This window comes from Phyllostomus hastatus, unplaced genomic scaffold (genome assembly GCF_019186645.2).
Source record: "Phyllostomus hastatus isolate PE091 unplaced genomic scaffold, TTU_PhHast_1.1 phas_contig_30, whole genome shotgun sequence".
In the NCBI taxonomy this organism is placed as follows: domain Eukaryota; kingdom Metazoa; phylum Chordata; class Mammalia; order Chiroptera; family Phyllostomidae; genus Phyllostomus; species Phyllostomus hastatus.
Genome location: NW_025333841.1, coordinates 407,965 through 476,520, shown reverse-complemented (window position 1 = coordinate 476,520; position 68,556 = coordinate 407,965). Strand labels below are relative to the sequence as shown.

General features: G+C 42.5%; 2 protein-coding genes across 2 annotated transcripts; both read left to right on the top strand.

The window, feature by feature from the left end:
- The first annotated feature begins 11,615 nt into the window (after nucleotides 1–11,615).
- RPS4X (ribosomal protein S4 X-linked) lies at nucleotides 11,616–16,386 on the top strand. The gene is made up of 7 exons (XM_045839375.1): nucleotides 11,616–11,685; nucleotides 12,422–12,499; nucleotides 12,949–13,129; nucleotides 13,335–13,432; nucleotides 14,759–14,930; nucleotides 15,628–15,785; nucleotides 16,219–16,386. The coding sequence occupies exons 1-7, from the start codon at nucleotides 11,683–11,685 to the stop codon at nucleotides 16,318–16,320; spliced, it is 792 nt and encodes a 263-aa protein (XP_045695331.1). The 5' UTR covers nucleotides 11,616–11,682; the 3' UTR covers nucleotides 16,321–16,386.
- A 25,886-nt stretch (nucleotides 16,387–42,272) lies between these two features.
- On the top strand, nucleotides 42,273–65,642 carry ERCC6L (ERCC excision repair 6 like, spindle assembly checkpoint helicase). Its single transcript, XM_045839461.1, has 2 exons — nucleotides 42,273–42,395; nucleotides 61,666–65,642. Exons 1-2 carry the CDS (start codon nucleotides 42,328–42,330, stop codon nucleotides 65,336–65,338), a joined length of 3,741 nt encoding a protein of 1,246 aa, XP_045695417.1. The 5' UTR covers nucleotides 42,273–42,327; the 3' UTR covers nucleotides 65,339–65,642.
- Nucleotides 65,643–68,556: the final 2,914 nt, after the last annotated feature.

Sequence of the window (68,556 nt, the reverse complement as noted above, 5' to 3'; positions counted from 1 at the left end):
AAAAATTTTTTAAAAACAGCTCTTGGTTTCATTGATCTTTTGCATTGTGTTTTTAGACTCTATTTTGTTTATTTCTGCTCTGATATTTATAATTTCCTTTCTTCTACTCACTTTGGGCTTTGTCGTTCTTTTTCTAGTTCCTTTTGGTACAAGGTTAGATTGTTTATTTGATATTTTTCTTATTTCTGGAGGTAAATTGTATTGCTATGAATATCCCTCTTAGGACTGCTTTCACTGTGTCCCATAAATTTAGAGTAGTTGTGTTTTCATTTTCATTTATCTCCTTTGATTTCTTCTTTAGTCTTATTGTTAACCCATTCATTGTTTAATAACATGTTATTTAGCTTCCATGTCTTTGTGTGTTTTTTGAGGGGAGGAGTTCCTGTAATTGATTTCTAGTATCATACCACTGTGGTCAAAAAAGATGCTTGATATAATTTCAACAATATTAAATTTATTGAGACTTGTTTTGTGTTCTACCATGTGGTCTATCCTATTCACATGCACTTGAAAAGAATGTATACTCTGCTGCTTTGGGGTAAAATGCTCTTAAAATATCAATTAAATTCATTTAGCTTAGTGTCATTTGAGACTACTATTCCCTTCTTGATTTTCTGTCTGTAAATTCTATCCATTGATGTCATTGGGGTGTTAAAATGGCCAATTAGGACTGTATTACCATTGACCACTTTCTTTATGTCCATCAAGATTAGCTTTATATATTTAGGTGCTCCTATAATTACACATTTTATCCTCTTGCTGGAATGGTCCTTTTTATCATTATGTAATGTCTTTTATCTTTTACTACAGCCTTTGTTTTAAAGTCTGTTTTGTCAGAAATAAATAATGCTATCCTAGTTTATTTTTAATTTCCTTTTTGCATGAAATTATCTTTTTCCTTCCCTTTATTTTCAGTTTGTGTGTGTCTTTTATTCTGAGGTGCGTCTCTTGTAGGCAACATATGTGTGGTATTGTTTTCTTATCCACTCAGCTATCCTATGTCTTTTGTTTGGAGCCTTTAACCCATTTACATTTAAAATGATTGTTGATAGGTATGTATTTTTTATCATTTTGTTCTTTATATCTATGTTCCCTTTTTCCTCTTTCTTCTTCTTAGAGAAGTCCCTTTAACATTTCTTGTAATACTGGTTTGGTGATGATGAACACCATAAGCTTTTTCTTGTCTAGGAAGCCCTTTATTGCTCATTCCATTTTCAACGATAGCCTTGCTGGCTAGAGTAATTTTTATTATACATCCTTGCTTTTCGTCACTTTGAATATTTTGTGTCAATCCCTTCTGGCCTGAAATGGTTCTGTTAGGAAATCAGCTAACAGTCTTATAGAGCTCCCTTGTAGGTAACAAACTGTCTTTCTCATGCTGCATTAAGATTTTTTTTCTCTACAGTTTGCCATTTTAATTATGATGTGTCTTGGTGTAGGCTTCTTTGGGTTCATCTTTTTTTGGGCGCTCTACATTTCTTGAACTTGTGTGTATTTTTCCTTCATGAGGTTAGGGAAGTTTTTAGTCCTTATTTTTTCAAATAGTTTTTCGATCCCTTGCTCTCTCCTCCTTCTGGTACACTTATGATCCAAACGTTATTATGCTTCTGCACTCCCAGAGGTCCATTAAACTATCCTCACTTTTTAAAATTCTTTTTGCTGTTCTGGTTGGGTATTTTCTGTTACCTTGTCTTCCAAATCACTGATTCAGTCCTCTGCTTCATCTAACTTATTGTTCATCTATTCTAGTGTATTCTTTATTTCAGTTATTGTAGCCATTTCTGACTGGTTCTTTTTGTTTGTTTGTTTTCTATGTCCTCCTTTATGTTTACTATCTCTTTGTTTAATTTCTCACTAAGTTCATTCATTTTCCCTCTAAGTTCCTCAAGCATCCTTATAACCATGGTTTTAAACTCTTTATCTGGCAGATTATCTCCATTTCGTTTAGTTCTTTTTCTGGGGATTTCTCTTGTTCTTTCATTTGGGGCCTGTTTCTTTGTTTCCCCATTTTGGCTGCCTCTCTGTATTTGTTTCTGTGTAATGGATACATCTGCTATGTCTCACAGTCTTGGTCTGGTGTCCTTATGCAGTAGGTGTCCTGTGGGGCTCAGTAGCGCACTCTCCCTCATTAAACAAGCCAAGGTGTTCCAAGAATGTTCCTTGTGTGGGCTACATGAGGCCTCCTTTTGTAGTTAAGTCTTGATTGCTGTTGGCCCTTCCATGCATTTGGGTCAACTCTCAGGCTAGCTGACTTTGAGGATAGACCCTGACCACAGTATACAAGCTGCTGTGCAGGTGGCTTACCACACAAAGTAGAATTTTGCTTAGCAGGGCCTGGTGCCTGCTGGGATTTCCCTTTGGTTATGCTGCTTGTGGAGCTAATTGGGTTGTGCTCTGGTGTGTTCTGAAGCCAACTACTGAGTGTGTTGTTTCTGGAGCCTCTTGGAAAGAACTCTGGTGCAGGTCAATGTCAGGTGCTGCTTGTAATGGGCCTTGTGCTACTTGCCTGGAGTTACCAAGAAATCTGCAGTTTGTTGCTCTCTCTGCTGGGCTTGGCTACACCTCAAAGATGCCAAGCTGCATCCCAAAGCTGGCTTCCATCACTGAGCCCAGGGGCAGGTCAGCAGAAGGCCCAGGGCATCCCAAGATTTACCTCTACCTACTGGCTCTCTGTGAGGCTCAATCACTGGAAAAGCCTCTGGTGGTACCCAAGTTGTATGAAATAGGTTTTCAGTGAGTCACTAGGTAGGGACAAGTGTTGTTTACCAGGTTAATACAAATTGAAACTTGTTGCCAGTGTTGGGTCTGAGTCCACTCAGCAAAATAATCAGAGTACACCAAAGCTAGCCATCACCCGCTTGGGACCCACAGACCTTTGTGCTGGGGTGTCATCTCAGGGGGTGCAGGGCCAACCCATTTTATATCTCTGCCTTTCCTATCAGTCTCAATTTAGGTTCCTTTGTAAATCATTCATTATAAGACTTCTATTCACCTAATGTTCAGGAGGTTCTTCAGGTTGACTGTTCCATACTTACTTGCAACTCCAATATGGTCCTGGAAAGAGGTAAGTGTTACTTCCACCTACTCCCCTGCCATCTTGCTCCTTCAAAGGAAATGTTTAAAAAATATATTGAACAAAACGAAAATAAGTGTCCTGGCTGGGTGGTTCAGTTTGTTGGAGCATCATCCTGTATACCAAAAGGTTGTGGGTTTGATCCTCATTCAGGGAACACACCTAGGTTGCAGGTTTGATCCCCAGTTAGGGCATGTACTGGAAGCAACTGGTCGATGTTTCTCTCTCACATTGATCTCTCCCTCTATCTCTCCCTCCCTCCCTCCCTCCCTTCCTCCTTCCCTCCCTCTGTCTCTCTAAAAATCAATAAACATATTCTCAGGTGAGGATTAAAAACAGAAAAAAGTATATGATACATCAAGATTTGTGAGATGCTGCTAAAACAAAGAGGGAAATTTATAACATTAAATGTTTACATTAGAAAAAGAAGGTCTGAAACCAATAGTCTCTTCAAGAACAAATAAAAGAAGTGCAAAGCAAACCCAAACCAAGCAGAAAGATGAAAATAATAAAGATAGGAGCAGAAATCAATAAAATTGAAAACAGGAAAACAATGGAGAAAAATCAATGAAACAAAAAGCCTATTCTTCAGGAAAAAAAAAATCAATGCAATCGACAAACCTCCAGTAAGATTGACACAAATAAAAAAAGCACACACAAATTACCAAAATCAGGAATGAAGCAGGGGATATCAATCACTACTGATTCTTCAGTTATTGAAGGGTTAATAAGGGAATATTACAAATAACTTCCAGTTTATAAACTCAATGCGGAGAAAATGGACCAACTTTTTAAAACCTACAAGCTACTGAAACTCTACCAAGATGAAATAGATAATCTTAATAGACCTGTAACCATTAAAGAAATTACATTTTATAATCAAAGAGTTCCCAGAAAAGATATCTTTAGGTCTAGGTTTTTTACACTGGAGAATTTTACTACATATTCAAAGAAGAATTAACACCAATGTTATACAATGTCTTCCAGAAAACAGGAGGTGGAAACTCTTCCCACTGTTATCCTGATTCCAAAACTAGATGAAGACAACACACAAAAGAAGAAAACTATAGACCAATATCTTTCTTGAACCTAGATGCAAAAATTCTGAACAAAAATTTAGCAAATCCAATCTCATAATATATAAAAAGGATAATATACTACGATCAAGTAGACTTATTCCAGGTCTGCAGGGTTGGTTCAACATTAAAAACTCAATCAATATAATTTACCATAACACCAGAATAAAGAAGGAAAAATATATCATCATATCAGTTAATGCTGAAAAAGCATTTGACAAAATTCAACACCAAATCATGATAAAAAAATTTTAAAAACTTGGTGCACTAGGAATAGAGGGGAATTTTCTCAACCTCTTAAAGAGCATCTCTAAAAATAAACCTATATCTAGCATCATAGTTAATGCATAAAAAATAAATGCTTTCTCTCTAAGATCAGGAACAAGACAAGGATATACATCCATTATTCTTATTCAACATAACACTAGAAGTCCTAGCCCTTAAAGTAAGGCAAGCAAAAGAAGTAAAAAACATATAAACCATAAAGAAAGAAATTGTTCTTATTTGCAGCTAGCGTAATTGTCTACATAGAAAATCTCAAGTATTTTACAAAAATACTCTTAGAACTAATAAGTGAGTTCAGCAAGTTCAGAGGATATGCAATACACAAAAACAACCACATTTTATATACTAGTGATGAATATATGGAAATCGAATTTTAAGACATGGTACAATTGCAATCACTATATAGATGAAGTCTGTCCAGAAAAAGTCCAGCCATTGTTAATATAATAAGAACAGTTTGCGTGACATCAATGTAATCTGGCAGTCAAGGAGAGTGGACTGCAATGTGCATGCGTGAACAATGACAACTTCACTGAACTAGTCAGTGGGGGTGGTAGATACCATTGAGTGAGCATGTGTACGGTGTTGTCATCACATTCAAAATGACTGAGCGAGTAGAGCAACAGATCTACATGAAATTTTGCATTAAGCTTGAATCTTCTAGCTGAAATTATTCAGATAAGTCAGAAGGCCACAACTATGCTTCTTCATTACAACAACATGCCTGCTCATGCATCACATCTTGTGCAGAGTTTTTTTTGCAAAACATCAAATCACCCAGGTGACTCAGCTCCCTACAGCTCAGATTTGGCACCTTGCAACTTATGGCTTTTCCCCAAACTAAAATCACCTTGGAAAGGGAAGAAATTTCAGACAATTGATGAGATTCAGAAAAATATGATGGGGCAGCTGATGGTGACTGGGAGAACTGTGTGAGGTCCCAAGGTGCCTACTTGGAAGGGGACTGAGGCATCATTGTCCTGTGTACAATATTTCTTGTATCTTGTATCTTTTTCAATGAATGTCTCTATTTTTTCATATTACATGGCTGCATACCTTCTGGACAGACAGTGTGTGTGTGTGTGTGTGTAAAACCTCATCAGAATCTGTAAATTACAAAATGGTGATAAAAGAAATCAAAGAATACCTAAATTGATCTATAAATTTAATGCATGTTCTACCAAAATCTCAGCAAAGCTTTTTTTTTTGCAGAGATAGTCCCACTTATTGCAAAATGTATATGGAAAGGCAAAAGAATTGGAGTGGCTAAAACAATATTGTTAAAGAAGGATAAAGTAGAAAAATGGCTCTAATCAATGCTCAGGCTTACTATATAGCTATGAAAATTGAGACAATGTGATACTGGAGGAAAGAGTGACACAGATAAATGGAACAGAATAGAGAACCCAGAAATAGACTCACACAAATGCAAAAATGATTTTGACAAAGGTGGAAAAGCCATTTAAAGGAGGAGGGACAGTCTTCTCAAACAATGCTGCTGGAACAATTGGACAGCCATATGAAAATAAAAGAACCTTGGTCTAAACCTTACATCATATATAAAAATTAACTCAAAATTATAAGTGATTTAAATATAAAACAAGTCACAAAACTTTTAGAAAAAACATAGAACAAAATACTGAAATCTGCCCTGGCTGGTGTGGCTCAGTGCCTTGAGTGCTAGCCTGAGCAGCCAAAGGGCTGCTGGTTCAAGTCCCAGTCAGGGCACATGCCTGGGTTGCGGGCCAGGCCCCAGTGGGGGGTATTCAAGAGGCAACCACACACTAATGTTTCTCTCCCTCTCTTTCTCCTTCCCTTCCCCATCTCTAAAAATAAATACCTAGATAGATAGATAGATAGAAAATCCTCAAATCTTAGGGCTAGGTGAAGAATTCTTAGACTTGATACCAAAAGTATGGTCCATAAAAGAGAAAAGATGATAAATTTAACCTCGTCAAAGTTAAAAACTTTGCTCTATGGAGGCCCATATGAAGAGGATGAAATGACAAGCTATAAACTGGAAGAAAATACTTCCAAACCACAAATCTGACAAAGGACTAGTGTCTAGAATATATAAAGCATTCTCAAAACTAGCACATGTAAAGAATTTTTTAAACTCAACAAGAAAAAATACCAAACAATTCAATTAGAAAATGAGAAAAAGATATGCACAGACATTTCAGTGAGGAGGACATTTCAGTGAGTGATGGCAAATAAACACATGAAAGGTGATCAGCATCATTAGTCACCAGGGAAATGTAAATTAAAACAACACACCTATCAGAATGGATAAAATAAAAAAAAATAAAAAAGCCCTGGCTGGCCTAGCTCAGTGGATTGAGCGTGGGCTGCGAATCAAAGGGTTGCCAGTTCAATTCCTAGTCAGGGCACATGCCCAGGTTGGGGGCCAGGTCGCCAGAGAGGGCCATGTGAGACGCAACCGCACATTGATGTTTCTGTCCCTCTCTTTCTCCCTCCTTTCTCCTCGCTCTAAAAATAAATTTTAAAAATTAAAAAAAATAGTGACAACACCAAATGCTGACAAAGATGCAGAGAAAGTGTATCACTCACACGATGCTGATGGGAATGTACAATGGCACAGCCACTGTGACATAAAATATGGCAGTTTTAATCAAAGTAAACTTCCACGTACCATTCAACCCAGCAATAGGCTCTTGATCATTTGCCTCAGAGAAATGAAAATGTATGTCCACACAAAAACCTGTACACAAATATTCTTAGCATCTTTATTTCCAAAAATGCCAAACTGGAAAGAATCCACATATCCTTCCAGCGGTATAGCCATACGTTGGAACACTATTTAGCAATAAAAAGGAATGGACAACTTGGATGAATGGAAAACAGCCATTCTCTAAATGATAATTATAGAAATGGAAAACAGATCATGGGTGTCTAAACTGTTAAGAGCATAAACAAGCCCTGGAATTAGATTGGCTTCTAGACCCAGCTCTACCACTTGCTAGCGGGAGTTTGGCTTAAATTGCTTGATCTCTTGGAGCCTGACTTTCCTTGTGCATAACATGGTTTTCATTCATCTATTCAGTTGGTCAAGGAGAATTGATTTGCAGGTACTGAGGATATAGACAGATACGTTTGCCTTCATAGAGCTGTCATGGAGGGGGAAGACAAGAGAGGCAATAAACGCATTAATTCATATATTGAATACATAAGCAGAGATTTACTACAAGGAAAAGTAAAGCAAGGCGAGGTGAAAGAAGAGAAAACATATAGAGCATTTAACAATTGCTAGAACATAGTAAGGTGTTCAAAAATACCAGTTGTTAGCCCCTTATCGAAGGAATTATTTGCAAATATCTTTTCCCATTTTACTTCCCATTTTGTTTTATTGATGGTTGTTGGAAACAAACAAACTGACTCATAAACACAGGTAACAAAAGGGCAGTTACCAAAAGGGAAGGAGGTGGGGGAGAATAAAGAGGGTAAAGGGGGTCAAATGCACGACGATGGAAGGAGACTAGACCTTCTGTAGTGAACACACAGTGCAATATGCCGATGATGTATTGTAGAATCATACACCTGAAAGTTAGATAATGTTATTTACCATTGTCACCCCAATAAATTATACATATATAATTTATTATATATAACACACACATTGTTATTAATAATCAGAAAAATACAAATTGAAACAACACTGGTACAAGTTAAAGAGAAGCAATTACCAGGCTGGGCCTATAGTAAAATTGCAAGGATCCTGAGAAAGCTTTTTCACAATGCATGTTCACTACTTACTATCAAAGTGTTCAGACTCAACATAGTACTCTCTTTCCAACAGTTACTTCCAACCACTCCCATGGACTAGGCACAGGTACACCAATTCTCCCAAATGTGAGTCTGCAGCTCAGATCATGTGCCTGAGCTCAGACCTGTGTCTATAACACATCTCTGGTTGGCTGTCCCCCTTTCTCATCCCCATGTCTTACACCAGGCATGGCCCCTCCTTGTTCCCGGTGAATGCACCAATGAGTCACCACGCCAGAATCTGGGAATCATCTTAATTACCTCCTTGTCCCTCACCCCTGTACATTCGTCATTTCCAGAGCTCCTGCTAATACTTCATTTGCAATGTTGTTTGAATCTGCCCCCTCCTCCTCCACCTCACAGTCACAGACCTGGGTCTCACCGTTCTGTTTCTCGCTGGCATTGCTGAAATAGACCTGACTCATCTTCTCCAAGCCACTCACACCTCCTTCAAACCAGTAATTTTTCTAAAGCACAAAGCTGATCTTGTCCTTAAAATCTTTCAGTGGCTTCCCATTGTCTACCTGCATGGTAAAGTTCGAGAGTCTTAAAATGTAGCAGCCCTCTGTGCCCCAAACTGCCTCGCCACCATCTTTTCTCCAATGAGCTTTCCACCCATTCCTCCCAGCTTGCCTCTCCCATTGTAATGTGAATTCCTTGAGAGCAGGTACTAGATCTTAATCATCTCCGCATCCCTGGTTCACAATACAGAGCCTGAGACAGAGTAGGCATGCAATAAACGTTGGGCGAAGGAATGAATTTATTCTAAAAAAAAAAAAATCATTTGACTGAAAGGAAAAGCCATATGAAGCAATATTTATAATAAAAAGTGCAAAAAACCTAATGTTCAACAATAAAGAACTTTTATTAATTATGGGACAATCATTTAATGGAATGTGATACAGCTGTTAAAATACTAATTATGAAGATTATGTAGCAACTCAGAGTGTTTGTAATACAATAAAAGCAAACTGGAACATGGTCTGTATGCTAGGATTAAAATTATGTAAAAGTATGCATGCACACAAACCGATCAGAATGAGAACAGGAACAAATGAATACAGATGATGTGTTTAGTGTGTTTGGGGAGATGGTGTTTGTGATTTTCGTAGCTCTTTCCAAATTCCATTTATTATTGTTAAAATGTCATTTGTGCTTAAATACAAATTGACAGAAGGGAAAAAAAAATCACTGGAAAGGGTGCTTTGACTTTTCTCAAGTCCTTTGATAAACCATGGTACAAAAAAAACAAACCACTGACCTGGAAGACAAGAAACCAGCCCCCACCCAACCCTCACCCCTAACTGGCTGTGTGATCTTTTTTTAGAGTTTATTTATGTATTATAGAGAGAGGGGAAGGGAAGCAGAAAGAGAGGGAGAGAAACATCCATGTGTGGTTGCCTCTCCGTGTCCCCCACTGGAAACCCCGCCTGCAACCCAGGCATGTGACCTGACTGGGAATCGAACCAGCAAACCTTTGGTTCACAGGCCGGTGCACAATCCACTGAGCCACAACAGCCAGGAGTGACTGCGTGATCTTGATTAAGATTTGCAGCTCTAGTCCTGGCTGGTGTAGCTCAGTGGATTGAGCATGGACCTGCGAATCAGAGGGTTGCCAGTTGGATTCCAAGTCTAGGGTACATGCCTAGGTTGCAGGCCAGGTCCCCAGTGCAGGGGGCATGTGAGAGACAACCACACAGTGATGTTTCTATCCCTCTCTTTCTCTTCCCCTTCCCCTCTCTGTAAAAATAAATAAAATCTTTTAAAAAAGAAAAAAAAGATTTGCAGCTCTAAGTAGCCATTTCTCTTATCCTGTCTAGCTGGAAGTCCCATGGTTATTCCTCACTCCCAAATCAACTCCCTTCATTTCTGTTAGCAGCACCACTGTCTTCCCCGGTGCCCTCAGACTGAAAATCTCAGAATCCACCTTCCATTGCCTTACCATTTTCATGCTCTCTCTAATCCCCAGCTCCAATCAATTGCCTGTCCTTTCCAGTAATCATTTATAATGTGCTTTACTATGGACCTAGTTTTAGACAAAGTCCTTGCCCATGTAATGAATACTGTCTGGTTGAGAAAAGCTAACAGTTTTTGTTTTGCTTGCTCCTCTGCAGATTTCTGAGGGGCGAAGTGGAGGGTAGAGACAGAGGCAGGTAAAACAGAACCTCCTGAGTTAGGAGCTTGACTTGGTGGTGGGAGGAGTTCAGGCACAGGCTAGATGTTCTCTGGGATAGTCTAGTAAGACCTAGCACAATGAGTCGGGTGTAGACTCAATTAATTCACTTAACGAGTATTTGCCAAGTGTTGGACACAATGCCAAGCTCTCTGTTAGGTGGCAAAGGACCTGCCCAGATGAATTAGGGCAGACTCAGTCATAGAGATGCTCACAGTCTAGTGGAGGACAGACAAGGAAAGGAAACAGCCCAACATGCTAAGTGCTCTCACCTTCCATTTGAACAGAGGGCTCTGGGGCAGAAGAATGTGGGATGCACCCTGCTTGAGGGGCCTTGGGGGCTCAAGGAGCCAGAGGGATTTGAGTTGGGTGTGTCTCCAAGGCTGAAGAGATTAGGGGCCCAGGAATGGGGTTGGGCTGTCCACAGCAGTTCCAAGGTGCAAAATCAGCTTTCTCAGAGCAGTAATAGTTTGGAAAGGCTTAAGCGCTGAGGTTTGGGGTGGGGGAAGGGCGCAATGGGTGTTCAGGCACAGGAGGCAGTGGGTGAGGGGCACAGGGACTTGAAGGGCCCAGGAAGGAGGGCCAAGGGTAGTTTCAATGTAGGGAAATAGCATGATCAATCTAAGTTTTAGTTAGATAGCTGGATGGTCTCTAATGTTGCCTCTCTTCCCTGAGACTTTTTAAGTGCCAAATGTGTAGTACAGGAAACGAGGGGCAAGGCGCTAAGGTTCAAGGAGGGTTTCTATTCTCCCTCTCCCTACCCTCCACCCTCTGGACAATCTGCAGAGAAGCAAGAGAGGGAAAAAAAATGTTGATTCTTCCCAACTTACAGTACAGACAGATTGCCTGGCTCGAGAGAACTGGGAAGAAGGGGCAGACCAAATATGTTTAAGAAATAATATGAAATATTTATTAAAATGTATTCTATTGCTTATACAATCATGTGTATGTGGGACTTAAAGTAGCCCCTCTTTGCACTACGCTAGAAGGCAGGGAGTTTGTCTAGCTCATCTTGGCATTTCCAAGACCCAACACAGCATCATGCACCTCACAGGAGGAGGACGGGGAGGGAAAGGCAGGGAGGAAATTGCTTTTAGTCGACCTCCCTGTTTAGGTGGCCTTTTCCAAGCTCCGGACCTATGACCTCCCACCAGCAGGTGGCAAGATAGAATCCCGGAGAGCCGTGATAGGGCAGGGTGGGCGGAGCGTCCAAGGTCGGCGCGCGCAGCCTCCTATCCTTTTTTCTTGGTGCACCGGAAAGAGGCGGTCCTCTTTCTGTGCCTAGAGCAGCCATGGTAAGGCAACTTGTTTGCGAGCTCTTGGGACGCTATCAGCCTCCATCCATCCAGAGCTGGGGCTATCTGGGGCTTCCGAACCCTTGCAGGGAGTGATCAGGCAGAGGCAAAGGGAGTGTGGTCTGCGGGACTGGCCCTAGTGACCTGGAGGGCGAGAGCGAACGCGGTCCTGGCGAGGGGGTGGTGACGAGAATCGGTGTTCCTGGCTGAAAGGCCCCGGTCTCAGGCCGGCTACGCATACTGCGACCCTGGGAGGAGCAGCCGATGGACCTGGAGGGCAGACTGCGCGGGCCAGGGCTGGTGGGCGGCAGCTGCAACCACCAGAAAAGCATTTTTCTTGGTCCTTGTCTTTTTGGCACGGCCTGACTTTGCGTAGTGTGGCCAGTAAGCATCTGTACACAGCATTCAATAGGCTTCCTTCCGCTTTTTAAAGTGAAAGCCGGCGTCAGCTTTTGGGCTTTAGAGTAAAGGGGAGCAGTTATTGGCACGTGGTTTTGCTGAGGTCAGGCTGACCTCGTGCCGGACACTAAAGGCCAGACGGTCATGTTGCGAAAATGCTTCTGTTTGAGGCAGAAGCACAGATTGGGTTCCAGTCCATATTTGTTGCTGGATGGCTGTGTGCCAAGAGGTCTAACCCCTGTCCATTTCGCCAGTATAGTGTCCAAGAAAAAAAAAAAGTCTCGAGAAGCAGATACAGTTTTAAGCAGTAACATGAAAATACAAAACTCTCCCTCAGGCTCGTGGTCCCAAGAAGCATCTGAAGCGCGTAGCAGCTCCAAAGCATTGGATGCTGGATAAACTGACTGGTGTGTTTGTAAGTATTGCTGCTTCGGAATTGCGTTTTCTACATTGTATCTTAAGGGACACTGTCTTTACCAGTTATACTGACACGATTTAAGGGACATTCTATACTGTTACTTTGTATCAGACATCCCTGGTTAGTGTGTCCATAAATGTTTCTCGCAGTGCTCTCGATAAGATTTATGCACTTCATTTATTCCACATACCACATAGTACACTTAACATGGACTCAGGACCCCCATGCTCTTAACAGGCCTGGTCCTCGGAAAGGAGGATAAAGCTGTAAAACTTGAAGGAATGGAACAGTTATATAAGCTTTAAACACCCCTTGTTGACCCAAATTGGGGGGCGGCGGTGATGGACAATATGGTGTCTAGGTAATAGTTCTCAGGACTTGGTGGGTTTGTGTGAATTCCAACAGTAGTTTGAGAGGGTTCTGTTTGTTTTTTAATCACCTTACAGGCTCCTCGGCCATCTACCGGTCCCCACAAGCTGAGAGAATGTCTCCCTCTCATCATTTTCTTAAGGAACAGACTTAAGTATGCCCTAACAGGAGATGAAGTAAAGAAGATCTGCATGCAGCGGTTCATTAAGATTGATGGCAAGGTCCGAACTGATATAACCTACCCTGCTGGTTTTATGGGTAAGTGGTTAGTGGTTGGCTCTTGGCGGTGGCTCCTTGAAACATTAGAATATTAAAGATTAGCTAGCCAGCATCATTAGTCATAGGAGTCCTTGTTGGTATTTGAAATGGGAAGCATATGGTTTGTCTTCCTGGAGTTGTATAGTTGTACAGCATGGGATAGTGGGGGGTCACCATAGTAACCTTAGCTACTGTTTGATATCAGATGTGATCAGCATTGACAAGACCGGAGAGAATTTCCGTCTGATCTATGACACCAAGGGTCGCTTTGCTGTTCATCGCATTACACCTGAGGAGGCCAAGGTGAGTGTTGCAAGCAGACTAGGTTTGCACGCAGTAATGTTACTCGGTTTTAAGCTAGAGCCTGAAGTAAGTCCATGGGCTGGTCCTTTGGGGTGACGTAGATAGATGAAGATTACTTACAATCTTATACTTGAAAATATCCAGTTAGCAATTTGGTGAGATTCTTTCATATGTGCAATTTTGTGTTATTAAAAGCCTTTCTAATAGCTGTATAGCAGTCTGTTGCTGAGTATCTAATAACCCCCATTTTTAAGTTAACAGCCTCAGTAGATTTTCCTTTTTTAGGGCAGAAATAAATTACAGTTGAATAGTGACTTCCTGGTTGCCTCCCCTTTTTTTTCCTTTTTCCCTTTTTTTTTTTAGGCAAGGAAAGTGATTTCTCTAAGAACATTTACGAGTACCCAAAGTAAGGGCCTTTTAAGAATAAAAAGGACCAGAAAAGCAATATTTAGTCCACTCCAGTTGGTCCTTTGTAGTGTCTCCATTTGAAGGTCTAGCTTTACTCTGAAGGGGAAAGGTGTTAATGGAGGTGACTGAAAATCCTTGGACACCCTTTGAGGGAGCTCAAAAAGAAGGATTACAGACATTGATTATTTCATTCAATTTGTTGTGATGATTTTACACAAAGTTTTAAGGTTTCCCGAATTATTGGCTGTAAATGAAGGTTAATTTAATTGGGTGATTTAACTCCTAATTCCCTTAGCTGCCTTGTTATCTGCAGGCTGGAGGGCATGTCCATGACAGGAAGGTGATTTGATTTACTTTTAAGGATGTCTGAGAGTGACAGATCCAAATTTGAAATGCTTTGTGAGGCAACTGGTTGATTGGATTAACTTCTAATGCAATTGCAGTTTTTGAGGCACAACTCAGTTGTGAGGCAGAGGGAGCCATTAAGAGGCACTTTTTAGGAAGGGTAGAGTGAGTTAGGGGGAAGCATTGGAGGGGAGTGGCAAGGGGCTTAAAAAGCCTGGGGAAAGGAGGGTGATCAGCCCACCCTGCCCAGGAACTGGAGTTTATGGTGCTTTTTCACTGACTTGGAGTTGAACACCGGAGTGATGCAGTGTTACAAGGAAAATCCATGATGAAACTAGCCTAGGGAGGGGCAGCATACAAGATAAACTTGCGGAGGGTAGGAAGAAAAATTAGGGACACCATCACTCTGCTGCAGTTCAGGAAACCAGCACTGCCCGCGTAGGACTGTGTCCTTCAGCTGCTAATGGCATTTTTAGGCTGCTGACTTGTGGCTTTGAAAGAACCTTTTTGTCCACCGGGGCGCATGATGCATGTGAGTTACACTAACTGTGGCTAACCTTTGTGTGTTTCTAGTACAAGTTGTGCAAAGTGAGGAAGATCTTTGTGGGCACCAAAGGGATCCCTCACCTGGTGACCCATGATGCTCGCACCATCCGCTACCCTGACCCCCTCATCAAGGTCAACGACACCATTCAGATTGATTTGGAGACTGGCAAAATTACTGACTTCATCAAGTTTGACACTGGTAAGCAGCCCCTGCGCTACCTGAACATTCTCTTTAAATCCCAGCTGTAGGAGCTGTTCTTTGCTTTTCTCTGTTTCCTTCCCCCCTTTTTTATTAACTGTTGTTTAACCAGCTATTATGACTTGCACGGGGCCTGCGTACAGGGTTTTTTGAGTCCTAGGTGATTTTGATGCACCTAATTAGTAACCGAAGCTGGGTGTCTTGTGGGAGTAAAGGAAACCAGAATGTGTAGCTGCTCCAGTGCCCAGATACAGTCTTTTTACTTCAAAGGCGCAAATGCTTAGAATATTCTGGGTGTCTGAGATGAGCGAGGTCTAGTGTAACATTCTCGGGCCTGCTCTTGATGTCTCAAAACTCCCCTATCTGGGAAATGACTTGGACTAGGTGAGAAAGTCTAACCAAAAAGCAAACCCACCTGATTGGAATAGAGCTCTTGTTAATGGTGTCATTGTGCTTTGGAAGGACAGTGATTGTCTAGGTGAGGCATGGTGGGGACCTGGCAAGGTAGGTGCGGTAGAGTTCACATTGGTTAGGTGTGCAGGAGGGATGGGGTAAATCTTAGAGCATGGCTTGGGTGATAGATCCACAGAAGTGCCTTCAAATGGGAGAAGGGATTAATGAATTTAACTCTGTCCAGGTCATGCATTACACTGGGTTGTGATGCGCCTTGCTGAGCGGATTATTGCTTCTTGCCTAGGTAACCTGTGTATGGTGACTGGAGGCGCTAACCTGGGAAGGATTGGCGTGATAACCAACAGAGAGAGACACCCTGGTTCTTTTGATGTGGTTCACGTGAAAGATGCCAATGGCAACAGCTTTGCCACCCGGCTCTCCAACATTTTTGTCATTGGCAAAGTAAGTCTGGGTTTCCCTTCTCTATCATTCAGGGAAACCTGTAAAGGCAGGTACTGCTGGGATTGCAGCTCCCGGCAGGCTGTGCTGAACCTATCGGAAAGCCTCTTCTGGGACAGGGCTCACATAGACTTGGACCCGGGGCACACCTGGGCTTTTTTAGGGCCACAAAATCAGCAGGGGGCCTGATCACCGAGGTTGGTGAAAAGTGCCAGTGATGGGATGATGAATATACCTGATAGTTAGGTTCTTCTATTTGTGCCTACGGGTGGCAGTGGTTGGGTGAGGGGGTGGACTAATGGTCAGCCTCGGGCACCACTTCAGTACTTCTAAGACATTAACCATGAAGGGTGTTATAGTTGTGAAGACAGAGTTGCTGCCAAGTTGCTAATGGTGTTGGTGTGTAGCAGGTTTTGATTCTCGTTTTCTCCTTCAGGGCAACAAAGCATGGATTTCCCTTCCCCGTGGAAAGGGTATCCGCCTCACCATTGCTGAAGAGAGAGACAAGAGACTGGCGGCCAAACAAAGTAGTGGGTGAAATGAACTCTAGGTGATGTGATCGCAAACATGTTTATAATGAATTAAACATAACACGATTAAATGACTCATTGTCTTTTTGGTTTAATAACCTGTAAAGCAGATTGGATTTGTCAGGCATTCGGTGATGTGGGCCTTCCTGTGTCCATTAGAGGCTGGGCTTGGGCGGCGGTGGTGGGAGGGAGAACACACCAGACTTGGCAAAGAAGGAGCAGCAGTCCAGAGCTCATGCACCTTTGTCTTAGCCAAGAACTTGTCTACCCCATTAAGTCAGCCCCCCAAAAAATCAGTGCCCACCTTTATATCTGGTCTTTCCTGCCTCTGCAATCCTCAACTCCAACCCCAGGACCTCGCAAAACAGAAAACGTGTAGGAAAACCCACTTGTCCCTGCCTGCCATTCTCAAGAGGTGTGGCAGCTGCACAGTGCCAGCTCCTATACCTGATCATCTCAGGCCCTGGGTCTCCCCCAGGAATTATCCTGCCTTTTGCTATCAGCCTCCTGACCAGCTTTTTTACTTTTATTACCATATAAAGTCCATCTTGCTAAAAACCAAAACCACCTTTGCCTCCTAGAGTCAGGCTTCTCAACCTTCATACTATTGGGTCAGATAGGTTGGTGGCTGTCCTGTGTATTGTGAGATGTTAAATAGCATCCCTGGCCTCTACCCACTAGATGTCACAGGAAGCCCTCCTGTTCTGCCCAGTGGTGATAAGTAAAATCAGCCCTGCCTCTCCCCACCCCAAGCAAAGTTGCCATGTTGAGAAGCACAACCCCGTAGATGCTGTGGTATCTCGCCACCTTTCATGTAACCTCTATTAGCTACCAATCACTCAAGCTTACTAAAATCATGCCACCAGAAACAGTTTTTGGAGTGAAAAGATTTTGGACATATTTCTCCCTCTGAGGCATTATGAATCTGTAAAGTCACTGCATATTTAACAGTATGTTCAATGGTCATCCCTGGTTGCCAGGGCTGTGGTTCTGTAGGATAGGCCTGTGGAGGAACTGTGGCTTGGGATGGTGTCCCTGCCTCCTCTGCCTGAGTCCTGGGCTTGGAGTCAAGAGTAGCAGTACTGGTCTGAAAGAACTGAAGAGCATCCAAAGCAGTCATCTAAAGGAGGCATGTCCAGGAGTCTCACGAGCCCAGATTTGGCCTCACAGGACTCAACTGCCTTCCATGTTGCAGAGTCCAAGGCACGACTCGCTGGGCCCTCAGGACCTCTGCTTAAGCAGAAAGCATTTCTGCAGAAACTGTGCCTGGGCAAACCTGGTTGGAGAGGGGTGCGAAAGTGGGCTTGCAGTCACATGTTGCTTCAGCATGGTTTCCTTGCCAAGAGTGGAATCATATCCAGCTAGGCATTCCTGATGAGGGTCCAGGTCAGAAATAATCTTGTGCCCCTTGAGAAATGGGCAGGTGAGACAGCTCAGAGGGCGGGGTTCCCTGAATGCCAGTAGATTCTCTTGCTGCTGTCGTGCTTGCGCACCCGCTGTGGCTGCACACTCCAGGTCCTAAGTCTCAGCTCAGTGAGTGATGGAAATGATTTGAATTTTAGCTAAGGAACAAAAGCAAAAGAGTGAGAGGCCTCCAAGTTGGTTCTTTCCACAAATGTGTTTTTTTCCTAGATACTAATTGGCCAGGCATCTTGCACAACCGGGGAATTGGTGTGTTTGGCTGTCATCTCTTCGCATCACCAGAATTGTTTTTAAACATTTTAAGTTTTTTTTGTTGTTGTTAAAGGAGCACAGAAAATTTTTATTAACAACTAATCCCACTTTCGGGGGAGATTTCCATCCTAACACCAGGTCATACCATCAGACTCAGCCTAAGTGCCCTGTATCATCGGAATGAGCTACAAGTTTCCAAAGAAAGTGACTATGTCTTTGTAGAGCTTTGCAAGGCTTTCAGTTTGATTCATAAAATCTTACGGCTGGAGGGACCCTCAGCAGGGAGGCAAATGGCCCCAATGAAACTGACTGAAGCAAACAGAACTTCTTAGGTTTGGTTCACTTCCCTTGTGCCTTCAGCAGGCTGGCCTCATGCTCCAGTCAGAGGGCAGCACAACTTTGAATGAAAACAAGAATAGAAACATCTAGGACTTGCGTAGTGCTTCAGAGTTCACAAGTGCCATCTTGATTTTTTTATATCTAAATCCTGTGTTCTGGTTGCTAAACCAGGTGTTACAGAAAGTAATACCATCCCACTGCCCCCTGATCTACGCTGATAGATTCTATCCAATCTTCCTCATCTCATGTCAGTGGCAAATTCCATCTTACCAGTTACTCAGGCCAAACGTTTCGGACATGTCCTTGATTTGTTCCCTTTCCTCATGCCCAAATATGATTTTATTAGCAAATCCCATTGGCTTTGCTTTAAAAATATATGCAGAGTCCATATTTGGTGATATTTAGAAATTATTAACTTTTTCTGTGATAACCCGTCCTTATGTTTCAGAGAAACATACTGAAGCATTCGCAGAAGAAATGAGAAGCAGTCTGGAATGTGCTTTAAAATAATCTAATCTAACCTTCACCTGCATAATACTAAAACTGGGTGATGGGCCCTGGCCGGTGTGGCTCAGTGGATTGAGTGCCAGCCTGTGAACCAAAGGGTCGCCGGTTACGGGCCAGGTCCCCAGTGGGGAGTGCACGAAGGGCAACCACACATTGATGTTTCTCTCCCTCTCTTTCCCCTTCCCTCTCTGTCCCTCTGAAAATAAATAAATAAAATCTTTTTTAAAAAAATTCAAAAACTGGGTGATAGGCACACAGAGTTCATTACACTAGTCTCTCTGCTTCGGTATGTCTTTGACACTTTTCATAATAAACTTATAAAGAAACAAATAGTACAGTGCCTGCCCTTCTTCCCAAATGATATTGGACCAATTCTTGACCTGCATTGCTACCACCCTGATCTGAGCCTACATAGCTCTTGCCTACATTGTAGATTACAGCAGCAATTTTCAGCCCTTTTCAACTCATGGCACATGTAAACTAAGGACTAAAATTTTGTGGTACACCAAAAAATATGTTGTGTGCTGATATGACAACTATAGGTATAATGTTGATTGATTTGAAAAAAAATAATAATAGTAATTACCTACCCTTTTTGCTCCGAAGTGATGTTTTTCAAAAATCAGGTGCCTATACTTGTATATAAGGATTTCTGGTCAAAGGATTAACCAATCAGATGCAACCTTATGTGATGTGACCAGTAAGATGCAGCTTTGTTTATATTTATGGTTCAAGATGGCATTCACATCGATGGTTATTGTTGTTGACTGTTGCAATTTTTTTTTTAATTTGACAATGTAAGAAAAAAGAGGTCAGTGCCCCTGACTGACTAGTCAGTTATTGCATGTTTTTAAAATTCTTCCCTGGCTGGTGTGACTCAGCGGATTGAGTGCCGGCCTGTGAACCGAAAAGTCACTGGTTTGATTCCCAGTCAGGGCACATGCCTGGGTTGCGGGCCAGGTCCTTAGTTGGGGGCGTGTGAGAGGCAACCAATCAATGTATGTCTCAAACATCAGTGTTTTTCTCTTTCTTCCTTCCTTCCCTTCTCTAAAAATGAATAAATAAAATCTTTAAAAATGTTTTAAAAGTTCTTGTGGCACACCGGTTTAGAGCATTAGCCCCTGACATATCTGCCTTTCATCCTGGCCCTCAGCCAGTCTCAACCCAGTAGCCAGAGGCACCCTGTTTAAAGTGTGTAAGTCAGGTCAAGTCACTGCTTAGAGCCCCTGGATGGCTCCTATCTCGCTCAGACTAAAACCCACAGTCATCCTGAGGCCTTATGAGGCCCCCACAATCTGGCCTCTGACCCCATCTACTACTACTCTATCCCAGCTCAATCCGCTCCAGCCACATTGGTCTCCTGCTGCTTCTTGAAGCTGTTTCTTGAATGTGAGAGGTACTCACCTGTCTAAGCACCTTCCACTAACTCTTTTTTAAAAGATTTTATTTATTTATTTTGAGAGGGAGGGAAAAACATCGATGTGTGAGATGGTTGCCTCTCACACACCCCCTACTGGGGAACTGGCCCACAACTCAGGCATGTGCCCTGACTGGGAATCGAACCAGCGACCTTTCAGTTTGCAGGCTAGCACTCAGTCTATTGAGCCACACCTGCCAGGGCCTGACTCCTTTTTTAATACATGTAGTTTATATTATGAACATTTTCAAATATACAGAAAAGACAAAAGAGTAGTACGATGAATACCTATAGAGATTCCATAATGTCTTTCTGTTTTTTAATTTATTTTTTAATTCAATTTTTATTGAATTTTTCTCCATTACCATTTAGTCCCCTTACACCTCCTCTCCCCAGTAACCAAGGTTTTATTTCTCTGTATAGATATGTACACACCCACACACCTATTTTTCTAAACCCTTTGAAAGTAAGTTGCAGACACGACCTTGAGTTTCCTGGTGCCAAGAAATGACAAACGCAGGTTCTCAGGGGCTCCACCTAAAGAGTTCATTTCCATGTTACCTTAGGTATAAACTAGATCCCAAGAGACATGCTATCTTTTCAGGTAGGACTTTTCCATCCTGAATCAGGAGAATCTACTCATCTGCCCCAGGTTATTGGGCCTGGAAAATTCCCCCAATACAAAGATCAGTCCTAAAGCCCAAAGAGAGAATGAAAACTGAAAAGTTTTGATATGCTCAAGCAGGAGTTTGTGGGCTGATTTTCTCTACTATTTTGACTTCTGAGAATATAGTATTTTTTGACAATAAATATTAATAATAATAACAATAACATAGAATGTTCCCAAGAGACAATGAACAGCCAATAATAATAATAATAATAATAATAGCAGCAGCCTTGGCTGGTGTAGCTCAGTGGATTGAATGCTGGCCTGCAAACCAAAAGGTCACTGGTTCAATTTGCAGTCAGGGCGCATGCATGTGAGAGGCAACTGATCAATGTATCTCTCCCTCTCTTTCTCCCTTCCCCTCTCTCTAAAAATAAATAAATAAAATCTTTTAAAAATTATTTTTAAAAATAATAATAGAAAGAAACTTTCTTTTCTAGGGATATTCTCATATATTTTTCTTAGATTTTCTAGCAATGGTGAACATATGTAATCACTGGTGTGCTGATAAATGTTTAAGAACTAGCTCTCTGAGGAAAATATGTGCATATATATGTACATACATTTATTATAAATTCTACTTATATAAAGAATATATAACAATTTACAAATAATGAACTAGGTGATACTCTTTACTGTGAATTCCATAGAGCCAGTTGATTCTCACAGAATTCTTTCACTGACTTTTGCCAAATTCCTGTATCCTACAGTTACATAGTTTTGACAAGAGTATTCATTGATACCTGTGTTTGCAATAACAAATAGGGCAAAAGTGAAACAGCAAAGCTGTATGTTAAAACTTCACTTATTTGTCAGTGATATGAGCAACTTTTATGCTGACTCGGATAATAGTTTTCAAATACTAAAAGAATATTTCCTTAAATTTTTTTGCACTATTCACAATGTAATGGCTATAAGGCACAATACACTTTTAAGTTTAACCTATATTTTAACATTTTCTCCATCACTTCCTTAACTTTAGACAATCAACTACTAAGTCCTGATTCACAGTGCTTACCAATCAATCTCCGTGGCCCATTTCAAAGCACCTAATGGCCAATGTGACTTTCGCTACACTTCTTAACCTCAGGGTCATACCTAATAGTAAAATAATTAAGAAGTAATGAATTATTAGTATTTACTTATTACCTTTGTAAATAATGTAATTTACTTACTTGTAAGTTTATTAGCATTTTAAATATATTTAAATATACTTAATATATTTATCTAGTACATGTGTGTATATATTTATATGTAAATGATATATTATTTATATATGTAATTTCATGTGTAATATTTACACGTGTAATTGCATATGTAATATATTATCTACATATGACTATAATATATATTGATGTGTAAATAATGTATTAATATGTACATATATTAAATATATGTAAATATATAACTATATATTAGCCCTGGTTGGTGTGGATCAGTGGATTGAGTGCCAGCCTGTGAACCAGAGCATCGCTGGTTTGGTTCCTAATCATGGTACAGGCCTGGGTTGCAGGCCAGGCCCTCAGTTGGGGCTGTGTGAGAGGCAACTGATTGATGTATTTCTTGCACATCAATTTTTCTCTCCCTCCCTCTCTTTCTCCCTCCCTCCCTCTCTCTAAAAATAAAAATAAAGAACATCTTTAAAATTAAATAGAGAAATAAAATTGTCTATTTAATTGTCTGTCTTCCCCAGGAGACTGTGAGGTCTGTAAGGCTGATCTTGCTCACTGCTATATCCCCAGTAGCTAGCCCAGCACCAGCACATTGTTGGTGCTGAATAAATGAATGAATGGACAAATGAGAGGTATATCCTACAGTTCTCTTACAAAACCCCTCCTCCACATGTCTTGTTTCCTCACTGTTCCCCAAGCACATCTTGTACTTTTTCACTCTTCCCTTGCCAAAAAAAGCTGTAGTTTTTTTGTTTGTGCCTAAGGGGACAAGGTCAGAAAATGTCACCTTCTGAAATTGGAACTAATAGCATCAACATTGAATAGATGAGACCAGCCATCTGCAAAATAATCCACTTTAAGTGTTGGTTTGTAAATGTGGTACTGATGAGACAAAGGTGCTTCTCGGGTCTCTATGGTGATCAGCATGTTGCCACAGGCTGGGAATCTGCCAAATATAAAGAAAGCGATAATGTCAATCAATTGTAACTGGATTGCTAGAGATAATGCTGTATACGCAGCGGGGCCCTTGTCTACATGGGGTCTTGGAAAGAGTTGAGCCAAAGAGCAACACATTTCCTGTGTTTGATCATCATCAAGTGCAACAATGTGGACCTTTGCAGTTTATAAAGCATCTCCATGTGCCACCTCAGTGAATCTCCATGGTAACTCCAAGTGGGCCTTATTCAGCAATTTACAGAAGACAAAAATGAAGTTCAGGGTGGTGAATCAATATGCCCTAATCACCCCTCAACACCCACATCTTCACTAAGCCCACAGAGAGTGAGGGGGTTGTGAATCCAAAACAGAAATACTTCTAGGGCAAAGAACAAAAATTTTTGCAGTGACTAGGTGGTCAACCGTCCAGTTTTGTGCTCAATTAGCAGCTTTTAGCTTTGGAGAGGTTTGGCTCAGGGAGAGGGGGCTGTGGGGAGGGAACTGCTGTCAGGATGGTCTCTTGTTCATTCAGCAAACATTCATTGGACAACTACTATGTGCCCAGCAGTGCTGAGAGCTGGGAATATAGTGATGAATAAGACACAGTGTTCCTTGCCAAGATGATGGCCTAATTCCAGGAGTCTGACATGTAAATAATTACAAATATGATGTAATAGAGGCTCGAGGAAGGAAGCACAGGGTGCTCTGTGGGCCCATAGAAGAGTCATCTTCAGTGGTCTGGGGGAAGGGCTGGGAAGGCTTCCCAAAGAAATAGATGCCTGAAGCAATAATGAAAAGGACTTTGCAAAGATGCAAAAAGGGGATAGAGGAATCAGAGGATGGGAAGAGAAAAGCTTTCCAGGGACAGAAAGTAAGAAAGCTGGGGGATGAGAGTGTGTGGCAATAAAAAGCAAGGGAAGAGAGGTGGGGGGCTCCGTGACAGGGAAAGCTGCAGAGATCATCATAAAGTCCGAATGAATATAATAATAACCTACAATACATTATAAGAAGATTCATAATGATTCATCATTTGATTAAATCAATAATATTATCACTTATGTGGCTGGTACTGATAACCTTATAACATAAGGATCTGACTTGCAGTGAGTGACTAAAGTGCTGCACTGCAGGGCACAGAGCTCAGTGCATTACATGCACTGTCTCCTCTCACCCCCACAACAGCTCTGCTTTGCAAATGAGAAAATTGCAGTTAGAGAGGTGAAGAAGTGTGGCGGAAGTCACGTTGGCTATTAGGTTAGTGCATGATCCTTATCTGGCATCAGGATCAAGGTTTAATATAGACTCCAGAACCCATCCTGGGGAACGGCTTGACTAATAGCACAGCACCTCTCCAGATATATGTATGAGTTTGGGCTTGATTCTGAGAGAAATAAACTCATTGAAGGGTTTTGGGCAGGGAAGAGAAACCCGGGTTCTTTAAAAGATTTTACTTATTTATTTATTTTTAGAGAGGGGAAGGGAGAAAAAGGAGAGAAACACCAATCGGTTGCCTCTCGTGCACACACCAACCTGGGGCCAAACCCAACAACCCAGTCATGTGCCCTGACCGGGAATCGAACCAGTAACCACTTGCTCTACAGGATGATGTCCAACCCACCAAGACACACTGGCAGGGACAGAGTTTATTTTTAAAAACTCACTCTGCTGGAGGGAGGAGGGTATAAATGGACTAAATAGTAATAGAAAAAATACAATAAAGATTAAATTTAAAAAATAAAATAAAAATAAAAACTCACCTTGGCTATGAGACAGAGAATGGACTGAAAGGGGGAGGATTGAAGCAGAATGGGGAGGGGAAAGATTTTGCTTCTTACCTCATCTCTCAGATGGTGGTGGCTTAGACTAGGGAGGGAGTGGTGGGGGTGGAGAGAAGGAGTGGATTCAGAAGATATGTAGGAAGTCACATTGACAGGCCCTGGTGCCTGATGGGATGTGGGAGTGAGGGCAAGGAAAACTTGAGCATGACTCCTGGGGTTCTGGCGTAAGCAGATGGGTAAATGGCAGAGCCACACCTCCAGAACAGGAACACGAAAGGAGGAAGAGGTTCTGAGGGAAGAAGACACCCACTGAGCTCACACTGTAGGTGGAGTGTGAGGTCCATGAGAGACATTAAAGAGAAGAGCTCTGGGAGGCAACTGGAGAGATGTTTCCAGAGCTCTGAGAGGGAAGTCAGGACCAGGCATCAGGAGAAAGAAATGGATTCCAGCTGTGGAAGGGTAAGGTCTCCCAGGTGAGCGGAGTGAGAAAGACCAGAGCAGACGAACACCTCTGCTTGAGGAAGTACAAGGCGAGGGTCTGTAAAGAACTGCAAAGGGTCTGCTTCCTCTTATGGGAGGAGACAGCTGGCAGGTCCCAGACAGACTTCATTCAACTTCTTGAACTGAAGGGACCTTTGGAAGGTGTTAAGCTCAAACCTCTCAATATAAATCTCGCCCCACCCCCAACCAAAGAGGTACACTGGGAAGCTTGAGCATTCATTTACTTTGCAGCAAGGATGAGGGCTTGGGGCTGGGTTTCTAACCATGGGGAAAGCTACTGAAAATTTGTCCCACTGTCCCAACCCATCCCAGTCCCTCCTTGGAATATAAGGTCTCTCCTGTGAGACATGTGTTTGAGCCAACACTTTCTTTTTTTTTTTAAGAAAGAGATTTTATTTATTTATTTTTGGAGAGAGGGGAAGGGAGGGAGAAAGAGAGAAACATCAGTGTGTGGTTGTTTCTCGCTCACCCCCCACTGGGGACCTGGACTGCAACCCAGGCATGTGTCCTGACTGGGAATTGAACAAGTAACCCTTTGGTTTACAGGCCTGTGCTCAATCCACTGAGCTACACCAGCCAGGGTTGGGCTAACTCTTTCAAGAGGCAGTAGAGCACAGCGGTTAAGCATATGGCCTTTGCAGCAAGACTACCTGTGTTCAAAATCTCCACCAATATTCACTTGCTGTTTGATATTAGGCAAGTCAATTCATCACCACCCCCTACCCCGATTCTTAGCTTTCCCATCTGTAAAATGGGGATAATAGTTGTACCAACCTCACAGGGCTTGTTGTGAGGATAAAATGAACTACAACATTCTCTGGCAAATAGTAAACTCTACTGAGTGTTAGCTGATCCTGGCTAACAAGAATGTGTCTGACCCATTACAGTTTTCAAATAAATCCGTATTCTCCAGAGCCTGAGTGCTCAATGAAAAATGCTTAGGGCATTCTGAAAGCAGAACCAACAACAAAAGTGTTTGGGAAAACAATATGATAGTTGATATTTCCAAGGACTCCATCAAAGTAGTCATCACAGGAAAAATCCGAACTTGGTTGGACTTTCTTGTTTTTTACAGCTTGGTATAATTTTTCCTCTGAGTCACCTAATAATAGTGGTGGCGAACAGTGTGGAGGAGGGTGGGGGGTCAAGGTAGAATTCACATCTTTTCAGCACATAGAGCTTCTGAGTCATAGTCTCAGATAATCCCATTTGAGCCTCTCCTCAAGCCTGTGAAGATATCATTATACCCTTGTTTGTAGAGGTGGAAAATAAGGGAGGTCAAGAACATAATAGGGATGGGGCTGGATGGAAACTCAGGTAATCTCTTGTCAGAGCCTCTCATGTAGGGAGGGGTTGGTGTTCGTGGTTCTGGACAGGGAGGGGGACGGTCCTTGGCATGAGTCTATCGGTCCCATATAAGGGGAATTCAGATTTTGTGCAAGGGGTAAGGGAGCAAGGAGGCCCCGGTGGCAATCCAGGCCAGAAGGCAAAGATGGCTCTTGAGGCCTTTTGGAAACCCCCCTCCTTGGGGGCCATATGTTCACAATCAGTGTGTGTATGGCTGGGGGTTGGGGTGTTATCCTGGCCAATGGCCAAGCCAGATGTTTGCTGTGTGACTTCACACAGCACAGAGCTCAGTAATCCCTCGCTGTACTGGGAATTTGTGCCATAGTTACAACCAGCTCCATCCTGTAACTCAGAAGGTTTCAAAGGTCCTCTGGGCCAAGGCTGGTCCAAGGCACAGCAAGGGAGGTGGGAGGTTGGCTTCCCATTCCCTCACACCTCCCTCCTGAGGCCCCATTTATTGTGCATGACTTTCTTTCCCTCACACTCCCTCTATGCCCAGGTGCTCCCTGTCCTTCTGTTGCCTTCCCCACTCCAGGACTCCACTGAGGCCTGCCTGGTCGTTGGCTTCATTTCCCCTGCCTGTTGTGAAGTATGAGCGCCTTTGCCCCTCTTTTCCACCTTACAAAGCTCCACTCACCCTTCACAGTCACCTCCAATCTCAGCCCTACTGTGAAGCTTCTCCAGCTTCCTCAGAAAGGGAAGGACAAGAGGGAAAGTGCTCAGAGAGCACCTACTCTCTGCCTGCCTGTGATGGAACTGGGCATTTCACATACCTCACCTCACTAAATCTTCACAACAGCTCTGTAAGTTTCTACAGGTGATGGGACCCGGGTTCAGAGATGGAAAGCAACTTGCCCAAGGTCACACAGGTGAGAAGGGCAGGGGTGTAGCTCAATTTGATTCCTGAGTGCCTGTGAACTTGAACTCTGTCCAGTTCACAGCACACTGCCTGTCCCAAGACATGTTCCTCCTTGATCACCTTAGACTCCTCTCTTTGGCCCACCCTATACCCAATCCATCAGCAAATCCTATTGGCGCTATCTTTGAGATATCCAGAATCCACCACATCTCACCATCTGTATAGATGCAACCTTGGCCTAAGCTCCCATCATCTTTCACCTGGATTACTGCAATGGTACCCTCATGGCTCCTTTGCCTCTAAAAGTGCTCCTAAATGCTTCACCCTTGCCCCTCACACCCCTCTCCCCCTCAGTCTCTTCATCACATAAAAACCAGAAAGACCCTATTAAAACACAAGTCAAATCCCGTCACATCTCCACCTCAAAATCATGCAATGTGGACTCTGAGGAAGAAGATGCCTACTAAGAAGGGTTCTTGATGGCTAACTAGGCTCCAATTTCTAAACAACAACAAAAACCCTAGCAGCCATTTTTACATAAGGCCTTCTTATGCAAATTGCACTTCAGGGAAAAGCCTGCACTGAACTGCCTGCCTGCATTGTGTTTCTGCCATCTGAGCCAGCCCTTATACAGGAGTTCCTGGAATGCTGTTTTAACCAATACGACTGAGGCTTTCCCTAGCCAATCAGAGCTGCACAGCTGTGACCAATTAGAATGGCTGTACTCTGACCAATCAGGACAATGTCTTTTGGACCAATCAAACTGTGATGATTTGGAGTCCTCATTTTCATGAGGACAGACCAATCAGGGACCAGGGGTGAGGACCTCTGTCCATATAAGCCAGCTCCCTTCTGGTATAGGAGTGTACTTTACCTTTCCAAGACAGGACTACCTTTCCCAGGCAGCTGATGTCTCTCACCAGAGAGTAGAGCAGAGCCCAGCTGAGCTGCCCAGCTGAAAATGGGCCTGGCCCCAGGGCTGCTTTTCAGCTGTGCTGTTTCCACAGGCATGGTGATCACCATTGAGCTATTTTCCCTGAATAGTTTCCTTCTTCACTGCACCCCAAACTGGGTTCCTGTTGGTGTTGAATTGATGCCAACAACCATTGGTTGACAGTTCTCATTTAAGTTGTAGTGCACGTCTGTATGTGGCCTACATGCCCTGTTTGTGCTTGGCTCCTACCGTTTTGTTCCTTGCTCACTCTGCTCCATCTATACTGGACTCAACTGCTGTTCCTGCAACACACCAGACACGTTCTTGCCTCAGGACCTTTGCACCTATTGTTTCTTCTGCCTGGAACATTCTTGGAAATCTGCATGTATTGCTGTCTCACTTCTTTCAAACCTTCATTCAAACGATTCCTTCTTAGAGTTTACTATCACCCTGATTAAATTTGCAATCTGTATCCCACAGACACCTCTTATTCCTACTCACCTGTTTTCTTTTTCTCCCTCGCTTGCCTTTATCACAACTCTGATGATTCATTTAACATTTTGTCAACCTGACTGAACCATAGAGTACCCAGATATTTTATGTAACATTATTTCTGGGTGTGTCTGTGAGTGTGTTTCTGGGTGAGATTAACATTTGAACCTGTAGATTGAGAAAAGCAGATTGTCCTCCCCAATGTGGATGGGCCTGACCCATTCCACTGAAGGTGTGAATACAAGAAAAGTTTGAGTAAGAAGGAAATTTTTCTCTCTGTCTGACTGTCTCGGAGCTAGAACATCAGTCTCCTCCTGCCTTCAACTCACACTGGAATTTACATCCTCAACTCTCCTGGGTCTCAGGCTTGGACTGGAACTATATACAGGATTCCCCCTCTATTTGAAAGTAGAGTGTTCCTATGAAACCTTTCATAAGTCAAAAGAGCGTAAAGAGAAAAAACAATTACCTTAGGACACATCTTGCTAACAAATGCAGAAAATGAAACGAGGAAAGCACAGATGCTCACAGACACAGCTCAGAGCTCTGGTGGCTTGGTGCTGAGAAGATGAGTGTAGTTCCCGGGGAAAGAGCCTGGCAGGGCCACTCTCCTGCTCAGGAGGCACGCTGCCTCTGCAACAGCTTGCTGCAAAACAAACGCTGAATGGTAGTTTTGCTTTTCACTTCTTTTGCAAAAGCTCAAACCTTGTCTTTGGATTTCCATCAGTTACTGTAAAAGGGTACTAATGCAGGTCTTTCCTAAAAACAACATGCCATAAAGTGAGCTTTTGAAAAGTAGAGGAGCTCTGACTGGTGTGGCTCAGTGGATTGAGCATCGGCCTGCAAACTGAAAAATCACTAGTTCAATTCCCAGTCAGGGCACATGCCTGGATTGCAGGCCAGGTCCCCAGTTGGGGGCATGCAAGAGGCAACTGATTGATGTATCTTTTGCACACTGATGTATCTCTCCATGTCTTTCTCCCTCCCCCTCTGTCTAAAAATAAATAAATAAAATCTTTAAAAAAAAGAAAACAAAAGCAGAAGATACTTGGATACCTCCTGGGTCTCTTCCAGCTTGCCCACTGCACATTTTGGATTTAGCTTCCAAATTTGTGTGAGCCAATTCTTATAGTAAAGATAATTATGTATATATACATGTCATATTGGTTCTGTGTGTCTGGAGAACTCAGAAAAATATACCAACTAACAGTGCACTTTTGTTGTTTTTTTTTAAAAATGTGTTGTCTCCCTCCACACCAACATAAACTTTATGGGGATAGGGATTTTTGTCTGTTTTGTTCACTGTTGTATCCTCAGCATAATGCCTGGCATATAATACGTATTTAATAAATATCTGCTGAGTGAATGATGACCCTTATATGTACTTTGCTTGGACGTCTTAATATTTTTGTCTCCCAGGAAGAAGTCTGTAAGCAACTCCACCATAGAACTGGCTTTTGCATCTCCCATGCCAGACAAAGTGCTCACCAGCACAGTTGCCCACTACATGTTGAATGAATTTTCTTGCCACAATCCATCCAGAAGAGAACATTCGAGTTTCCAGAACCACACAGGGCAGAGTTCTCTTCAGTACCTAGTTCAGGAAGACCACCCCACTGCTTTCACCCAGCCCTCCACCAAAACCAGCCTTGGCATGGCCATCAGCCTGATGTGCCCGCCTCCCTCCCTTCCTAGTCTCTTTCCTCCCTTCCCCCGCCCCAGCCTTCCTCGCCCGCCTGGGTACAGGAGATTATCTGGGGGTGGTAATTATTGCGAGTAAATTGGAAGTTGTTTTGCACAGGGCTGTGTCTCACGCAGGTCGATTTGTATGCTTCCTGGGCACTTGTGACACTTCAGAAATGCCATAGCAACGGCCCCGGCGCCGCCGGGCTCCCTGACGGCGGGAGATAAGGCGGGGGAGCAAGCGTGTGCGGCACCGAGACAGCGGGCAGGGCAAGGGCACTGCGCAGCGGGGAGCCGCTGCCTTCGCTGTCGCCACCTCTCTGAGCCTCGGGTTCCCCGTTGGCAACCTGGGAATAACAACCTGCACGCAGGCTGTTGTCAGGTAGAAATGAGATAATGGCTTGAACACTTTGTAAAACGGTAAACCGAGGGCTGGCTATTAGGACCACGGTCATTCTTTTCCACAGTATTGTCTTCTCTCCCACTTCTCCCCGGCTTTGTGCGGCTCCCCCCCCCCATCGCCCCCGCCCGCTTCGCCCCCGCCGGGATCCAGTGCCTGCCAGATTCCCCCGCCACAGGAGCTCGGTTCCTGCTGGCGCTCTTTTATTCGGTGCAAAAAGCATGGCCCCTGGAACACCTTTTAGCGATGAGGCCCACAGAGACCCCGCCAGCTCATCCCGCGGGGGCCGAACCACTGATTAAATTGTATTCACTCTGCTTTTCCGTCATTCAGATTGGCTGGGAGGAGGCCAGCTGGAATTAGTGACAAATTTGAAGCAGAGAATATTGACAAAGAAAGGCCGTTTTATTGCCTGCAATGACACGCGATAATTCGAAGGAAGCTCTCCTAGTGTTTCTAAGGATGGCTTTAGTTAGTTAATAGATAAGGCTTTTTGCTAATTATTTGGATAGATGCAGACCTCAAGTCCTCAAAATCAGTTTTGTTCCCTTCAAGGAGTTGAAGAGCAAGCCTTGGTTTTTTCAACCACCTCCTCCCCTTCTACATCTGAGATCCTGACCAGGAGAAGCCTTTAAAAAGAAGAAAGCACTCTTGAACTGTGCATTCATTTTCAAATATTTTGTAAGCCCTTACTATGCGCCAGGACTATGGTGGTTATTGCAGACACAGACATGCAGCTAATGTTCTAAAGGAGGAACAATATACAAGTAAACAGAGAAGGAGACACTTTTAAACAGTAGTAAGGACTTTAATGGATATAAACAGGATGAGGAAGATGGGGTAGCTACTTTCAAGAAGATGGATCAGGAAGGGCTCACAGAAGAGATTGTTGAGATCCAAACCATGTGAAGGGGCCAGGCATGCTAAGATTGTAGGGGAAAGCGTTCCTGGCACAGGGACCAGCAAATGTAAAGACCTTGTGGTAGAAATGGGCTTGGTTGTTCCAAGAAGAGAAAGCAAGCCAATGTAGTTGAGGAGAAAGGAACAAACAGGATGAGATTTGGACCTGCCAGGTCACTAGGCCAAAACAGAAACGAGATAACTGCCTCCCTTTCTGCCTCCAAAACAACAACACCCTTGCCCTCTTTTTGAATGTCCTTGACCTGCTTAGAGAAGACCTAGCAAAGAAAACACAAGGTTGGACTTTTTAATAAACAGAAGGGTGAAGGTCAGAAGGCTGAAAAACATTGTTAGCAAAGGTGTGGGGAAAATAGGCACCCTCATATGTTGTTGATGGGAATGTAAGTTCTCCCATCCCTTTTGGAGGACAATTTAGCAGCTTCTATGAAAATAAGAAAGACACATACACTTTGACCCAACCATGCCTCTTTTAGAAAATTATCCTTCAGACACACACACACACACACACACACACACACACACACACATATTCACAAAGGTGCATGTAGCAGGATACTTATTGCCACAATGTTTATAATGATAAAAGGTTGGAAAGTATCCATAACAGGGGGATTAATCAAATAACGTACACGCTTAACAATGGAATATATGCAGCTCTTAACATTAAGGAAGCTCTTGATTTTTTCAAATTGAGATGAGTCCTGGCCAGTGTGCCTCAGTTGGTTGGGCACCATCATTCAAATTGAAGGGTCTCAGGTTCAATTCTGATCAGGGTACAAGTCTGGGTTGTGGGCTTGGTTCTGGTTGGGGTGCCTGCAGAGGTAACAGATGGATGTTTCTCTTTCACACCAATGTTTTTCTCTTTCTCCTTCGCTTCCCCTCTTTCTAGAATCAATAAAAAATTTTTTTAATTGAGATTAAATTCAGATGACATTAAATTCACAATTTTAACCAAACACTCCTCCAAGATATATTGGTAAGTGCCTATCCTCACTCACCATTTAAATTATATATATTTTTAGAGAGAGGGGACCGGAGGGAGAAAGACAGGAAGAGAAACATCAATTTGTGGTTGCCTCTCACACACCCCCTACTGGGGGCCTGGCCCACAACCCAGGCATGTGCCCTGACTGGGAATCCAACTGGTGACCCTTTAGTTTGCAGACCAGTACTACAAACCACTGAGCCACACCAGCCAGGGCCACCTTTTTTAAAGAAGATGTTTTATTTATTTTTAGAGAGAGCAAGGGAGAGAGAAGAGAAGAAGAGAAACATCAATTGCCTCTCACACACCCCCAACTGGGAATCTGGCCCATAACTCAGGCATGTGTCCTGACCTGGGAATTGAGCCAGCGACCTTTCAGTTTGGGGGCCAGCACTCAATCCACTGAGCCACACCAGCCAGCGCTCCTCACTTAGCTTCTATCCCCATCTGTCTACCTCTGTTGTTGATAGTGGGAGGAAATTTTTCCAATGAGCACTTTTGAAAAATCTTGGTAACACAGGAGGCTGACAGGATCTGTTGCTAGGGAAAGGTGGTGGTAATAGTAATCGGTGGTTCTCAGGCCGGATGCACATTAGTGTCACCTGGGGAGATTTTAAAATATCTTTTTCCAAGCTGCAACTCTAGGGATTTTTATTTATATAATTAGTTAGGGGTGCATGCTGTCTGGGCATGATTTTTAAAATTTAGGCATGATTTGCACACAGTAAAATCCCTACGTCTTAAGCACATAGTTTAGTGAATTATGATAATTGTTGATACCTGTGTAGCCACTGCCCCAATAAAAACATAGACCACTTTCACCACCCCAGGCAATGCCCCCATCCCTGCCAGAGGCAACCACCATTCTGATTTCTATTACAGATTCATTTTGAGTGTTCAACTGTGTATAAGTGGAATCGAGCAGTACATAACATATTGAGATTGGCTTCTTTCACATAGCATAATGCCTGTGAGATTTGTCCAAATTGCTGCATTGATCAGTACTTCATTCCTTTTCATTGCTGGGTGCTATTCCCTTCTATGGATACACCAAAGTTTGTTTAGCCATTTACACATCCAAGGGCATTTGGATTGTTTCCAGTCTTTCTGTGGGCACATGCACTCACTTCTCTTGGGGCGGAGTTGCTGGATTTATGTTGAACTTATTTGAAACTGCCAGTTTTCCGAAGTCCTTACACAAATTTGCACTCCCACCAGCAAAATGAGATTTACAGTTGTTCTGCATCCTTGGTAATACTTTGTACTGTCTGTCTTTTTCATTGTAGCCATTCTTATAGGTAGATAGTGGTATTTCATCATGGTTTTAAGTGGCATTTCCCTAACAACTATGTTAATCATCTTTTCATGTGCCCATCCTAGTCACATGCCCTGTCTCCAGAGGCATGTGTTCTAGTCTTTTGCCCATATTTTTGGGTTGACATTTTATTATTGATGCATAGGGGTTCTTCATATATTCCAGATACTAGTCCTTTGTCAGATATATGTATTGCAAATATAATTATTGTTTAAAAGATCCCCAGTGATTCTAACATGAATCTAATGTTGAGAATCCCTGGTTCACTAAAAATCAGTCCCAGAAGCTCCCTACCTTTATGGGTCCCCAAATCTGCCCCCTAACTATGCCTGAGGGTTGCCTCTTCAATTTCTGTGAATGTCCATGACAATGGAGATTTTCCAAGCAAGGGGTGCCTTGTCAGTCTTCCTCCTGTGGTTCTATCTGCCTTTGAACAGGCCCATTCATCTGAAATGTTCTCTTATCCTCTGATGTGAAACTGGAGGCAATTCTTTTCTTGTCTCCATCCTGAAATTTTCCACGTCTGACCCTTGACCTTATTGTCTGACCCATTCCTACCGCCTAGATATAGTGTGCGTCAAAGGGACAAAAATATGTTTTCTCCTGAGTGGAACAGACTGTGCCTTGGGCATAGAAAGAGTGTGACTTTCTGTATCCCCTCCCAGCACTTGGCCTCAGGCTGCGTACCTACTCACTGAAAGGAAGAATCATTTCCTAGCAGTCTCAGCAACCATTCACCAAGAAGCTGGGAGTTAATGGCCTGGTGCTGGTCTTTTGGTATCTGCTTTGTACATGCTGCATGAACTTGCACAAGGCAATTCACCTCTCTGAGTCTTGGTTCCTATGACTGGTAAAGGAGAACAGTAACTTCTTGCTGGTTGTGGAGGAAGTGCCTGGCGTCAAGTAGGTGTTCACAAGCCATTAGTTATCTTGAAAGGGGAGCTACAAAGTCTCGGCTCCGGGAGTTGTGTGTGTGGCCTGGGAGAGTAGCTCTCTGCTTGGGGACTTGCCTTGCCCTCAGCGTGCTCCGGTGTCATATATCTGCCCCTCTCCTCCATACCTTCAGAAGCCTAGATTGGCCAAGGTTCCTCCTGCTGTGTCATCCTCACCCTGCCCTTCCAGGCTAATTCGAACAGAGCATCCCACAAGGGCCCCTAGGCTCTTTTAAGCTCAAAGCAGATGGCTGGAAAGCCAATTCTCTGGGACATACAGTTCCTGACTCAGATCCGGGCAGGGAGCCAAGGACTTCGAAGGGCTGTAGAAAAATGTAACCCTCACTCCCCCCACCCTCTGAAGAGCTTGTAGGTTTTACGGTATGGCTCTTATAGTACTAGAGAGGAAGGAAAAGGGACCATAAAGGTTAAGATTAGTTGTCCCCTGGGAGCTCCTTTCTGAGCTGGCTCCAGAGAGGAGCCTGGACTCCATCTTGTGAGAGAGGTGTCCGTGCGGTATAGGAAGGGTTTCTCTGATGCTCTAGGAAAAAGATGAGGAAGCCGAGGAGGAATTCATTGGGAGTTCCCAGAAGTGTCCTTGACATGGGGAATAAGTGGGTACAGAGCATCCCGAGAGTCCACTAACACTAGGCACTGGCTGGAGCCCATCCATCTCACAGCCAAGCATGGGTGGTTTTGTCCCAGTGCAAGATTTAGGAAAGGAATAAAAAAGGAATGTCCCATTCTTGGGTGTAACTCAGATTTCTCTGAGCTATTTGCAGGTCTGTCTTGAGGCAGGTTTAAAGGAGAGGCAAAGAGAACACTGGCAAGAGGAGTGGCTGGAATGGGTACGACTGGACCTCTCCCCTTCCCTGGTTCCTGGTCTCTGGTCCCCATTAGTGTTTTGGATGTATCAGTCCCAGCCAGGGCCTCATTCTAGCTCTCCAACGTGGTGCCCATTGCTCCCCCTTTAGGATTAGTAAACTGATAAATTCGTCCATCCGGCCAGCCATCCATCCAACAAATATTTACTTATCAGCTCCTACACGTAGGTACTATGCTAAGCTCTGTGAATCTGTAACTGTGAAAAAGACAGACCTGTCCTTCACAGAGCTCACATGATCATGGGGGAGTCAGAGAGGTTATCAGGAAGCTACATTCCATGGACTAAGTCCAAAGATAGAGGCAAGGTGTATCACATTGTGTCACATGGAACAATTGTTGGGAAGAATCATGGAAGGTCCTTGGAACCAGAAAGGCTAGAACTGAGATCAGGGGAGTCAGTAGGAGAGATAATGAGACAAAAAAGAAGGAAGAAAGTCCAGGCAGAGGAAACAGCATGTAAGAGGGCCTTGAGGCAAGATCTGAGTATGAAAGTGGTTCAGTTTGAAAAGAGTGGTGTGTGTGTGTGTGTGCGTAAGTGTGTGTAGAGGCTATAAGGAAGTGAAACATAATGCAAAAGAAGCAGTCAGAGACTAGATCAGGAAGGTCTTGTAAGCCATGGTGAGGAGGCAAGGCTTGGTTTTGAAAGAAAGGAGGAGGCTCTGAAGGGCTTAGACAGGGCCATGACATGACCAGATTGGCGTTTTTGAAAGATCACTCTGGTTTCTGGGTGCAGAGACCGTGGGGAGCAGGCACAAATAAAAGCAGGAAGAAATTCAGGAGGCTATTGCAGTGGGCCAGGTGAGAGGTGATGATGATGGAGACCAGAAAGGTAGCAGTGGACATGGAAAGAAGTGTTTGGATTTGAGATGCATTTTGGAGGCTGAGCCAATAGGACTTACTAGTGGATTGCAAAGATGCCTCCCAGTTTCTGACTTGAAAAATTGGAAGGGTGGAAGTGCTGTTCATGGAGATGGAAAATATTTAGGGAACAGGTCTAGGGGACGGTGGGAGATGAGTTCAGTGCCATGTTGAGTGAGCTCCCAGGAAGACATTTCCTGTAGTCAGGTGGCCATCTAGGTCTGAAACTCAGGAGAGAGGATGAAGCTAGAGGCAAAATTGTGAGGTCTTGGAAGTGGATGAGGCAGCCCAAAGGGAATGGAGGATGCCATGTTTTGTGCAGCAGCACTGTCCTGTCAAAGGATTCCCTACCGTTTCATTCCTGCTTCAGCCCAAACCCTGGGAGGCAGGTTTAGAAGGCATTCATCAAAGACTTTGCAACTTAGTGCAAAGACCCCGCAGATAATCATAACTCTTGGGTCCCTCTCCCTCACCCTAGTTTCTGTCATTTCCACTGCATCTTGGACTGACTTGACTTGTTTCCACTAAGAATTTGTCCAGCCCAGCAGCCCAGGGGCCAGGCCAGCTGCCATTTGTGGGAAACTCGGTTTCTTGCTCCCCCTGCTGGCAGAACTGGAGATGACTCAATGTTGGGAGCAGAGCTGGAGAAAGCAACCCACCTGCTGCTTCCCCTGGGGCAGACACTTCTCATCCCAAACAAGGGGATTAAGAGCTCAGTCCCAGTCCCCTCCTCCACTTCCCCCCAACACTATACCCGCTTTAGAACCTTAGCTAGAAATAGGAAGATAAAAGCCTAACTAGGTACTGGGATGCAAATTAAATTCTTCCTGTTTCCAAATCACTTCCTTTTCTGCCCCAAACCCACTCTTGATCTCCTTGACCATGAAGACTTAATTTGGTTATTTATACCTATCTCCAAAAACACTCTCTCCCAATCTCAGTCTCCCAGAGCAGCATTTTGCTGATATCAGTTGGCCTCTCTTCTCCTCATGTACCTGGAAGCCATGGTCTGTGCTGGAAAGAGCACAGGGCTGGGAGTTGAGGAACCTAGGTTTGAGTCTTGTTTCTGCCACTGATTCAGAGTGTCACCTTGGAAGAGTCACTTTCTTTTTTCCAAGGAGCAGTTCTCTCGCTTGTTACATTGGACTGGCCTCCAAAAAACTTTGAACTCTAGTGTTCTAGGCTATGCTTTCAGTTCTTCACATGCATCAAGCTCTATCCTGCCCCAGGATCTTTGGTCATGTGCTTCCCTCTGCCTGAAATGCTCTTCCCTTCCCTTTTTTTGTTTAGTTAACTCCTCCTTACCCTTCAGCTGTCAGCTCATCTGCTACTTACTCAGAGAAAACTTTCCCGGGTCTGCCCTGGCTGGTGTGGGTCAGTGGATTGAGCACCGACTTGTGAACTAAAGAGTCACTGGTTCGATTCCCAGTCAGGGCACATGCCTGGGTTGTGGGCTGGGTCTCCAGTAGTGGGTGTGTGAGGCAAGCACACATTGATGTTTCTCTCCCTCTCTTTCTCCCTCCTTTCTCCTCTCTCAAAATAAATAAATAAATAAATAAATAAAGTCTTTTAAAAAAAGCTTTCCCAGGCTCTCCAGACTGGGTCAGGTACCTCATCATATGCTCTCGGCACTCCCTGGAATTTTCCCTGTGTGTCCTCATCATGGCTTGCAGTTTTTCATATGCTTGTGTGATTATTGTTTCAAGTCACGCCCCCTCCACCATAAACTCTTTGATAGCAAGGACCTGTCTGTTTTGCTCACCACTGTACCACAGCACCCAGATCCTTGCCTGACCGTCTTGTAAAGCTCAACACATATTTATTAAACAAAGGAATAAGTAAATAGCTGAACAAATCCCTCCCTTCATCTATCAGCTGCTCTCTATATCTAACTAGTGGAGTATTGAAGAGCAAAAAGTCAAAAGCCAGACTGCCAGGGTTTGGACCCCAGTTTTACCACTCATAAACTGTGGAAGCTTGTGCAACTTGCTCACTCTTTTTGTGCCTCAGTTTCCTTATCTATAAAGGGAGGATAATAATAATATACACTACCTAACAAGGTTGTTCTGAGGATTAAAAGACTTAATATCTGCACAGTGTGTACAACGAGGCCTAGCATTCAAGTGCTATATTGGTAATAGCTATTGTTCTTATTCTACTGCATCCATCTCTCCATTTACCCATTCTGAACTCTCCCACAAGACCTCATTATCTTATTTCCAGCCTGTGAGTGGGTGACTCAGTGTAATTTGCAGAATAGATAGCAAGGGTTTTTTTAAAAGAATTTTTTTATAATGGAAAATTTTAAACATGCAGGGAAGTAGAGAGAAGAGGATAATGAACCTCTGTAACAAGCTTCAACAATTATCAATATTTTGCCAATCTATGTTCATCTGCTCCCCTCTCATTTTTCTCCTTACTGGAGTATTTTGATGTAAATCTCAGATGTCATATAATTTTGCCTGAAAATACTCCATTATGTATCTCTAGCAGATAAGGACTTTAAAAAATACAACAATGCCATTATCACATTTAAAAAATTAACAATAATTAGGGAAGGCTTTTAAAACCCCGTTCCCTTGAGAGAAACCGGGGGAATGAGAGCCCTCATTTCAGAGTAGATGTGAAATGGGGAACAGGCAAGAGAGTTAATATAACTAAAAGTGCTTTGAACAGGGCCTGACAACATAAATGGGATAAATTGGGTTGGCCAAAAAGTCCATTTGGTTTTTTCTATAGGATGGGTCTACTTATCTTTTAACTTCATTCAAAACAATTTTGTTAGCTTGCATTGGACAGCTGTCATATCAGTGTGCATTTTAAAAAACGTATCAAAATTAGTCAATTTTTGTGTAGCCATTTTAATATTGAAGATGAAAGAAAATACACAACATTTTTTTGGCATGTTGTGCTTCATTATTTCAAGAAAGATAAAAATACAACTGAAATGCAAAAAAAAAGAGATTTGTGCAGTGTATGGAGATGCTGTGACTGATCAAACATGTCAAAAGTGGTTTGAGGAGTTTGTGCTGGAGATCGCTCTCTGGATGATGCTCCACTGTTGGGTAGACCACTTGAAGTTGACAGCAATCAAATCAAAATACTAATTGAGAACAATCAATATTCTACCATGCAGGAGATAGCCGACATACTCAAAATATCCAAATCAATAGTTATTGGTGAAAATTAAAATGTTTTTTATCTTACAGAAAAAAATCCGTATGGACTTTTGGACCAACCCAATAGTAGTAACTATTATTTTGATTCTCTTTCATTTCCCCATTTATCCACTCTAAATCCTTCCCAACTTCTCTCTTATTTCTGGTCTGTGAATGTGTGTGACCATTTACAAAGGAGGACTAGATGGTGAGTTTCCTGGGTCACTGGCACTGTGGGGTGGAAGCCAGGACTCCAGAAGGCACCGAAAAGGGCAATGACTGAAGGGCTGAGGAGGAGGAAAAGAGAGCTGGAGGATTTAAACAAGGAGGAGTGCTGTGGTGGTGTGAAAATGGCACCTGAGAAAAAATCCAATAGCCTAAGAGCAGGAAAGCGGAGGGGTTCCATTTCTTCCCAGTGATTGGGCCTTTGGAGATCATTGCCAGTTAGGAAGGAGGAAGGTGGCAGCCCCACTCTTGAGGGAGTCCCTTTTAGCTTTTCTCTATAGACCACAGAAGACAGCTGCCTAAGACAATAATCGGGGTTCCACTTTGCTTCATCTTGAGTTCTCAACAGTTCCAAGTATATAAGTCATGATGGCAGACACTGAGCTAAAGTACAACTAGAGAATGCCTCCCTTACACTCAAGATGAAGATTATTGTGCTCCCATCTCTCTTTTCTTTTCTGTGGAATTCTCCCCACCAGCCCTTCTCACGACACTCATTCTTCAGGTACCAAGAGCACCCGCACACTCGACCCACCCCGAAACAAAATTGCCTCCAGGAAAAGAAGTGATTCAAAACACTTAGCAGGGTAAACAAACTCCTCCCAAGCTGGGTTCCAACTACCTCATCAACCTCGTTTCCCATCACTTCCCTTTTCTTTCCAGTGGGATACAGTGAATGAGCACAGATCTGTGTCCATACAAAGCTGATATTTAATTCTGACTCTGCCATTTCCCAGTTCTGGAAACTTAGGCAAAGCCACTGTATTTCTGAGCCTCAGCTTTCCTGTTGGGAAAAACGGGGATAATAGTAGTATATTAAAAGCCCTCTTAAGAAAGGACTTAAAGCCATATGAACATGACTTAAAGTCATATAAACCAGGAAAATAGCCTGTCTTCCCTGAGATTCCTTTCATACGCCTGAGGGTCCACTAAATTTACAAAAACCTTAAAATCCTCTGGACATATGGTACACATATGACTGGGCCATAGGTGAGTTTTCAAATACTGAATGTTAATTAGTGCCTTGAGGAATCATAATGTCCATGTTTTTACCACTATGTGAGCAAGGACAATTTTTGTTGTCTCACAACCTATTTGCATCTCCTAAGCAAATCATTAAGCTCAATCCCACCTTTCCCCAAGCCCTACACGCTCTGCCTTTGAAGATATGACTACATCTCAGCAGGAGCTTCTGAAGAAATGGTGATGACCATAATGATAGCATTACTTATTTCTTTTTTTGAAAAAAGATTTTGCTTATTTATTTTTAGCAGGGTAAACAAACTCCTTCCAAGCTGGGTTCCAACTACCCAGAGGGGAAGGGAGAGAGGGAGAGAAACATCCATGTGTGGTTGCCCCTTGGGCGCCCCCTACTGGGGGCCTCATGTGCAACCCAGGCTGTGCCCTGACTGGGAATTGAACAGGTGACCCTTTGGTTAGCAGGACGGCGCTGAATCCAGTGCCACACCAGCCAGGCAGCATTACTTATTTAAACGAGAGCTTTGGCTTGGTTCTTGAAATATGAGTTTTAAGTCACGGGGACTATGTCTCCCAGGGTGTTTGAATTGCATGCTCCAGTGCCAGGCAGTGGCGACCAGGGAAGGAATGCTGTTTGGGGTGCAGGTTGTGAAGGAGGTCTCTAGCGGCTACAAAAATAACTCGGATCGTATCACGCAGTCTACTTCACTCGCAAGGATAGCGTACACACACGCACACGCACGCACGCACACTGGGACTGTCCTCCGCACAGTTTCGATTTCACTGAAAACGCCGGTCAAAACAAGAGGACACACCCATCTCGCGCTACGGATCGCAGAAGGCCTCTTTTGCGCAAGTGCGCGTAGGCGCAGGCGCACGACCTTTGTGGGCAGGACTCAAGTGGTGACGCCAGAGCGTGGTGTTGCGGATTGACCAACCAGGAGGCCGACGGTTGGAGCTGCCCCTCCCTCCATGCGCACAGCGCTTGCGCAGGGCGGGAGCGAGCGAAATTCAATCTCCGGCGGAGATTCCTGGGACCTAACCCGAAAGTCATGGAGGCGTCCCAGGGGTTTGTGGAAGCCGAGGCTTTAAGCCCAGAGCAGGCTGCCCGTTACCTGAGGTATGTCTGGTCTCTGGGTGGGTCCAGCTCGGAGGCCCTGGTTGGGAGTCGAGGGGAGGGGGGACTCGGACCCTCCCAGGCGCCTAAAACTGCTGAGGTGGAGCAGAGTAAGGCGCAGGCACCTGCTCGGATTTATAAAGTCTGGGGAACCCTCCAGTATCCTCGTTTTGGGTCAGATAATTCACCGTTATGAACTCCTTAAGAACTAGAGCTTCAATTGATCAAGCTTTTCTTTTTCTTTTTCTTTTTAATATTCAGGACTGAATTTGCCAATTGGCAGATTAGATTAAATGTAGCTTTTCTTGAGTCTTTCCAGCCTCCGAAGCCCCAGGCCTAGGGAATACAGAGATAAGTAAATCATCATCCCTCCTCCCCAAACTGCTTACAGTTTTGTAGTGGAAAGGAATGGATAAGCTTATAATGATTAATAAGTGCTGTAAGAGGTATAATGTGCAAGGCATAGTATGAACATTAAAGGAGGGAATGGCGAACTACGAGGGTTGCTGAGCGAAAGGAAGGCCTCACAAGAGGAAGAGACACTTGTGTTGAAAAATAAGTTAAGTGTTCTCCAAGATGGCTAAGGATGGAGAGGGCATGGTGATGTGGGAATAAGCATTACAATTTTTAAAAATTGTGATAAAATCCACACAACATAAAATTTACCATCTTAGCCATTCTTAAGTGGTATTAACTACATTAACGTTGTGCAGCCGCCACCACTATCCATCTTGAGAACTCTTTTCATATTGCCCAGCTAAAACTCCATATCTATGAAACAACAGCCCCTTCCCCAGCCCCTGGCAACCATCATTCTACTTTGAATCTGTCTCTGTGAATCTGACTCTTTTAGGGACTTCATGTAAGAGGAATCACACAGTATTTGTTTTTCTGTGACTGGGTTATTGCATTTAGTATAATGTTCACAAGATTCATCCATGCTGTGTCATGTGACAGGATTTCCTTCCTTTCAGAATAATATTCCATTGTATGCATATATCACATTTTCTTTATCCATCGACGGACACTTGGGTTGCTTCCATCTCTTGACTATTGTGATAGTGCTGCTGTGAACACAGGTGTGCAAATAGTCTCTTCAAGATCCTGCTTTCAGTTTTTTTCAATATATACCCAGAAGTGGATTGCTGGATCATATGGTAATCCTATTTTTAATTTCTTGGGGAATTGCTATACTGTCCTCTAGAGTAGCTGCACCATTATATATTCCCACCAACAGTGCACAAAGGTTGCAGTTTCCCCACATCCTAGCTAACACTTATTACCTGTTTTGTTGTTGTTACTAGCCATTCTAATGATAGTGAAATGGTATCTCATTGGGGTTTTGATTTGCATTTGTCTAATAATTAATGATATTGAGAATCTTTATGTACCTATTGGCCATCTGCATGTCTTTGGAGAAGTGCCTGTTCAAGGCTTTTTTTAGTTGCGTAGTTTGTTGTTGCTGTTGTTGAGTTGTACTTTTTCTTTTCATTTATTGGTTTTATTTTTTTAGAGACAGGGAGAGATTGATTTGTTGTTCTGCTTATTGATGCATTCATTGGGTGATTCTTTTTGTAAAAAGATTTTATTTATTTTTAGAGAGAGGGGAAGGGAGGGAGAAGGAGAGGGAAACATCAATGTGTGGTTGCCCTTTGAGTACCCCCCACTGGGGACCTGGCCTGAAACCCAGGCATGTGCCCTGACTGGGAATTGAACCAGTGACCCTTTGGTTCGCAGGCTGGCACTCAATCCACAGAGCCACACCAGCCAGGGCCATTGGTTGATTTTTGTATGTGCTCTGACCAGGAATTGAACCCACAACCTTGGTGTGTCAGGACGACTCTCTAATCAATTGAGTACCCAGCCAGGGCTTGAGTTGTAGTTCTTTATATATTCTGGATATTAACCCCTTATCTGCTATATGATTTGCAGATATTTTATTCCATTTTGTAGGTTGCCTTTTCATTCTGTAATTGAGTCCTTTTTTAAAAAAGATTTTATTTATTTATTCTTAGAGGGGAAGGGATGGAGAAAGAAAGGTAGAGAAACACCAGTGTGTGGCTGTCCCCCACGTGGCCCCCACCAAGGACCTAGCCTGCAACTCAGGCACTCGCCCTGACTGGGAATCAAACCAGCGACCTTTCCGCTCACAGCCCTTGCTCAATCCACCGAGCCACACCAGCCAGGGTTGTGATTGAGTCCTTTGATGCACAAAAGTTTTTTTTTAAATTATGTTTTACTGATTATGCTATTACAGTTGTCCTGATTTTTCCCCCTTTGCCTCCCTCCACCCAGCACTGTCCCCCCACTCCTTCAGGCAATACCCCTCACTATTGTTCATGCCCATGGGTCATGTGGTAAGTTCTTTGGCTACACCATTTCCTATACTGTATTTTACACCCCCATGGCTATTCTGTTGCTATCTATTTGTACTTCTTAATCCCCTCACCTCTTCACCCATTCCCCCACATCCCCCTCCCATCTGGCAACCTTCAAAACACTCTATCCACGGTTCTGTCTCTGTTCTTGTTTGCTTTGTTTTTTAGATTCAGTTGTTGATAGATTTGTATGTTTTGCCATTTTATTGTTTATAGTTTTGACCTTCTTTTTCTTAAATAAGTCCCATTAAGCCCTGGCTGGTGTGGCTCAGTGCATTGAGTGCCAGCCTGTGAACTAAAGGGTTAGTGGGTCCTTTCCCAGTCAGGGCACACGCCTGGGTTGCAGGCCAGGTCAAGTCCAGTAGGGGGCATGAGAGACGCAAACACACATTGATCTTTCTCTTCCTCTCTTCCCCCCTCCCTTCCCCTCTGTCTAGAATAAATAAATAAAATTGTTAAAAAAACATTAAAAAATAATAAATAAGCCCCATTAACATTTCATATAATAATAGTTTGGTGATGATGAACTCCTTTATTTTTTTCTCATCTGGGAAGCTCTTTATCTGCCTTTTGATTCTAAATGATAGCTTTGCTGGGTAGAGCAATCTTGGCTGTAGGTCCCTGCTTTTCATTACTTTGAATATTTCTTGCCAATCCCTTAAAAATTTATTTTATTTTTTATAGTTCAATTTTTTAAAGATATTATTTGTTTATTTATTTATTTTATAGAGGGGAAAGGAGAGAGAAAGATAGGGAGAGAAACATTGATGTGCGAGAGATAAATTGGTTGCCTCTTGCACACCCACAACTGGGGATCTGCTCCACAGCCCAGGCATATGCCCTGACCAGGAATCGAACCTGTGATCTTTCAGTTTGAAGGCCAGCGCTCAATCCACTGAGCCACACCAGCCAGAACTATAGTTCAATTTTAATTTAATTTATTTTTCAATATACTGTACTTTATTTCTTTTATTGAATTTACTGAGGTGACACTGGTTAATAAAACTATATAGGTTTCAGTTGTACAATTCTATAATCCATTGTCTGTATATTGTTTTTTGTGTTCACCCAAAGTCAGGTCTCCTTCCATGACCATTTATCCCTCCTATACCCCCTTCTACTTCCTCCTACCCCCTTTCTGTCTGGTAATCACCATACTATTGTCTGTGTCTATGAGCTGTTATTTTTTAAGAAGTTTTTTAAATTTATGTAGTACAAAGGAAAAATGGGGAAGTGAACAATTCTGTCTCCCTTTTCAAAAAAATTATGTTCTCAGGCTCTTAAAAGCCAACCCTGGCCAGTGTGGCTCAGTTGGTTGGAGCATCCTCCCATAAACTGGAAGGTTGTGGATTTGATTCCCAGTCAGGGCACATACCTAGGTTGCAGGTTGCGTCCCAAGTTGGGGCACATGGGAGAAGCAACAGATCAGTGTTTCTCTCTCACATCAATCTTTCCCTCTCTCTCTCCCTGTCTTCCTCTCTCTCTAAAATCAATAAGCATGTCCTTGGGTGAGGATTAAAAGAAAGGCAATAGGTCTGCTTACAGAGGAATAAAAGCACATTTTTGGACTAAGTTACTTGACTTAAGATTTGGGGAAAACAGTGGGTGGCAGTGTGGTGTGGTAGAGCGCTGGCTTTAGAGTTGAGCCGTTTGTGCTTCACATTATGGTTCTGACACTTGCTATCTGGGAGACCTCAGACGAGTCGCTTGATTTTTCTGACCCTGGGTTTTGCCATCTGCAAAATGATGATAAGGCTTGAGGCCTTCAGTCCCCACCCCTCCTTTGTGTGAGCAAGCAAGAGGGCCACTCATAGGTTCCTTAACACTGCCTCTCACGCTGGCAGCTGTCTGTCACTCACTCCCAGGGGCTTTCTTCAGAACATTCTCAAATTGCCTCCCTCCCACTCCCCTCAGCAGTCACGCCCTTATCTCACAGTCATCTTCTGGTGTCACAATGCTTAACTTCCTTTCACACTCTCCCTGTCTCATGAGGCCCCATCTCTCATGACCCCTCAACTCTCATAGTTCCCTGTACTCCTAAACTTTCTCAGTTCTCTCCTGTCTTCTTCCAAATCCCCCCACACTGAAACCACCTTGCACAAAAAGCATTGCCTTCTCTACCTTCTCTACTGTTCATAAATCTGTTCCTTGGCACAATCCTGCCCTCACACAATTTCTGTCTGTCTTTCTCCTTCCCTCCCCTTTCTGTCCCTCACTTCCCCTGTCTTTCTGCCTCTCCTGCCTAGGAGATGAAAGAAAACTTTGAAACTTGCTGTCACACCTGCTTTCGTTTTCTCACATCTTCATTTGCTGGCACATCTGATAACTCTGTGACACTGTCAGATCTGCTCTCCCTTGGTGATGCCAGCCCACCAGCTCTTCTCTTACCCTCTTGGACACCCACTGCCCATTTGTGCTCTCTATGCCCCACATGCTCCCACTGTGTTGCACGCCCCACCGTTGCCTCCCCTTTCTCTGGCATTCTCTCCCCGCCCCCGCTATGTCTCTGTCTCTTTCTGTCACCAATTATCTCTCTCTCTGTTACCTACCTCTGTCACTCACTCTCCCTCTTTGACACTCATTCTTTCTCATGCTCTCCCCCATTGTCCTTCTCTGTCACTTACCAACCCCTTCTCTGTTGTGCACCTCTCTTCCTTTCTGCCACTCATTTGTTCACAGTCATCTCCCTGCTTACACTGTCATCCATTCTCTCACCCACTTACTCTTTCTGTCAATCCACCCTCTTTTTCTCTGTCATCCTCCCCACTCTGTACTTCTGTCACCCCTTCCCCCTTTTGCTGTCACCCATGATCTCTATCACCCATTCTCTGCCTGTTTCTCTATGACCCATTCTCTCTGTTACCCACCCTTTCCCTGTCACCTACTCTGTGTCACATTCTCATTCTTTCACACATCCTCTTTTTTCTCTGTCACTTTATTTTTCTGGGTCCAGTCAGGAGGTAGAAGCCATACAGTATATTAAAACATGAATTTTAATATAAAGAATTATTAAACTGATAAATGAGAGGCTATAAAAATAAGGAAATTGCATTATGGTACCCTAGCGCTATGGAAGAGAACCCAAGAAAGGTCACACTTGGAAGGGGGCCCTCTCCCCAAGGCTGCGGCTCAGACCCCCTTGGAGAAGGTATAGTTCTGACCACTGGATAGCAGAGAAGTATGTTGTCTTGCCCAGGCCACGAGCTGGTCTGCATTTCCTAGGCTAACAGGAAGCAACCTTCTGGAGTGCAGGTTGGGAGCAGGCTATCAGCAACCCATGGCTTACACAAGCAAAAGAGGTAGGGCCCAGGGCATAAGCGAGCTGCTGGGAGAACTCGTTTCCATGTAGGGAGGGCTGCAAGAAGGTCATCTGGCCAGGTGGACACTTCAAGGTCATGGAGGGACTGCATGTTCTTGGGTGTGGCTGACCCACTGTGCTGCTGCAGCTGGCAACTTCAGGAGAGCCCCTTCTTCCTGCAGTGTCCCTCAGGCGCCCTCTACTGAGAAAACTTAACATTGTGCTGGCTGTATATGCTTCAAGGAATTCTGTCTGTCATCACAGAACAGGTGTGGAGGAGTGAATTTGGAACTGAGAGGCAATAAATGATGACTGGCAGAGTCACCCACCCTCTTTCCTATGTTGTCCACCTTTTCTTTCTGTCACTCACTGTCTTTGCCACCTTCTCTGTCACCCACTTGCTTGTACTCTATGTTGTCCACCACTCTCTTGTTTCACCCATCTGCTCTCTTTCTCCATTCTCTATGTCTCCCAATTTCTCATGTTACTCTATTCAAACTGCTTTTGTCAAGGTCACCAATGACTTTCATATAACCAAATTTAATGGTCAACTTATAATCCTCATCTTCCTTGACCTACCAGCAGTATTTGACAGAACAGATCACTTTTCCATGAAACACTTTATTAGCCTTGGCTGGTGTGGCTCAGTGGATTGAGTGGTAGCCTGAGAACCAAAAGGTCACTGGTTGGATTCCTGGTCAGGGCACATGTCTGGGTTGTGAGCCAGTTAGGGGTGTGTGAGAAGCAACAAAAAAAGAAACACTCAATTCATCTGGCTTCCAGGACCCCTCATTCCTTTGATTTTCTTCCTGCCTCACTGGTTGCTGCTTCTCAGATGCTGCTGAGTTCTCCTCATATCCTCAATCGCATTTTCTTCTAATGTACTTCAAGGTAAATTCTCAGACATCATAGCATTTCATTTTAGTATGCATCTCTAAACAAGAACATATTTTTTTTTTAATATTTATTTATTTATTTATTTTTAGGGAGGGAAGAGAGAGAGAGAGAGAGAGAGAGAGAGAGAGAGAGAGAGAGAGAGAGAGAGAGAGAGAGAGAGAGAGAGAAAAACATCAATGTGCGGTTGCTGGGGGTTATCGCCTGCAACCCAGAAATGTACCCTGGCTGGGAATTGAACCTGGGACACTTTGGTTCCCAGCCCGCGCTCAATCCACTGAGCTACGCCAGCCAGGGCAAGAACATATTCTTACAAAACCATCATATCATGTTACACCTAACAAAATAAACGAATTCTTTGTTATCAGTTAATACATAGTCTGTGTTTAAATTTTGAAATGGTTTTAAGTCTTTTTATAATGGGTTTGTTTCAATCAGGATCCCAAAAAGGTCCACACACTGCATTTGATTATATATTTCTTAAGCCTCTTAATCTTTTAAAAAATATTTTATTTTATTTTTTAGAGAGGGGAAGGGAGAAAGAGGGAGAGAAACATCCATGTGCGGTTGCCCCTTGGGCGCCCCCTACTGGGGACCTCATCTGCAACCCAGGCATGTGCCCTGACTGGGAAGTGAACAGGTGACCCTTTGGTTAGCAGGCCGGCGCTGAATCCAGTGCCACACCAGCCAGGCAGCATTACTTATTTAAACGAGAGCTTTGGCTTGGTTCTTGAAATATGAGTTTTAAGTCATGGGGACTATGTCTCCCAGGGTGTTTGAATTGCATGCTCCAGTGCCAGGCAGTGGCAACCAGGGAAGGAATGATGTTTGGGGTGCAGGTTGTGAAGGAGGTCTCTAGTGGCTACGAAGATAACCCAGATCATATCATGCAGTCTACTTCACTCATAAGGATAGCATACGCCCCCACACATGCATGTGCCCTGACTGGGAATTGAACCAGCAACCCTTTGATTCACAGGCCAGCACTCAACCACTGAGCCACACCAGCCAGGGCTTAAGCCTATTCATCTTGAACAGTTCCTCTCCACCCTCCACTTTTATTTCTATGCCAATGATTTGGATTAGTCTGATGGCTTCCTTGTAGTGTCATTAGCTTGTTCTCTTATCTCCTGTAATTGAAATTTAAAGGTTAATAAATGAGTGGATAAGGAAAATGTGGCATATATGCACAATGGAGTATTATTTAGCCATAAAAAAGGAAATCCTGCCATTTGTGACAACATGTGAGTGGGTGTTGAGGGCATTATGTGAAGTGAAATAAGTCAGATGAAGACAAGTACCTTATGATCTCACTTATATATGGAATCTAACCACATAAACTTCTAAGCTCATACAGAGGATAGATTCTTTGTTGCCAGAGGAGGGCTATGGGAGGTATGCAGAATGGATGAGGGTGATCAACAGGTGCAAACTTCTAGTTACAAAATAAATAAGTTGTGGGGATGTAATGAAAAGCATGATGACTGTAGTAATACTGTACTGCATATTTGAGAGTTGCTAAGAGTAAATGTTAAAAGTTGCTAGCCCAAGGAAAAAAATTTACTATGTATGGTGACTGATGTTAACTAGACTTAGTGTAGTGATCATTTTGCAATATTTACAAATATCAAATCATTATGTTGTACACCTGAAGCTAATATAATGTTGTATGTCAATTATACCTCAATTTAAAAAAATTAAAAAGAAACTGTTCTGGAGCAAAAAAAGATTAATGTTCAATATTTTTGACATGGATACTTAGTAGGGGAGGCAATGTACTTAATATTACATCATAGCAGGAAGCATGTAGTGTCTGATTTTCTTGCTTTTAGTAATGTTAAGTAATGGGTTAAGGTTGGTCACAGGCTGATCATTTCTTTGCAGAGTTGCATTTTTTTGCTTTTCGTGGATAAGTAATATGTTGGAAACACTTGAACATCATGTGAATATCCAGTTCCCCATCAACCTTTCATTCATTGATAGTCATTGCCCAAAATCAGTTACTTCATTGTGGATTACAAAGTGGTGATATGCTAACTTCACTATTCTTTCTGTATTCATTAGTTGGAACTCTTCTGTAAATGTTCTTAATGTTAGAGTGTCAGACTGCCATGTTTTTTTAAACTGTACTCCTTTCTTTGTTGATCTTACCTAGGTTCTTGTCTTTAAATCCCATCTTTATACTGACAGTATTCACATTTTTTACATTAGTCCTGACCTCTTCTGAATTCCAGACTCCTATATCCAAGTACATACTCGACATTTCTCCTTGATAATAGTCATATGTAACATAACTTGTCCAAAACCAAAGGACAAAAACCACAGGACAGAAACCACGTGTTCACCTCAATAGGTGTAGAAAAAAAAATTTAACAAAATCTAGCGCTCTTTAATGATAAAAGCACTCAACAAGCTGGGAATACAGGATAACTTTGTCAGCCTGATGAAGGGTATCTACAAAAACCCAAATTAACATTATACTTAATGATGAAAGTCTGAAAGCTTTCCCCCCATATATCAGAAACAAGACAAGGATGTCTGTCTGCTCTTTTTACTTCTATTCAATTTTATAATTTATTATAATTCAACATTGTAAGAGAGGTTATAGCCAGGGCAGTTAGGCAAGAAAAAGAAACAAAAGTCATGTAGATTGGAAAGAAAGAGGTAAAACTGTATCTATATTTGCAGATAGAATAATCTTTTATATAGAAAGGCCTCTGAATCCACAAAAAAAAAAAACCTCTAAGAGCTAGTAAACAAGTTCAGCAAAAGTTCAGGATACAAAATCAATATTAAAAATTCAGTTGTATTTCCATACATAGCAGTGAATGAAATTAAGGGAACAATTCCATTTACAGTAGTACTAAAAAGAATAAAATGATTAGGAATAAATTTATGTAAGGAAGTGCAAGACTTATACACTGGAAGTGACAAAACATTGTTGAAGGGGGTTCCAGAAGGCCTGAATAAGTGGAAGGAGAGCCAGTGTTCATGGATTGGAAGACTTAATATTGTTAAGATGGCAGTACTCCCCAAAGTAATATACGGATTCCAATGCAATATCTGACAAAATCCCAGCTGGTTTTTTTTCTTTTTGCAGAAATTGACAAGCTATTATAAAAGCCTTTTGGAAATGCACAAGTCCCAGAATATCCAACACAATCTTAAAAAAGAACAAAGTTGGAGGACTCACAGTTCCTCATTTCAAAACTTACTATAGAGTTATTGTAATCAAGACAATGTGGTTCTAGTATAAGTACAGATATGGGGCTCAGTGGAATAGGAATGAGCATGGAAACTCTTTCCTGGAACAACATAAAACACCCATACTTCAGGCATTTTTTAGGTGCAGGGATTATGGTTGCTGTTGTGTTTTGTTGTGTGTGTGTGTGTCTGTGTGTGTTGGAGTTTTTTGTCCACTCAACAAGATGTGAAATCCACCTTCTGGTAATAGAGCTTATCCCCTGGCCACTAGGGTACGTAAGAAATATTCTTTAAAACTTGTTTTGCGGTGTAAAACAGTTTAATGACTTACTATTGTAACCACCACATAGGTCATGGTTTGTTTTTAGATTTATCCTCTTGTTGTAATGGAAGGACTTGTCTACTTCCCCACTGACGTGGCCTGAAGGTGGATTGAAGGCAAACATGAGGGTTCAGGACTTCTTTCCAAACAACCCTAGCTTTGTTCAAATTTAGGAATAAGTGCTTGCTTGAAGCCCCAGGGTTTTGCACTCTAATGTGATGGTTAACTAGATAACTTTAGGCTGGAAGATTGGAGACTTGAAGTACGAAAAGCCCGTACCTATTGTAAAAGAAGTTAATATTGTTCTTGGAGAATTTTAAAAATTTTTCATTAGACTTTGTCTCAAAGGGCCAGTCAGGATTTTCACCACCTAATGCTTCCCAAAATAATAAAACTTTTTCCTGCTGAGGACATTGGCTGCTATCATCTATCTGGATGCCAAAACATATTTACTGTGCCAGAAAAAAAAGATAATTTTGGTTTTGGCATAGCTGTTAATTAGCTGGGGGTTTTTTTCCAGAGTAATTAGCCAGCAAGGTCAGCTGCTTTCTGAGGGCATGTTGTTAACATGCAAGAGGTTGCTCTCTTCCTGTTTATTCTGGCAGAGGAGTATTTACCCAGTTGAACCAAAGTTACAAAGAAGGGGGACCAGATCCTTGCCTGCCTTTACCCACTTTGAAACAGGCCTTGCTCTTCCTGCCTGCTTGTATTCTCTTTGTGACAGAGTATGAGGGACCTGCAGGGGCACTAAGAACCTTGGATCTCTTTGGGGCCATATGCTTTGGTCCAGTTAGTTCTTATCTGTGGAATCCAAAGCCAGTGACACAGATAGTATATACTGCAGAAAGCCATACACTGTTTTAAGTGATTGGTCTTACATGTGGACGGTATTAAGCCCAAAATCAAACCTTGTGTAGGCTCTGATCCTGAGAGCTGTAGGGGTACTCCCTACCTTTTTGGAAAAAGCATTTGGAGGGGAGAGCCATGCAGAGTCAATGGTACTTTTTCAAGTTGAGGTAAACCAGAGGTTACAAACTGGCAACTCTTGAGCCGTGTTCACAGAAAAGTTTTGTTTGCCCTGCCTCAATCCACTCAATCCACTGAGCCATACCTGCCACAACTGCCTGGGTCTTTTTTGTGCTGTTGAAGTACACAGTGAGTTCCTTAAGCATATTAATAACCAGTGTTTTGAACTCTGCATGTGATAGATTGCTTATCTCCATTTTGTTTAGTTCTTTTTCTAGAGTTTTGTTCTGTTCTTTCATCTGGGTCATATTTCTTTGTCTCCTGATTTTGGCAGCCTCCCTGTGTTTGTGTCTGTGTTAGGTAGAGCTGCTTTGACTCCCCATCTTAGTAGTGTGGCCTATTATAGAAAAGCGCACAGGTAAGTTGGATGGGGCAGAGCCTTGGGTATTTGCCAGGTCAGGGCCACCTGTGCTGCTGATCTGTGGCTCTCTGTGGGAGAGAGCTTAGAGAGGGGATGCTGCCACTGCCTGGCTTCTGGAGTTTTGTGCAGGAGGAAGCTGTCTCCTGGCACTTGTCCAGATGCCAAACACTTCAATTTCTCCCCTTATGCCACTCTTGCCCTTCCAGCTGTTGCCCTGGTGCTGAAGCCCAGAGGCAGTAAGTCTGCTTAAGTCCTAAGTCCATTGCAGGCCCTTTAAGGATACTCCTGAGAATCCTAGTTTTTTTCTGCTGTCACAATGTCCACTGGTTTTCACAGCCAGAAGTTATGGGGACTTATCTTCCTGGCACTGGAACCCTGGGCTGGGTGGTCTGGTATGTAGCTGGGATCCCTCACTCTCAAGGTATCCCTCCCGATTTTCATCCTCCACATGTGGGTGTGGGACTGCCCATTCTGTGTCTTGGCTCCTTTTCATGTCTCCACACTTCTCCATGCATCTCCACGTCTCCACCACTCACACCTGTCTGGATGAATGTGGCTTCTTTAATTCCTTGGTTGTTGAACTTCCATACAGCTCAGTTTTCTGATTCTGGGTGATATTTGTTTTGTAGTCTAGTTGTAATTTTTGCTCTGGTTATGTGAGGAGGTGAGCTGTATTTACCCACATCTCCATCTTAACTAGGAATAACCCCCAGTGTTTTTTTTTTAAACATATACATTAGTTACCATTTAAAAATCAGGAGAATTCACGTAAACAATTAGAATTTCCTACTCTTTTTCAGCCATCAAATGATCTTGGTAACTTTGGTAACCTTGCACTTGTCATGTAGGGATGAACAGCCATTTGCCCACTTTAGATGGGGTATATGGGTCTCAGTGTTGCTTTTCATACAGGAGCTTCACTTGATTCTGTTACTTACTGTGTACCTATAGGTCTTTGTTTTGACACCACTACACTTTGGGTGTGTTCAGAAAGGACCAAACCTGGAGAGTTAAAATAGAATTCTGTGAGGTTTGAAGGCCACTGTTCTTCATTCCTGGGTTCCCCTGTGGTATGCTCTAATAGCCCTCTTTCCTTTTCCTTTATAGCTGTTATTATAATTTGTAACTAATTATTTATGTGGTTCTTTGATAAATATCAATCCCCTGTACCATAAGCTACATGAATGCAGAGACCTGCTTTACACATGATAAGTGCTTAATACATATTTGATGAACAACTGAAGCATATTTTGGTTAGCCAGATGTCCTGCAACCACAGTGGTTACATTCACCAATGGAGGACCTGTAAACATTGGGTGATTATCACAGGAGAATGTTTAGAGAGAGAGAGAGAGAGAGAGAGAGAGAGAGAGAGAGAGAGAGAGACTTTTCTGGAGCACCACTAAGCTCAAGTTCTTCCATTGAGATCTCTAGTAGCATGATGCTTCGGATTTGTTTCAAACTTGGCTGCTTATAAACACACTTAAATTGTATTAATGTTGAAGTGATCTCTGAATTCTGCTTGATGTTCTGTCTTGAAGGGTGTTTTACATACCAGGTCTTAGGTTTTAGGGCTTGTTATAGTCTGCTAGTATACTGTTAGTGGAAGAACTTTTAAGGTAGCTTTGATGGAGTGTTGCAAACTCCTGGAAAGATGAAACATCAGCCATTATATCTGAAAGATGCTTTCTTTCTCTTAACTTTTGAGTATCTTGATCTCACTTTCATGTCTTCAGAAAACATTTACTTAATGTCTCCTGTAGACCAGCCCACACTGCTGGTTGCTAAGGATACCGTGGTCCAAAAGACACATGTCTTTATAGTCCGGTGGGGGAAAAAAGACAAATGAAAATTGTCATATGGTAGATATAAATACAGAAGATATATTCCTAATCCAGAATTATAGGGTTTGGACTGTGCATGTACATGCATGAGAGAGAAAGGGAGTTGTCAGGGGAGGCTTCTTGGAAAAAATAGTACCTTTACTGACTTAAAGGATGAGTGGGAATTAGCTAAGCAGTGGGGAAGAAGCTGATGCACGTGACGTACCAGATAATTTCATGTATAAAGGGTGAGAAGCAAGAAGCATGGCCTCCAGAGTAGTGTAGGAATTTAGTATTGCTAGAACACGGTGGAGGTGGGAAGCGTGGAAGCAGATCTTCGGATCTTGATGGTAAGCCTGGGAGAAATATATGGAGGCAAGATGGAATTGTGGATAAAACAGTGGCTTTGGGTTTTTTCAGGTGTCAGTTAAAATTGTAGCTCTGCCACCTCCATCCCCTCAGTCTCCTTAAACAAATGGCCATTCCTTAAGAAATTAAGTGCAGAATTACTGTGTGACCCAGCAATTCTACTCTTAGGTATGTACCCAAAAGAATTGAAAATGGGGACCCAAACAGATACCTGTACATCAGTGTTTTTTGCAACATTATTTACAAGAGCCAAAAGGTGGAAACAACCTAAGTATCCATCAGTAGATGAATGGATAAACAAAATGTGTTTATATGCAATGGAATATTACCCAAACTTTAAAAGGAGTGAAATTGGGACACAGGCTGCAATATATGGATGAACCTTCAAAACATTATGCCAAGGGAAATAAACTAGACACAACAGGACAAATATTGTATGATTCCACTTGTATAAGATACTGAGAACAGGAAAATTCACAGAGACAGAAAGTAGGACAGAGGTCACCAGGGGTTGGGGATAGAGGAGAATGGGGAACAGTTTCTATTTGGGTGATGAAAAAGTTTTAGAAATAGATAGTGGTGCTGATTGTATAACATTTTAAATGTAATTAATTTCTTTGAAGTATAATTAAAAATGGATAAAATGCCAGCTTTTATATAGATTTCACCATAATAAAAATCCCCAGAAATTTATTTTCTCATAGTTCTGGAGGCCAGAAGTCTGAAATCAAGGTGTTATCAGGGTTAGTTTTTTTTTTTTTCCTTAGGAGACTGTGAGAATCTGTTCTTGCCTGTCCTAGCTTTTGGTGGTGCTAGCAATCATCTTGCAGTTCCTTGGCTTGTAGATGTATGGCTCCAATATCTGCCTCTGTCTTCCAGTTCTCCACTCTGTCTCTCTATATCCAACTGTACCCCTTATAAGGACACCGGTCAGGTTGGATTAGGGCCCACTCTTACCCAGTATGACATCATCTTAACTTGATTACATCTGCAAAGATCCTAATTCCAAGTAAGATCACATTCACAGGGGGATGTCATTCAACCCACCATAAAGCCACCATCATGGATAAAACGGGGGAGGGGGAAGTACATAGAGTCAGAAGGGCAATGACAACAAAAAGATCCCCGGAAAAACCAATGTTTATAAGGGGACAGGCAGAGGGAGAGGAAGTCAAGATGCAGACTGAGAAGGAATGGTTAGAGAGGAAGGAAGAAATCCAGGAGAGTGTTGTGTACCATTGCACCCAAGGAGTAAGAACTTCAAGAGGGAGGTGGTGGTCAGTGGTATTCAATGTAGCAGAAAGGTCAAGGAAGATAAAGATCAAGAAGTGGCCATTGGATTTGGCAATATGAAAATCATTGGTGCTCTTTCTTGGTTGAAACAGTTGCATTATAGTGCTTGGGTAAGAAGCCAAATTCCAATGTGTTATGACTCTCAGTTAGTTAGGTGTGACTCCAAACTGAGGCAGCAATCTATGGGCAAAGCCGTCTTTTCCTCTTTTGCTTTTCTTTTGATCCAGTACCCAGATTCTGTTATTAACATTTCAGTATACTTGTTTTTATTACATATCTTGATCCATTTTATGTTTTGGATGCATTTCAAGGTTAATTGCAGGCATCAGGGTACTTTTTCCTACTTTAACATGCATACCATTAATTAAATTTCAATATTTCATTTGTTTCTTTTGAAATAAAATTTACATACAAAGAAATGCACAAATCTTAAGTTGTACATTTAGTGAGTTTTTATTTTTATTTTTATTTTTATTTTTTTTTTAAAGAAAGGGGAAGGGAGGGAGAAAGAGAAGGAAAGAAATATAGATGTGAGAGATACAACTATTGGTTGCCTCTTGCACACCCCCAACCGGGGACCTGGCCTGCAACCCAGGCATGTGCCCTGACTGGGATTTGAACCGGCATCCTTTCAGTTCACAGGCTGGCACTCAGTCCACTGAGCTACACCAGCCAGGGCCATTTGGTGAGTTTTGACAGGTGCATATGCTTGTGTAACCCAAATCCCTGTCAAGGTATAGAACATTATCATCACCCTAGAAAGTTCCCTTGTGCCCCTTCCCCAGCAATCCCCACTTCCACTTTCCAGAAGCAACCACTGCTCTGATGTTTTCCACCATAGATTAGTTTTGCCCACTCCAGAACTTCATATGAATAAAATCACACCGCTTATACAGTTATGGCTGGCTGCTTTGGCTCAGCATGCTTTTGAAATTCATACATATATGAATTCATACATGGATTAATACATCTAGTAGTTCACTCTTTTCTATTATTGAGTAGTATCCCATTGTATGAATATACCACAGTATTAATCCAACTGGTCACTTGGGGGTTTTTTTTGTTTTTTTTTTTTTTAATTCTTAGATGCCCATCTCACAAATGGGGCAAAGCTGTGAAAAGCTACTTATTAAATAAGAGGAACTTCAGAAAAAAAGAGGAACCTTACTGAGTCCTGGTATATATCTTAAAGCAGCTCTTAAAGGGTGGTCTGTGGACCATAAGCATTAGCATTACCTCATAAAGTTACAGAAATACAGATTCTTGGGCCTCACTACAGAATCAGAAAATCTGTACTGGAGTCCAGCAATCTGTTTTAACAAGCTCTGCAGGAGGTTCTGCAGAACATTGAGGCATCCCTGTCTTAAAGAATGAATTGAGTGAAGTTATCTTGGAGTGCATTCCAGGAAGAGGAGGTTGCTGTGACCCTAAGCTGAGAGAACACAAATTAGCAATGATGGACATAAGAGGTTAAAAATAAAACGTTTAAAGCAGGAAGTGACAGGAGTTAAGGCAGAGAGGTCAGCAGTTCCTGGCTGTTTTGGAATGCCAAGCTGAGGAGCTTAAACTTCATTCTGTAGGCCACAGCAAGCCAGTAAAGATTTTTTTTGTTAACTGTTTCATTGAGGTACATACTTGAGGTACATTGAGGTACAACTATATATTGAGTATAGTTGACATACTATATATTCACCCTTTTAACATGTACAATTTAATAACTTTTAGTGTAGTCACAGAGTTGTACACTCATCACTACAATTAGTTTTAGAACATTTTTATCACCCCAAAAAAGGAATTCCTTACCCTTTAGCCATCACTATCCCCAGTGCCTGGATCCCCTACCCTCAGCTCCTGGCAACCACTAACCTACTTCCTTTCTTGGTCAATTTGCTTATTCTAGATATTTCACACAAACCAAATCATAAAATGTGTGGCCTTTTGTGGTTGGCTTATTATTTCATGTAGCAAAATGTTTTGAAGTTGTAGCATAAATCAGTATTTTATTCCCTGTTAATGGCTGCAAAACATTCCACCAAATGGATATATCACTTTTATCATTCATCAGTTGATGGATATTTGTGTTATTTCCTCTTTTGGCTTGATGAATAATACTGCTATGAACATTCATATACAAGATTTTCTGTGGATTTTACCAGAGTTTTCATTTCTCCTGTGTTTGTACCTGGGAGTAGAATTCCTAGGTCTATATGTAACTTTATATGTAATTTGTTGAGGAACTGACAGGCTGATTTCCAAAGCAGCTGCACCATTTTACTTTCCCACCAACAGTGTTTTGAGAGTTCCAGTTCAACGCTTGGTATTTTCTCACTTTTTGATTTGGGCCATCTTAGTGGGTATGAAGTGGAATCTCATCGTGGTCTTAGTTTGCATTTCTCTGATGAGTAATGATGTTGAGCATCTTTTCATGCACTTATTGGCCATTTGAATATTTTCTTTAGAGAAATGTCTCTTCACAGCCTTCGTGCATTTTTAGTTGGTTGACTTTTAATTATTGCATTTTAAGAGTTCTTTATATTTTCTAGGTACAAATCCTTTATCAGATACATGATTTTCTCCCATTTCTTGGGTTGTCTTTCTACCTTCCTGATGATATCCTTTGAAGTACAAAAGTTTTTTTAAAGATTTTATTTATTTTTAGAGAGAGAGAAAAGGAAGGAGAAATAGAGAGAGAAAAACATCAATGTATGGTTGCCTCTTGCATGCCCCTTGCTGGAGACCTGGCCTGCAACCCAGGCATGTGCCCTGACTGGGAATCGAACCAGTGACCCTTTAATTTGCAGGCCCGTGCTCAATCCACTGAGCTACACCAGCCAGATGAAGTACAAAAGTTTTTAATATTAATGAAGCCCAATTTATTTTTTCCTTTGGTTGCTCGTGTGATTGGCATATCTAAGAAGCCATCGCCAAATCCAAGGTTATGAAGATCTGTGCTTTTATTTCCTTCTAATAGTTTTTGTAAGTTTAGTTCTCATATTAGGTCCTTGGCCCATTTTGAATTAAAATTTTGTATAAAGTGTGAGGAAGAGGGCCTATTCATTCTTTTGTACATGGATATTCAGTTAAAAAGACTATTTTTTTTCTCAGTGAATTGTTTTGGCATCTTTTTGAAATCAATTGACCTTAAACTACCGAAGAATTTTAAGCAGAGGAGTGACATGATTCCTCCTATATTTTAAGACAATAGTGTTGGCCGCTTTGTAGAGAGTGTATTGGAAGGATCAAGAGTGGATGTAGAGAGACCAGTGAGTAGGAAGTTGCAGTTTCTAGGCCAGAGATGATCATGACTTGGACCACAGTAGTGGTAGAGATATAGAGAAAGACACAGGTTATACTCGGGAAATAAAGTTAATTGGACTTGGGGACTGTCTGACTGGAGGGGTAAAAAGGGGAGAGGTCAAGGATGACTCATACTTGGGTTGCAATCAAAGATAATCTTCAGATTTCCAGCTTGTTTGGCTAAGTGGATGGTATGTTTTTAGAGGGGAAATAATAATTTTAATTTGGGGTTAATTGAATTTGAGGTGCCTGTGAGACTTTCAAGTGGAGGAGTCCAGAAGGCAGTTGGAATATGGATCTAGACTAGAGCTTGGGGTAAGACCTGAGTTGGAGAGAGTGACTTCGGAGTCATGAGCACACAGGTGTGAGTGGAAGCTCTAGGAGAACCTGAGGAGAGTAAAAAGAGTGAGAAGAGGGCCCAAGACTGAACCCTCTTAGAGGAAGAATAGGAGTCCAGGAAGGACACAGAGAAGAAATGGCCAGTGATTGGGGGTGGGGTGTGACATAAACCAGGAGGAATCTATCAGGATATGGTGGAAGGAGGGAATTTTAAGGACGGGAGTGATCAGTAGTGTCAAATGCATCACAAAAGTCCAGAAAAATAAAGCCTAAGTGCCAATATATCTTTCCTGTTTCCATGCTCCCACAAGATAGGTTGATTGGATGATTTTTTTTAAAATCACTGCGTACTTCTTAAGGGTGGCAGTTTTTTTGTGGGTTTTTTTTTAATGCTGTGGGACAAATCACCTTTGCCACATACATTTCCCACAACTAGTGCATGAAGGTGTTGCTGGCAATGTCTGGTGGATATTTGTGTCTTAAGTGATGCCAGCTTTCACTGGCATCTTCTGTGCTAATCCTCATCTTGAACTGAGGTTATTAAAAGCCTGACTGCAATTTAGATTTCAAAATGGACTCTGAAGTATTTTTAGATGGGATGTCCAATCTGTTTTCTTTCTTTCTGATCTTAATACATATGTATTTTTTTTTTTTACCTCTTTTTAAAAGATACGTGAAAGAGGCCAAAGAAGCAACTAAGAATGGAGATCTGGAAGAAGCATTTAAACTTTTCCATTTGGCAAAAGACATTTTTCCCAGTGAAAAGCTAATGAGCAGAATCCAAAAACTACAGGAAGCCTTGGAGGAGTTGGCAGATCCTGGAGATGATGAATTCACAGATGTGTGCAACTCTGGCCTGCTGCTTTATCGAGAACTGCATGACCAACTATTTGAACACCAGAAGGAAGGTGTAGCTTTCCTATACAGCCTATACAGGGATGGAAGAAAAGGTGGTATCTTGGCAGATGATATGGGATTGGGGAAGACTGTTCAAATCATCGCTTTCCTTTCTGGTATGTTTGATGCTTCACTTGTGAATCATGTGCTGCTGATTATGCCAACCAGTCTTATTAGCACATGGGTAAAAGAATTTGACAAGTGGACTCCAGGAATGAGAGTCAAAACCTTTCATGGTCCTAGTAAGGATGAACGTACCAGAAACCTCAGTCGGATTCAGCAAAGGAATGGTGTCATTATCACTACATACCAAATGTTAATCAATAATTGGCAGCAACTTTCAACCTTGAATGGCCAAGAGTTTTTGTGGGACTATGTCATCCTTGACGAAGCACATAAAATAAAATCTTCATCTACTAAGTCAGCAGTATGTGCTCGTGCTGTCCCTGCCAGGAACCGCATCCTCCTCACAGGAACCCCAATCCAGAATAATTTACAAGAACTGTGGTCCCTTTTTGATTTTGCTTGTCAAGGGTCCCTGCTAGGAACATTAAAAACCTTTAAAATGGAGTATGAAAATCCTATTACTAGAGCAAGAGAAAAGGATGCAACTCCAGGAGAAAAAGCCTTGGGATTTAAAATATCTGAAAACTTAATGGCAATCATAAAGCCCTATTTTCTCAGGAGGACTAAAGAAGAGGTACAGAAGAGAAAGGAAAGCAACTCAGAGGTCAGACCTTGTGAAAAGAATCCAGATGTTGATGCCATTTATGAAATGCCTTCCCTTTCCAGGAAAAATGATTTAATTATTTGGATACGTCTTGTACCTCTACAAGAAGAAATATACAGAAAATTTGTGTCCCTAGATCACATCAAGGAATTGTTAATGGAGACACGCTCACCTCTGGCTGAGTTAGGTGTCTTAAAGAAGCTGTGTGATCATCCTAGGCTGCTCTCTGCACGGGCTTGTCATTTGCTGAATCTAGGGGCTGTCAGATTCTCTGTTCAAGATGAAAATGAAGAGGAAGATTCCTCAGATGTGGACCATATTGGTGAAATATCTGATGATACACTGATGAAAGAATCTGGAAAAATGATATTTCTAATGGACCTTCTTAAGAGACTGCGAGATGAAGGGCATCAGACTCTGGTGTTTTCCCAATCAAGACAAATTCTAAACATCATCGAACGCCTCCTAAAGAATAGACACTTTAAGGTATTGCGAATCGATGGAACAATTACTCATCTTATGGAACGAGAAAAAAGAATTAGCTTATTCCAGCAAAATAAAGATTACTCTGTTTTTCTGCTTACCACTCAAGTAGGTGGTGTTGGCTTAACATTAACTGCAGCAACCAGAGTGGTCATTTTTGACCCTAGCTGGAATCCTGCAACTGATGCTCAAGCTGTGGATAGAGTTCACCGAATTGGACAAAAAGAAAATGTTGTGGTTTATAGGCTAATCACTTGTGGGACTGTAGAGGAAAAAATATACAGAAGACAGGTTTTCAAGGACTCATTAGTAAGACAAACTACTGGTGATAAGAAGAACCCTTTCCGATATTTTAGTAAACAAGAATTGAGAGAGCTATTTACAATCGAGGATTTTCAGATCTCTGCAACCCAGCTGCAGCTTCAGTCTTTGCATGCTGCTCAGAGGAGATCTGATAAGAAACTAGATGAACATATTGCCTACCTGTATTCTTTGGGGATAGCTGGAATCTCAGACCATGATTTGTTGTACACACGTGATCTCTCTGTTAAAGAAGAGCTTGATGAGTTAGAAGATTCTCACTATATACAACAAAGGGTTCAGAAAGCTCAATTCCTGGTTGAATTTGAGTCTCAAAATACAGAGCTCTTAATGGAAAGACAAAGAACTAGAAATGAGGGGATCTTGCTGAGAGAACTTGTATTTACTTCTAAAAAAAGGGAGAAACGCCCTGAAGTGAATAAACCACAACCTCAGCCTTCACTTCTTTTAACTACTCATCATACCCAGGAGGAAGAAATCTGTTCCCAAATGGCAAGTGTGATCATTGATCTGCCTGAAGAGAGTGAGAAACACTATCTTTCAAATACAAAGATGAGTGTTACCATTGGACAAGATGGTGGGCACCCACATGAAAGGACATTTGATGCTGACTTTGTAGCTTTACCCAAGGAGTGTGCAAGTGTAGAAGAAATTTGTACCAATTCTTTATTGGGAATGACTCTACAAAAAGAGGCATCACGAGAGGGGCCTACACAGGAGGTAGTGCAAGACAATACTCTGGGAAGTTTTAATTATTTGCTTAGTGAATCTGTTAGAGCTGATCTTGGGCCAAATCTAGATGAACAAAAGGATGATGAGATTTTACATCAGTGTAATCCCTGGCCTATTAATCCCATAACAAATGAAAATCAAGATACAGAATCAAATGCATCTGTTATTGAAATAACTGATGGTGACTTGTCAGCATCCCATAGTGCACTGCAGGATGCTCAAGCAAAGGAGACCAAGTTGCAAGAGGAACCTTTAGCATCTTCATTACAGTATATGTGCGATTTCAATCTCTTCTTGGAAGATTCTGCAGACAATGGACAAAATCTTGCTAGTCAGTCTTTGGAGCATGTTGAGAAAGAAAATAGCTTGTGTGGCTCTGAGGCAAATTCTAGAGCAGAGTTTGTGCATAGCAAAGCAGGGCTGAGTATGGATCTTTCTGAGGAAGATGATGAGTCAGAAGTAGTAAATGTAAAGGTTAGAAGTAAAACAAGAAGGATCGTTTCAGATGGTGAAGATGAACATGATACTTTTAAAGATACTTCTAGCACAGATCCATTCAACACATCTCCCCTTCAGTTCTTACCTATAAAACAGTTTGATGCTTCAACCCCCAAAAGTGGCACCAGTCCATCTGAAAGGTTCTTTTCACCTAAAATAGCTAATAGTATAAATAAGTCTATAAACTCTAGAAGATCCCTGGCTTCTAGGAGGTCTCTTATTAATGTGGTTTTAGACCACGTGGAGGATATGGAGGAAAAACTTGAAACCAGCAGTGAAGCAAAGGTAGCTGAAGATTATCTGGAGGAAAGAACTGAGGAAAGCAGTGGTGAAGACTCGGACTGTACAGAAGAGGAACCTTCCGGAGAAACCCTGTCTCCAGAAAGTAAGTCCAGCTGCATAACTACACCTAAGTCTGGTGCTCTAGCTCAGGAGACCTCTCCTGGTGACCCTGGGCTTTTGTCTGGTGGACAGTTGGTGGATTCTCCTCAGGATAAGGATAAGGCAGGAGAGGCTGCAAATGACTATGAGACTCTTGTAATGCGTGGAAAAGCATTGAAAGAGTGTGGAAAAATACAGGAGGCCTTAAACTGCTTAGTGAAGGCACTTGACATAAAAAGTGCAGATCCTGAAGTCATGCTCATGACTTTAAGTTTGTATAAGCAACTTAATACAACTTGAGAATAACCTGTGTATTGTATTCCAAAACAAAACAGTATGAGGTAATTTGTTGTAGTTGGAGTCTTTGGGATCATGAAGCATTCAGGCTTAAGGTGAGAGAGATCTCAAAAGGCAAGTTTTGTTCCTAACTGTTTTGTAAATTCTGCCTTTACCCACTGTTTCTGCGCCCCCCCCCCATACATATGTTCTGATATTGTTTTAGGCATGCGCTATAAATCTAATAGAATGTTATTTTTAGAAAATTTTTCTGTGAAATTACTCTAGCCATTTTAAAATGTATTCTGAAAATGATCACTTTTGTATATCACAGTTCAGATACGATTATTAAAGTTACTTTTCTCAAGTGTTTTTCATTCACTTTCTTTCACTGAGATGATACAGACAAATGCTTATAGAAACTCCTTAGTTGAGGCAGGGCATTGTTATTAGTATTCCAAATCTAAGATCTGCTCTTTTATGCTGTCAGCTTACTATAGCATAAGGCTGGGTGCTAGGCTTTGTCACTGGTACCGTACCCTAGAGTCACTTTGCCAACCACTTAGCCATTCTTCCGTCACCACCATGTTCTGACATATGCTAGCACATTCCATCTTTGGGTTATAGACTGAAAAGGAATGTGGTTCCTTCTCAGGAACAAAGTGCAATGGAGCAGTGGTTCCTTCTCAGGAACAAAGTGCAATGTAGCACACTCTGCACTTGGTCACTTGAGCAGGAATACTAGCATTCATCAAGTACCTACTGTGTATTGGGTACTGTATATAGGTTTCTTGTTTAATCCTTAGCATAATCTTTTGAGGTCAAGGATGGCATTTCCATTTTTTTAGTTGAGGAAACTAAGACTCAGCGAGGCTGTGGCTTGTCCAAGATCACATAGTAAGGGATGAAATGGATTTTTAACTGTGTGTTACCTAGTGAACAGCATGCCTTAACTATATATTATAGCCACCATAATGTGACCTGTTTTTACTCACATCTGGCATCAAATATATAGGAGTTTTCACTCCAAGCAGTTCTCCAGTTCTCTGCAGATAGTCAACTGGGTGTCCTACCATTCAACTCAGTTCTGACACAGGATCCACAGGTGTCAGGGTGCATTCCCATAAAACTGCCCTTACATCAGATGCCACTTGCTGGTATTGGGTCTTCACATTATCCTCACTTGTGTCCACCTTGGCTACAAACTGAGGGCTCCCCTGACTGCCCTTCCAGGTTCAAGAATTTACTAAAATAGCTTACAGAACTATTATTACTCATTTTTATAAAGAATACAACTGTGAAACAGCCAAATGGAAGAGATGTATAGGGAAAGATACTGGGGTTGGGGTAGTGGGTGAAGAGTCCGTGCCCTCTGGAATTGCCACACCCAGCATCTTGATGTGTTCGCCAGCCCTCAACTTTAGGGCTTATGGAAGGCTCAATACTTAGCCATGATTATTTAAGTCATTGGCTATTGTTGATTAACTCAATCTCTAGTCCTCAGAGGCCAGGGAGTGGGGCTAAAAGTTCCAACCCTCTAATTTTGTCTTGGCCTTTGTGGTGGCCAGTTTGTATGAGAAGCTATTTAGGACCCTCTGGCCACCAGTCATCAGCATACAAAAGACCACCAAGATTCCAAGGGTTTTAGGAGCTGTGTACAAGGAACAAAGACCACTTATTTTTTTATTATATCACACATACATATATGTTAGTTATAAACTATATGTATATACTGTTTAAAAAAATTCAACCAGGGAAATTTGAAAATTTAATTTGCTTTAAGTGATTCATGAATTGAGCAGGATCCCATCCTGCAAGTAGGCTGCTCAGGTTGTACAAAATGGAAGATTTTTATAGGAAGAAGGGTGGGGCAGAATTACTAGCAAAAGAAAAAAAGGGGAAGGTTTCCTGACCAGCATGGCTCAATTTGTTGGGCATCACACCACAAAGTGAAAGGTCACCAGTTTGATTCCTGAGTTTCTCTCCCTTTCTAACTCTCTTGCCCTCTCTAAACAGAAGTAAATAAAATCTTTAAACACAGGAAGGCAAGTGTTTTTATGTAGATTGCCTTTTCTTTCTCTGGGGGTGGGGAATGGAGAGGGCCCATGTGACAGGTTATGTCATTGGCATTGACCAGAAAATTCCAGACTGGTTAAGATTACATTTCTGGTAAAGGTCAAAACCTCAGTTTGGTAAGTTAATAACTCTAGGTTTGGTACCATGGGCATTAGCACAAGTGATGCCATTTTGGACCTATGGTTTGCTCTGTCAGTTCACACTACTATTCTCATATGCTGTATATTGATGTACAGGTAGAAGATTGAGAAAGATGAGCTGAAATTTAAGTAATAGGTTACTTATTGAGAATACAAAATTTTGCTTACCAAAATAAATTATTACTAATATTTTAAGGTGGGTAATGTGATTGCCTATCTATTGTTACAGAACACAAGGGGGGGCCAAAGGGCAATATACTATTACCAAAAGGAACTCGCTATGTTTGTTATGTCCACTGCCTTATAGGAAAGACATCTCTCAATGCCAGAGATTCGTGGAAAGGAAAGGAAATGTTTATTTAATGCTATACAGACTTAAAGTAGTGACCTAATGTCTTCATCAAAATCCCAAAGTCCCTTAAAACACCCATAAACACACAACAGTCCTTCCTTCCCCCCTTGTTGAGTCTGGGGTACTGTATCAGGAAAAGAAATAGAAGTCTCAGGAGGCTCAGGCAGCCCCCAGTTCTTCCTAGTATTCCATCTCGGCTGGTAGGCCTCCCTTGGTTCCCGGCACCATCAGCTGTGTTGCTGGGATCTCTGCTAAAGCTGGGTGGTAGTTCCCCCTTCTAAAGCTGCAGGGGTCCCCACTCTGACAAAGCCACATGGTTCTCTGCAGTGCCACAGCTGAGTGGTCCTCTCTCTGCACTGCCACAGCCACGTGGTCCTCTCTGCACAATGGCCACAGGAGTCCCCACTCTGGCAAAGCCACGTGGTTCCCTCCCTCTGCACTGGCCATGGTCCTCTCTCCAATGGCTGCTGAGTCCTCTGCCAAAACCGCATGGTTCACCCTACGTGGCTGCAGCCAAGTGCTTCTCTCTCCACTGCCACAGCTGCATGGCTCCCTTTCTATTGCCACAGCCACATGGTCCTCTGCACAATGGCCGAGGGAGTCTCTACTCTGCCAAAACTGCATGGTTCTTCCCCTAATGGCTGCTGTGTCTGGGTTTAAATCCCCTTTCAATC

Bases quoted from the DNA above. Each gene is read 5' to 3' on its own strand.
- RPS4X (XM_045839375.1), top strand. The intron at 12,500-12,948 runs GTAAGTATTGCT...ATCACCTTACAG, and splicing joins ATAAACTGACTGGTGTGTTT to GCTCCTCGGCCATCTACCGG. The intron at 14,931-15,627 runs GTAAGCAGCCCC...CTTCTTGCCTAG, and splicing joins CTTCATCAAGTTTGACACTG to GTAACCTGTGTATGGTGACT.
- ERCC6L (XM_045839461.1), top strand. From the start codon at position 42,328: ATGGAGGCGTCCCAGGGGTTTGTGGAAGCCGAGGCTTTAAGCCCAGAG. The intron at 42,396-61,665 runs GTATGTCTGGTC...TCTTTTTAAAAG, and splicing joins CAGGCTGCCCGTTACCTGAG to ATACGTGAAAGAGGCCAAAG.